This window comes from Phoca vitulina, unplaced genomic scaffold (assembly GCF_004348235.1).
Source record: "Phoca vitulina isolate PV1807 unplaced genomic scaffold, GSC_HSeal_1.0 scaffold19, whole genome shotgun sequence".
NCBI lineage: Eukaryota > Metazoa > Chordata > Mammalia > Carnivora > Phocidae > Phoca > Phoca vitulina.
The window spans coordinates 25,528,421-25,598,311 of NW_022589722.1; the positions used below are offsets into that span (position 1 = coordinate 25,528,421).

General features: G+C 55.6%; 1 protein-coding gene and 2 pseudogenes across 2 annotated transcripts; 2 read left to right on the plus strand and 1 right to left on the minus strand.

Annotated features, from left to right (window-relative positions):
• Positions 1 to 9,776: 9,776 nt before the first annotated feature.
• On the plus strand, positions 9,777 to 10,275 carry LOC116640113 (annotated as a pseudogene).
• Positions 10,276 to 18,999: 8,724 nt separating this feature from the next.
• LOC116640114 lies at positions 19,000 to 20,764 on the plus strand (annotated as a pseudogene).
• An 18,004-nt stretch (positions 20,765 to 38,768) lies between these two features.
• PDGFB (platelet derived growth factor subunit B) lies at positions 38,769 to 58,269 on the minus strand. 2 transcript variants are annotated; one of them, XM_032416554.1, is made up of 7 exons: positions 58,188 to 58,269; positions 50,027 to 50,123; positions 47,646 to 47,735; positions 46,214 to 46,416; positions 44,645 to 44,789; positions 40,693 to 40,843; positions 38,769 to 40,324 (listed from the first exon to the last, which is right to left on the minus strand). In XM_032416554.1, exons 1-6 carry the CDS (start codon positions 58,248 to 58,250, stop codon positions 40,719 to 40,721), a joined length of 723 nt encoding a protein of 240 aa, XP_032272445.1. In that variant the 5' UTR covers positions 58,251 to 58,269; the 3' UTR covers positions 38,769 to 40,324; positions 40,693 to 40,718. The 2 variants fall into 2 exon arrangements, with proteins under 2 accessions (XP_032272445.1, XP_032272444.1); XM_032416553.1 differs by having other exon boundaries at positions 40,693 to 40,846.
• Positions 58,270 to 69,891: the final 11,622 nt, after the last annotated feature.

The window sequence follows — 69,891 nt, forward strand, 5'->3', positions numbered from 1 at the left end:
CATCCACTCTCGTTCTACAGAGGGGCACACTGAAGCCTGGAGAGGGTAGGCGACTCACCAAGAACCCAGGTCATGCTCTCTATCCCAGGACCTAGGCTTCCCTTGGAGCTCCTGCTGTGTGCCGAGCCCCGCCCAGTCCAGGGAGGGAGACGACAAAGCAGGACCCAATGGCTGAGCCCCAGGACCAAGATCACGGCCAGGAGACAGAGGCCAATGGAGGCGGTCCCAACCTCTGGGGCTGTGAGTCCCATGCTTTCTCTCCCTCCTCCTCTGCCCATTTCCACCTCTGTCTTGAGGGCTGGGGTGGGCCCAGGGGCCAGAAGCGGAGCTGTCCCGGGGATCCCCAGTTAGAGGGCATCTTAGGATGGCTCTCTGGGCACTTACGACCTTGCCCGGCACCATTCTGCCCTTGTGGGTGTATGAACTTTCGGGGTCTTCCTGCACCCCAGAAAGTGGGTGCTCTTACAATCCTCTTCGTAGAAACAGGGAAACAGGCGCGCAGACCGAGCATCTTGCCCAAGGCACAGAGCCAGCGACTGCTGTGGCCAGAACACATCCCCACTGCGGAGCATACTACGGCCTGGGTTACGAAAGCTCCTCGCCGACGGGCCGGCTGAAGGGGCTGCAGAGGCGGACCTGAGCCCTGACGGTCCAGACTCAAGCACGAGGCCAGCTTGCTGCCTCTTCTGACAGAACCCTTCGTTCCGCGGACGAGGACACTGAGTCTCAGAGCAGGGAGAACTCAACAGAACCCCCCGCCCCGATGTAGAGCAGAACCAAAACAGGACTCTGGCCTGGTGGCTCCAAGGCCACTGCCCCTTCCTCAGCCACTTGTGATGCCCCTTTGTCCCTTCCTGTCCTAGAAGGCCAGCTCGGTTCCCGTCTGGCCTCCTGGGGCGCCTCCCAGCACAGCCCAGCCCCCGCTCCCTCACCTGCTCCAGGACACACCGCCCACGGGACTCTGTCCCTTTCCTGCATCCCATTTCAACAGCCCCCACGAGGATTTCCACCAGGGACTGCAAGAGATCCTGGCCCTGCCCCACCCCCGTGGCAGGTGGGTGAGGGGCCCCGGATGAGGAAGCAGGAAGACAGTGTGGGCAGGCATGGCCTTTCTGGGATGCACCTGAGGCCCTGAGGTGTAGCCAGAACCCCAACCATAGTGTTTGGAGCCCAGCTTCTGGCTTGAGAAGGTCCAGGGCCCAGGCAAGGGCCAGGGCCTGGGACCGATATTCATTTCCTCCTGGCCCCTGACCACACCTGCTCTTGCCCCTCGCCAAGCCCAGGTCTCTGCTCCTTTTCCTGAGGGACACGCCACGGTTATCCGATCTCTTCTCAGGTGCCCCTCCTTCCGTCCTCCGTCTCAGCCTTCCATTCCCCCAGCCGGCCGGGGACAGCCTCCCTGCTCTCCACGGTGCCTACCGGGCTCCCCAGCGCCGTAGCTCCTCACTGAGGCTGGTTGTGCTGGAGCTCAGAGGGACCTAGGGCCTCCTCCACCACCCCTCAGTCTATGGCTGGGGAAACCGAGGCCACTAATCCACGGGCTCCTCGGAGGCATGGCTGGAGGTTGACCATCTATGTGTCCCCAAGGCTTGGCATGGAGCCAGCACGGGACAAATAACTGCGGTGTGGCCTGCCTGAGGTGGCAGGTGGGATCAGCTGGGCTGGAATCCAGCTCCACCTTTACATGCTGTGCAGCCTAGGGCTAGTCCCTCAACCTCTCCTAGCCTCCCGTTACTCATTTGTAAAAACTGGGAAGAACGAGGCCTACTTCATAGGGTTGTAGTAAGAATGAGTAAGACAGTGTATGCAAACTAAATATCTCAGTATAAGGTGGTTATCACTCATTTATTCAATAAATACTGATTGAACACTTATGATGTGTCATTGATATTGAGTTCAAAAGGAAAAAAACCAAGTCAGCAGACCCCAGATCCTCCGATCTCCCATTCTGTGCTCTTGCCTGGTATGTCCCCACCCCACATTCCTACTCTGTCCAGAGGCGGCCCCCTAAATTACCCAGTTGCACCATCACTGCCCTGCTCAGACGCAACCAGCGGGCCCGGGGGCCTGGAGCATCAGGTGCTGGCTCCTGGGGGGGGGCACTCCAGACCCTCTGTGATCTGGCTCCAACATCTCTTTCCCACCAGGTCTCCTCTTATTTTGTGACACCGAGTTCCACTGCAGTCACGTGGGCCCAGTTCCCCTGCCTGGAACACGTCGGGCTTTCTCATCAGCATACCTGTGTGTGAGCTGTGTCCTGAGCAGAGCAGCCACCCACTTCATCACCGCCAGAGAAACTCCGATCAGCTTTTTCCTCTTCCTCCCTGTGGCCTCCCTGATGGCAGGGGCCAGCCCTGAGCCTCCATTGGTCTCCGCTAAGTGTCCAGCCCCTCCCGCCCCAGCTCAGGCCCTGCACTGCTTCTGCTGGGCCGACATCGCAGGATGGCCTGCACTCCGCCATGACACTGTCCTGCCCGTGTCATCCAGATCCATCATGTTCCCAAGGGCTCGAGGGTAGCCGCCTCTGCTCCAGAGCTTGCTGCACTTGGTCCGAGGTCCTGGTCCCCTTCCAGGTCATGGGGAGAGAGCTGGGGTCCCAGCACCCCCAGCTGCCCTCCTGAGCTGCAGGCTCTCCACCTCACAGCACCGGCCAGAGATACCTGATTAGATCGAACGATCCAGACAGAATCCCTGGGCCAGGCCCTGAGCTGGTGGGAGGGAGGGAGCTCTGAGGCTCTTCCCCTGGACCCTCCCCTACCCAGGGCGGGGGGCCCTCTACAGGACCCCAAGTCTTCCCAGCCTGTATTTGCCCACCTCTACCAACAGGCAGCTCTGTCCCTTAGGGCACCTTGTCCATCTCTGACTGTTCATAATGGGCGGAAAACCGCCTCCATGGAACTTCTGCCTGGCTCATTGGTCCTTTCACTTGTTCATCCAACAAGTGAAAGGTGTATCGAGCACCTACTGTGTGTGAGTCGATATACCAACTCACTTAAGCTTCACAACACCTCAGGGAGGCGGCGAGTAGGGTGATGATGGTGATGATGGTGAGCTAGCGAAGGGCAAGAGAGATCTCTCTGCACAGAATCCCACAGCAGTGGGGCCGGGCATGAGTTTCCATCTGAGGGTTGGAGGGCCTGTGCTCTGTCTTCCACTGAGCTGGACGCCTCCCCTTGCAGGACCTGGGGAGTAACAATGCCGTGGGGAGGCATGGGGATGACACTGGCCCATCGGGTCCCCCAAAGCCTTCAGTGGAGGTTACAGAGCTGGGCCTTTGTCAAGGCTATTGAGGGGACGCAGGATAACCTTGGGGGGACCTCAGAAGTTGGGGGACTCAGCAGAGGAGCCATTGGGAAGGATTCCTCTTCTTCCCCAGGAGCCTTCTTCTGAGAAGGAAGTATTATTTAACTGACATTGTGTTGGGAGGGGAAACACGGGGTCCTTGGAACTCAGCCAGCCTCCTGCCTTCAGGCTGTTTGGCTTTGTTTGTTTTTTGGGCCTTTTTTTTTTCCTTTTTCTTTGGGCTAATTGTTCTCATTAAATCTTTTTGTCCTGTTTTGTTTTTTACGAGGCTGACAATGCTGCGCAGTGCTCAGCGCTGCTTCCTGTGTTTCTGCCCCAGCACAGGCCTCCATGGGGCCTTGCTTCCTGTTGTGAGCTGTCGCCATGACGACTCAAGGCCCGGTGGGCTCCATGGGGTTGGGGGGGTTAGGTGGGGGGCTAACATGGTTGACATCACCGGGTGAGGAGGCAAGGGTCCCGTCCGGAGGGGGTTGAATGGGGGCCGGGCAGGCAGTGGCGGGAGCCTGGTGCATTGCTGAGGGGTGACTCACAGCCTGGGAAGGGGAAGAATGCCCTCACATTCTTTCGGGAGGTAAACAAGGTCAGGGAGTGCGGCTGGGATCCTGTTTACCTGACCCTGGCCCCCCGGGGGACCAGGAACCAGTGCAGGACAACACACTGGAACAGAACCAGCCAGACCTCAGGGGCTAAGGGACCAGGAGGGAAGGCCAGGAGAAGGTGAGGGCCAGTGGCTCTAGCCCAGACACCCTTCGAGAGGGCTGGTGGGTGCCAAGACAAGACTGGGATTCAAATTACAGCTCTGCTAAGTGACAGCTCTGTGACATTGAGCAGGTCACCTGGCCCCCCTGAGCCCCGGTTTCCCCTCTTTCTCATGGGCCAATCCCCCTATGTAGATGGCTATGTTCTCCAGTCCCGAGGGGGCTGGTTTGGGCTGGGGCTGGGCACAGCCTAATGTTCTGCAGGCCTCTCTGTCCCCCACCTGCCAACAGAGCTCCGTCCTGGGCTAGGCATTCCAGACTCTTGGGCCAGCGTGCAGCCCAGCTGAAGGGCCAGGGACAAGCTGGGCTCGGGAAGGAGGCGATGGGTGCACAGCTGTGGAGGAGAAGGTGCACGTAGAGTCACGGGGCTGGGGTCTGTGCAGCTCAGGCTCTCCCCCAACCACTGCAGCTCCCTCCAGTCTTCCCAGAGCTCCACTTCTTATCCCTGAACCCCCCGAGTGACAGCCTCCTCTGCCCATCACAACGGGTCCGGAGGAGCCCCCTCCTGAGCCAATGGGATGTCCCCGGGTCAGACTCTGGGATGCACCAGTGCTGGGATCCTGCGAGAACAGCCAGGGAGAGGCCTAGAGCTGGACCTTCCAGTCACCGTGTCTCAGAGACAAACCTCCACACTGACCCTCTGCCAACTGCAAAACAGACCAGCTGCCAAGAGGAAGGGGCTACCTTTCTGCAGGTGCTGGGTGGGCTGGGGGCACCAGGAGACGACCCCCAGCAGCCACAGGGTATGGAGGCCACCTAGCCTCATGGCTGAGAGCAAGGACATCAGCGTCAGGCTGGCCTGGGTCGAGTCTGGCTTTGCCACTTGCCAGCTGGGGCGTTCAGGAAAGTTCCTTAGCCCCTCTGAGCCTCAACTTCCTGATCTGGAAAACAGCCTCTCCCAGGGTTCTCTGAGATTCAGCGAGTTAATACACATGAAACACTTGGCACATAGTAGGGCCTCAGCACCATGGTGACCCCACACAGACCCACCGTGTCCTCCCTTGCAGTGCCAGGCCCTTAGGTCTCCCCGGACCGGGTGCCCATCCCAGGGCAGGAGCCGTGCACACCACATGCCCTGAGGTTTTCCCATAAGGGGGCTGGACTTGGGCTTCCCTGGACAGGGGATATCCTGTGCTAGGAGTGGGGGGAGGAGGAGGAGCGGGAAGGACGCAGCCGCTCCGCATTCCTGCCATTCTTGGCGGCAGCCCCATCCAGCTGCCTTGAGCGGCCGCTGCGGGGTGCTGGCCCAGTTCCAGGCTGTCTGGGCATGGCAGGACAGCATCCCACTTGGGGTGTCCCTTGGACTTGGGGTGTTAGGGGACCCCTCTGGTCCCAGTCCCACTCACCTCATGCTGTCCTAGAAGCAGACAAACCCCCCACCCTGAAAGGAGAGGTTTGGGAGGTCTGGGGACAGTCCGTCAACAGGGGAGGGCTTTCAGCTTTTGGTTCTACCTTCTGGGGTTCCCCAGCCTGCTCCCCTCCCCCCCGGGGAAGCTCTGGAGAGTGGCCAGAGGGCAGAGGTGGGTGGGTAGAGAGGGGAGAGGCAGAGGGCTCCTGGGTTCTAGCCTCTAGTGGCTGGAACAGTTGTTTTCCTTCTCTGAGACTCAGTTTCTCCATCTGCAAAAGGGGAGGGCTGTCTCCCTCCTTTAAGCAACCTCAGCCCCGTGACACTGTGGTATTGTGATCTAGTAACCCCTTCTTCGCAGAGCCTCTTCTCCTGACCAAGGGCAGAAACCCAGCCCGTCCCTGCCCTGAGCCTGGCCTAGCGCAGGTTAAGTAGTTTTCACTGCTGATCAGGGACCACCAGCACCTCCATCCGCAGCAATGGTCTGCGAGCTTCTGAGACGCAGAGAACTGGAAACAACACAGTCCCATGGAGGTCTCGCTCCAGACCCTCCTCCCTGGGTATGTCTTGGGGGTCCTGGGAGGGAAATAACTTGCCCAAGATCCCAGAGTTAGCCAGGCTGAGCTGACTCTGGACTTCCCGCATTTGCTGCCCCTCCTGAAAGCCACCCAGCGCTGAGTTCATTCGTTTCCACGTTTCCCTGCAAACAGCCTCTGGTTTCAGACCGTGAGAGCCAGAGCAGTCTGGGAAGGAGCCCGACAGGGCAGCTCCCCAGGGCTCCATGTCAGAGACCTCCTCTCCTCGGGAGACTAAGCCTGTGAGCAGGTGGCCCCAGACTCAGGCATCCCCTCTTCTCCCTGCACTTCTCTCTGCAGTTGGGGAGCTTGGCAGAGTCACACGGGGCCCAGCAGGGAAAGCAGAGTGGCTGCACAGGGGTGGGCACCTCGGGGTCCAGCCTGGGAGCCAGTCTCCCTCCCTTTCTCCTCTCCTGCGGCTCAAGGACCACCCCAAGCCCCTCAGCCCAGTCCTGGAGACCCTGCACTGTACTCAATGTCCATTGCAGAGTTCAAGAGCTCGCTCTGGCTCTGGGGACTGAGACGGGGGAACCTGGTCCAGGCCACACGGGGAGGCAGAAAAAGCTCTTTGCCCAAGTCAGGAGTCGCAAGAGGTCCCTAAGCTTGGACCTCAGCCCTTGCATGACCGTTGGAGAGCTGGACAAGGTGGCCCCTCCGGGCCAGCCCCACTCAGACCCGCTGTGGTCCTGGGATTCTGAGGTTCAGATTTCTGGTTCTGGGAACACCCACCTCCCTCTGCATACCCTTGACAGCCTTAAGCAGGGGAAGCCCCGTTCTGCCACCTGCCCTTGTCCAGGACTTGCCCCTCAATGCAGCCAGAGTCCTGCTCCCGACAACCCCACCTTCCCCATCACCCGATCCCCCTGACAGCCCAGACACCCCCAAAGCCATTGCCTCCACGTGGCCTGGGCCCCTGTCTGCTTCCTGCCTGCTCGCCCTGCCTGCTTATCCTGTGAGTGTCTGTCCTAACATCTGTCTGTCTGAGGGCCCACAAAAGGAAAAGCCTGGAACACACCCTGCTGGGTCCGCGTGACCAGCGCCCTCCTCACCCCCCGCTGGGAAATCACCTCCACTGTGGAGATTGGGAGCCATGGGGATGTGCGCCAGCGTGTCTGCGGGCGTGGTGTGTGTGTCTGTCTGTGTCTGTCTGTCTGTCTGTCTGTCTGTGTGTCTGTGTGTGTGTGTGTGTGTGTGTATGTGTGTGTGTGTGTGGAGGGTGGCACAGGGCATGTGTCAGGATTTTTTGTGTCTGGAATACTTGATGAAATGAACTACGATGAAATGAATTACGATAAACTGAATGGAGTGGGTGGAGTACTATGCAACCATTAAATATGATGTCTTTGAAGAATCGCGATGACATAAAAAATTGTCACAAGATAAGATTTAGTAAAAAAAATGTGCACCCAAAAAGAAAGTCGAAGCAATTACACAAAATGCTAATAATCGTTATCTCTCGATTGCTAGATTATGAGTAATCTTGTCTTTCCTTTATACTCTTGGCTATTTTCAACATTTTCTGCAATGTGCACTTGTTTTATAATCAGAGAAAGGAAAAAGAGGTAATAAAAAAAACAAATTAAAGACGAAGCAGCAAACAAACATGATTTAAGATAAAAAGAAATGACGGCCTAACGGAAAATGTTAAGCATAAAACTAAGTCAAATGTTCAACTCAAGATAGCGAACACTGAGTGAGCACTTACCGTGTTGTACTAAGGCTCTGCTGAGTGTTGAGTTACGGAAATGCTGAAGATGTAGCCCTCCCTGGCGAGGGCACTGTCCATCGGGAGGGTGGGACGGTCACCAGTCACTGATAACACAGACACAGATATACTGCGGTTTCCCCGAGAAGGCACCAGAGAAAGAGACAAAGTGACAGGTGAATCAGGAGGGCCTCAGGGAGGAGGTGACTCCTCATAGGAGGATTTTTTTTTTAAGATTTATTGATTTATTTCAGTGGGGGAGGGGTAGAGGGAGAGAGAATCCTCAAGCAGACTCCCCACTGAGCATGGAGCCAGACGTGGGGCTCAATCCCAGAACCCTGAGATCATGACCTGAGCAGAAATCAAGAGTCAGCCACTTAACTGACTGAGTCCCCCCGGGGCACCCCACAGGAGGGCTTCAGGGAGGGCGAGCAGTAATGGAGGGAAGCACGGTGGGTGGCCAGGGGACCACACTTTGTCTGGAGCAGGAGTGACCTACAGGCTGCAGTTCACCTCAAGTCTGCCGTGCTGGGTTGAGAGAGATTCTGAAGCTAAGTGGGCACTCACAGGGAAAGAATGCAAGGATTGATTAGCAACTCATTCATTCATTCATTCATTCAAGAACTATTTGAGGACCTATTATGTGCCTCACACCGTCTGGAGAATCCTGCAGTGCAGCTTCCATCCCAATGGAGGGAAACAGGCAATGGGACAATTAAGGAGTAAAACGTATGACATGCCAGATGGTAAAAGGCGCTATGAGGAAAGACGAGGCCGGAGCAGGTGGGGGTTCATTCTATGTGAGGTGGTCTGGGAAGGCTCTCCCACGGTGGCATTTGATCAGAGACAAAAGGAAGTGAGGTGTGGAGTCCAGAGAAAGAGGGCTTCAGGTGGGGGAGGGGGAGAGCACATGCAACGCCCCAGGGGGACACAGGGAACATGAGGTCAGCAGGGGACCCGTAGGTCCTTGTGGGGCCATGGTGGGGACCTGGGCTTTTCCTCTGAGGGACAGCAGGAGCCATGGGGGGGGTGGGGCGCTGACCAAAGAAGTGTATGAGCTGACTTGGGCTGTAGTAAGCTTGCCCTGTGGCAGCCTGGGGTGGGGGGCAGTGAGGGGCAGAGAGAGGTGGGGCGCCAGGCTGGGCTGGCAGTGTGGGGGTGGGGAGAAGGAGCGGGAATCTAAATGTATTCTGAAGTGGGAGCGGACGGTGCTTGCAGATTCCAAGACGTCGGTCCCAGCACTTGGGAAGGCGGGGCTTCGACAAGTGAGGGACAGGTTCCGGCTGGGTGGGAACAGGGGCAGCCGGCACTGAGGTTGGTCGGCAAAGGTTGAAAAGTCCAGGGATGAATCTGAGACACCCCCAGGGCACGGTGGAGTGGGCAGCCAGACATGGGAGTCTGAAGTCCAGGTCCCAGCTGGGGACACACATTTGGGTATCATTGGCTTGTGGAGGGCAATTAACCCATGAGATAGGAGGAGATCACCCTGGGAAGGGATGTAGACAAAGAGGAGGTCCAAGGATTGAGCCCCAGGCTCCCCCAACCATTTATTATTTGGGGAGATGAGAGGGGACCAGCAGAAGAGCCAGGGAGGGGGTGCGCAAGAGAGGAGTGGGACAAATACAGTTCCTGCAGAGAGGTGGGCGCAAGCCCGGTGGGAGAGGCTTACGCTGGCAACAGGAGAGAGAAACTCAAAAAGGCAAGTCAGAACAACTCTTCCCAGGAGCCTGGCTGTACGGGAGAGCCTCAGTGGTGCCCCGAAACCCAAACAAGAGGCTCAGAGGTCCCCACAAGTCATCCTCCCACGACCCACCCCAGTGGTGACCAAGGGGAAGCTGTTTACTGCAGGGTGGGAGACAGTGGACAGAGCTCAGTCTGGGCTGGGTGTCCACACACAGGTGCTCAGGGCCGGTCAAAGCGCGGGTGGAGCCAAGGGTGAGAAAAGAAAGGAGCCTGGGCCAGAGACCAGAGCCAGGGCCCCGTGCCAGGGCCACAGCCAAGGCTGGCTCCCCGCGTGCCGCCGTGTTCCAGGCATGGGAGAATTCGGAATGCAAACTCTTCATTAAGAAGATCGACTCCTCCTTCTCTGTCTTCTCTGCACTGGGAGCAGCTCTCCTGCCACAGTCCCTCAACCGCTGCGAATGGACGCCTGTGCAAAGCTGGTCTCCACCCCCTTCTTGGTCAGGAGGGCCTCTCAGCTGTTGAGCCCATCACTGTCTGCAGCGGTGTTAAAACCACCGGAGACACCGACAGATGAGAGCCTAGCAGCTTGGCAGCCCCACGTCCCCTGACCTCACATATTCCTAGCCGGAGCTTCCCAACCAGGGCCATTTCAAGGGACATGGACACAGCAGCCAAGTTCACTGGGGCTGGGGCTGCCACGGTAGGGACGGCAGGCTCTGGGGCTGGAACTGCCATTGTGTTTGGGAGTTCATCATTGGTGATGCCAGACACCCGTCTCTGAAGCTACAGCTCTTCTCCTGCGCCATTCTGGGCTTTGCCCTCCCGGAGGCCATGGCGCCCTCGTGCCTGATGGTGGAATTTCTCCTCCTCTTTGCCACGGGAAGGAGCCATGTCCACTTCCCATAGGTCTCGTCTGCCTTGTATGTTCTTTTTCCTATGCTTCCAGGCAGCCCGGGGAAAGTGGTTGGCTCAGGGTTTGACAGAGGGAAGACAAATAAATACTGTATAAATGAGAAAAAAGATCTACTTCTCAAGTAGAAAGAGCACATATTTGACTTCACACGTGTTTCACGTGGCTATGCCGCTTGGATATTTAGACTTCGAGTCGGCAGACTTCCATCTGGACGCTTGCCCCAGACCCTGCCAATGTTAGGGTTGACCTGGGAGCGGACAGCATGAGTGATAGGGTGAAGACAGGGTTGTTTTTTGGTTTGGTTCAGGTTTTGTTTGGTTTCTAAGATGGGAGAACTAGCATTCTCTCCCAAAGAGTGAACCCAGGGAGGGAAAATGGGTGGAGCAGGTTGAGTGTGGACTGCAGGAGGGACGGGGTCCAGCGCACGTGCACGTGTGAAGGGCCGCCCCACGGGAGACTCACAGGTACTCCACCCACAAGACCAGCAGGGAAGGCAGCATGAGCAGGTGCAGGGCCCAGCAGGAGAGTGGGTGGAGCATGTGGATATTCTCCCATGATTCCTTCTGTTATTTCAGTGCAAAAGGAGCACCACCACAGGCTACAAATAAGGGCAGAGGGCTCTGAAGGTTTGCAGAGGGAGGAGAAGGTGCGAAAGAGCCCTCGTATATGGAAGGGGAGCAAGGGGACCTGAGAAATGTAGCTGACTGCCCAACAGCATGCTGGCAGATGCATTTTCCCAAGATGGCCACAGCAACATCTCCCATCCCACAAGCCCTTCTAGAACCTTCCACTCCCCGACTAAAGAGTGGAATCTAATTCCCCTCCCCTTGAACCTGGGCGGGTTGGTGACTCACTCCCAGCGATGAATGCAGTGGAAGTGATGCCACCACGCTCCTGAAACGACACGGGAAACACCTCCATCCTGTAGAACACTCCCGCTGGAGCCCTGAGCCGCCATGCTGTGAAGAAGCCCAAACTAGCCCATGCAGAGAGACCACACGGAAAAGCTCTGAGGTCATGGAGAGGGAGAGATGTCCTGCCAGGGCCCAGATGCTTCAGCCCCAGCCACCAAGTGACTGCCACTCTCTGAAACCCTGAACAACCCAGCTGAGCCCCTCCTAACTCCATGACCCACAGAATCCATGAGAGATCGTAAAATGATAGTTGTCTAGGCCTTTACTTTATGGCCCAGAAATAGCTCATCGGAACAAACACCTAGGGCCAAGTTGAGACTTACGGTCGTGAAATTCAGGTGACACCCCCTTGGCCTGATGACACACAACGCATTTCTGCAGAGACAGAAGCCGGCACAGCTGCTCCAAGCTTCCCTCCCTGCCTCCAGGAAGGAGCAGAGGATGAAGAGGAAATGTCAAGGGCATTGTGTCCTGGATGTCAGGCTAAGACGTCTGGACTTGACCTGTAGGCTACTGAGAGTGCCCGCAATGAGAACTATTTACCTTCCGTGCACCTGCCGGGCCCTCTCTGGTTTTAGCAATACAGAACACAGCCTCCATCCTCAGATGAACTAGGGTGGGGGAAGACAGAAGCCTTCCCATTTGCCTGAGGCCTTAGGCACACGGCCAGTGGAGTAAGGAAGGGCTGGAGATTGGGGAGCCTCGGTGCTCCCATCTGAAAAATCCACAAATGTGGATTCTAGAAAATATAAACTGTGGGGCGCCTGGGTGGCTCAGTCGTTAAGCGTCTGCCTTCGGCTCAGGTCATGATCCCAGAGTCCTGGGATGGAGCCCCACATCGGGCTCCCTGCCAGGCGGGAAGCCTGCTTCTCCCTCTCCCACTCCCCGTGCTTCTGTTCCGTCTCTCGCTGTGTCTCTATGTCAAATAAACAAATAAAATCTTAAAAAAAAAAAAAAACAACAACAACACCTGAAATCTGTGGGCTGTGTAGTAAGTGAAAAGCACTACGGGTGTTTGAGGTTTCAAGCAAAGCTGGATCCAGCCCTGCGAACAGGGTGACAAGACCTGGTTTCTCCGCCTCCATCTCTTGGCTCCGTGTTCTGGCATTTGCGCCTGTCCCGGGCTGGCTCTCCCTTGGGGGGCTCTCAGTAAGGCCCCCGGTTGGGTCTGGGTCTAACCTTCTCTTCACATCCAGGGGACAGAGAGCCAGCCTATCTCTCGGAGAGCTCAAGTAGAGGTCTTTGCTCTGATTGGACGACTTGAGTCACGTGTCCATCCCTGAGCCAATCACAGTAGCCGTGCGATGGGCTATAGTAATTGGTTTAAACCAATCAGGGCCCACCTGGAGCAGACACCGAGTCTACCCCACCCGGCGGTGGGCTGGGAAACGTGGGGTCCTGTCAGGAGGGAGGGAAGGGAATGGATGCCAAGGAAGGAACCACTCAGTGTCTGCCATCGTAGGACACAGTCAAGAACAACAGACGAGGACCCAAGGCATGTCCCTCAGTCCGCCCAGCAGAACCTCCTGGAGAGGGCGCGCTCTATCAGAGAGGAAGTGGTTGAGCGCCGGAAAGGGGGGACTCTCCCATCAAGGCTATTTCCAGTACCATCTGGCCAGTCTGGAGCCCCGGGATGGGGGCAGCACCGTTGGCCAGAACCCAGGGACTGCCTGGGACACTTGGGCAGCTGGGGACTGAGTAAGCTGGGAAAAGTGCAGGCTGGAGAGGGCTGGGGCGGGGGAGCCATCTGACTCTTCCCGAACACCAAAAAAGGGAACAGGAAAGGTCAGCTTAGGCTCCAGGAGGGATCCAAACAAGTAGCGTGACAAAAGCAGACAGGCCGGTCTGGGCTCAGCTCGGCTGGGTCTTTCCATACCTTGTTCAGCCAAGAACCCAGGGAGCAAGGCTGGGGAGGGATTACCCCACTGCTCAGATGGGGAAGTCGAGGCTCTGAGAAATGTAACTCACCCAAGGTCACCCAGAGAGGTGGGGCAAAGCCAGAATATGAACCTGAGCTCTCTCAGGCCAGCCTCCTCCCTCCTCCCCCCCCCCTCCCCAACCCCTTCTGGTAGCTCAGCTCAAAGTCAGGCCCATCCCACACACAGTAATGTGAGGGTGAGGCCACTGGTTGGGGGGACATTCAATCCCCCCATGGCCCCTACTGTCCAGAAAATAGTGAAAGGGGGGCTGCAGGGTCCAGCTGGCCCAAGTTCAAATCCAGCCTCTGCCGCGCTGTCTGTATAAATGTGGGCAAGTCAGTATCCTCATTTACGAGATGAAGAAATGAACACTTCCCTTAGAAGGTGGTGGGGAGGAAGGATTGACATCACGTGTGTATGGCGGCTAGCATGTGCAGCCCATGGCCAGTGTTACACTCCTCCTCCCGTCATGGAAGGAGTTTGTAAGGTTTAATTCCAATATCATAGCAGAAATGCTGTGATCTGCCGAGCCCAGTGCTGCAAGATGGAGCCTGCGGGACTCTTCCAAGTAAACACCGAGAAACAGAATGGGGGTGGGACTTTGGTGAGAAATTAACCTGCGGTACAGACGCGGGGTTCCTCGCTTTCTGGGAGGGAGTCAGGCCCAATTCCAGCGTTGTCCCCCGCTGCTGGGCGGAAGTCCAGACACTGCAGAATCTGTTTCCACCCTTTCCCTGGGGACTGAGGACCGGAGCAGGACTTTCATCCCCTGAGCCTGGACTCAGTAGGAGCGAGGAGGCTGCAGACAGGGGGGCATTGTCCATCCTGGCCGGGCCAGATCCCGCCGCGGCCAACCCATCTGGGGCACAGGGTCTCCATGGACCAGCCCAGCCATGTGTGTGTATTGACAGGGGAGGTGTTTGTCACAGTTGCCACTGGAGACCCAGATTCTACCACTGGACACTCTGTCCAGTGTCCCGACGGTGACCCCAGAGCATCTCCGACCAGCAGGCTCGGGTGGGGCCTGGGAGGACAAAGCCGCCTTTCGCTGCTGCCAGCTGGGTGGGCAGAGTGCGTCAGCTCATCGGCCAGCCAGCGAGACCCGGAAGCCCGCCTTGTTGCCCCCTCCCCCACACTCCATCACCACTCACGTCTTGTTTTTGTCATGACATGATATGATAGAGGGTGCTTGTCAATTGTGCAGCTGAAGTCTCTCTAGACCCTGGCCCCTGCCGTCCAGCCGCACAGCCGCTGTCCTGGTCAGCACCTCCATGGCACCCCCTCCCTGCTGGGGTCTCACAGTCTGTCCTGCCCCCCGCAGCCAGGGGGAGCTTTCAGCAATGCAGTTCAACCACATCAGTCCCTGGTGTCAAGTCCAGTGAAGATCTGCAAAACATACACCTGACAAAGAACTCATTTCCAAAATATGTAAAGAACTCCTACAAATCAATAAGAAAAAGAGAGGCAGCAAGTAAAAAGGAGCAAGAGACTTTGAGTGGGCCCTTCACGACAGAGGTTCTGCAAGTGGCCTCTAAGTCCACGAAAACATTAGTCGTCAGGGCAATGCAAAAATAAAACCACAGCAAGGTATCACTACATACCCACCAAAACTGCTAAAAGGAAAGGTAATGAAAATATCAAGTGTTGGCAAGGATGCAAAACAACTGGGACTCCCAGAACACTGGTGCGAAAGGGAGCGTATCTGGTACAAGCACTTGGGAAAATGGTTTGGCATTGTCCCCCCTGGACCCAGCAATCCCACCCCTGGGTTTATGTCTAACAGAAATGCATGCATACGGCCATTGAAAGACATGGACAAGATCATTTGTTGCAGCTTTATTCACAGTGGCCAAAGCCCAGAAATAACCCAGATATCCATCAACAGTGGAATGGATGAAGGATGAGCGCACAGCCACCTGGACACATCCCACGCAGTGTTGAGAGGCAGAAGCTGGACACAAAGGAGTCCACACCGTGGGATTCCATTTATGTGAATTTCAGAAACAAAATTGCACAAGTCAGGATGGTGGTTATCTTCGTGGGGAAAGGAGGTAGAGTGCCTGGGGAGGGGGGCACAGGGAGGATTTCTTGGATGCTGATAATAACCTGTTTCTTGATCTAAGCCCTGGTTACACTGGTGTGTTTAGCTTGTGAAGATTCATCCAGCTGGACACTGAATGATACAGGCATTTTTCTTTACATATTTTACTCCTCAATGAGAAGTTAAAAAAAAAATCCTCCACCTACACTGCCCAAAGTCCTCCATGGCTCCCAGCAATTTTTTGTCCATCTCCTGGACATGCCATGCAGTTCTCTCTGCCTGGAACTCCCTTGTCCAGTTGGAAAACACTCTGTTCTGGGGTCACCACCACCACCACCAGGAAGCCCTCCCTCCTGGCCCCAGACAGAGGCAGTTTCTCTGTCCTCAAAGAGCCATAGGCACCTTCATTTCAGCCCTTATTCCTCTGACGGTCAGGCCACAGCATTTACTGAACACTTGTTATGTGCCAGGCACATACACTTGTGGGTAAACAGTCATAAGTAATAGGTTACACTTCAAAAAAATTAAATAATTGCAGAAATAGACACTGACAAATTGCAATGAATGCCCCGAAGGGAAGTCCAGGAAGTCAGTGAAGAATAATGCTGAGCGGGAGGGGGGGGGGGGGGGGCTGGTTTACGAGGGGCTGAGCACAGAGACCCAGAGAACAAATAGCCAGGCCAGGAGACTGCAGGGAGGGGGAGGGGTGGCGGGGGCGCATCTACATCAGTGATTTTTCATCTCAATCCCCAGGAGCAAAGCACAGGGCCGGGCCCATTAGATGTGTGGGAGATTTTAGGGATGAATGAGTGACTGACCGAACGTTAAGAGGCCGAAAGAGACAGGTGGGGAGATCAGAGGCAGAGATATAGGGGCGTCAAGGACACTGGGTACCCCTTCACAAATGTGCACCTCCAGCTGACTGGAAATGAGGTTTGGGGATCCTGGAAGCACAGACCCCATCACCTCCAGCAGCGAGTGTGCAGAGACCCGGGCCAATCATTCCTTCCTTGGTTCGTTTTCACAGTTGGTAAATATTAATTGAGTATGAACTGCGTGCCAGGTCCATAGTAGGGGCCCTTCCCTTCGTCCCTCATTCATTTCCAATTCCCAGTGACTATTTCAACTTCCGGGATCTCTGGGCATTTAAGTCTCTCCCTGCTTCTGGATGTTTCCCCATCCCCTACCCCCAGTCCCCGTCCACCGGACCAGGCAGGACTCTCCCGTGATCACGGGGGAGATCCCAGGGAAACCTGGGTTATACTGTCTGGCTGTTTGCAAGCCCGAACATGATTTAGAGGGCGGTTGTTCTCTTCGCCAAAATACTGTCTGCTTTATCAGAGAATTCCCAATGCTATTTTCGTCTTCCCAGCAGGATTTCCCAGACACCGCTGGTGGGGGCATGAGCAGGTATTGCTCTTGCAGGAGCAATAAGCCAGGCCTGGAGCAATTATGACAGTGGGTGCCCGAGAGCCAGCCACCCCTCGCCTCGGCGTAAACCTTGGAGCACGTTACACCCGGGTCTCCAGGGAGCATGGCCGAGAAGTTTCCGGCAACACTGCTAACAGCAGCTATGAAGTGGAGACAACCAGGCGTCCCTCACGAGGGAAATGCATAAGGAATGTGAGGGATGCATGTGGAAGGGAGAAGACATAGCCCATCTGTAAAACAACATGGGTCAAACCAAAAGACCTGGTCTTGAGTAAAAAAAGGAAAATAAAATGGGATGTCAGACGTGATCCCATTTGTGTAAACTTAAAAGGGATACACACACTCCCCAAAAGCTGCATGCTTGTTGAGGGTATATATTTAAGAGCATATCGTGAGTACATTCGAAGAGGAGTCTTTGGAGGGAGGGGATCAGGAATGAGGGGAGATGCACACACAGACTTTATATAAAATAAGAGAGGGCCTTGCATGGACAGTGAAAGCATATGAAGAACAAAAGATTTTAGTTAACGGAACAATCTCCACTTGAAATAAAAAGTAAGATTTAAATTTAAATTGGACTGCTTCTGAGAAGTAGTAGATGTACTTTTTATTATTCTTCCCACTAAGCGCAAATAAAACCTTAATCATAGTATATAAAACAAGCCCGAGGAGGCTCTGAAAGGAGGGGAGAAGGCAGATTAGCTAGGGATCGCAGGACCCAAGAAACAACACAGCAATGAGTTTCTTGGTTGTTGGAATTTTTTTTTTTTATTTGCCTCGTGTATCTCAGACTTGAAGCTGAAGAAGCCAGCAATCTGGAAATGCCAAGGAGTTTGGCTATCACCCCCCCCCAAAAAAACAACAAAAGCCTACTCTATCAGCCAAAGAACCAGAAAAGAGGCAGCTAGCAAGACAGAAAAATTTTAGACAATAATTGGTATACTCCAGCCAAACCCTTCAGAAAAATCTGTGGCCCCATCCGTGCCAGCAAGACCACGTGGGAAACCTAGACTTCCCCCTTCGGCAGTGTATAAGGTGCTCCAATCTCCCTGCCAGGGTGCTATCAGGGAAGGCCAAATAGGGGGCTGGGACTTGCCTCTCCACCTTCGCAGCAATAAGGAGCCTCACCAACTCTGGCATCAACAGAGGTCAAGTGGGAATTCGGACTTCTAACCCGATTTGGCAGTAATGAGGCACTTCACTCACTTCCCCACTTCAGAAGCATCCCAGGCGACTAGCTAAAGCAGAAGGCTGCATAAGATACAGAGTCTCATCCCATAATGCCCAAAATATCCAGGCCTCACTAGAAAATCACTCATCATGCCAAAAGCCAGGAAGATCTCAAGCCCAATGAGCAAAGATGCCCACACCAAGATAAGAGAAGTGTTACGAACACATCTGAAACAGATGAAAACAAAAGTCTCAGCCAAGAAACAAAAGATATAAACATTTAAAATACCATTTATAGGGCGCCTGGGTGGCTCAGATGGTTGGGCATCTGCCTTCGGCTCGGGTCGTGATCTCAGGGTCCTGGGATCGAGTCCCGCGTCGGGTTCCCTGCTCAGTGCAGAGCCTGCTTCTCCCTCTCCCTCTGCCACTCCCTCTGCTTGTGCTCTTCTGTCTATCTCTCTGTCAAATAAATAAATAAAATCTTAAAAAAAAAAAAAAAACATTTATAGGGCGCCTGGGTGGCTCAGTCGTTAAGCGTCTGCTTTCAGCTCAGGTCATGATCCCAGGATCCTGGGATCGAGCCCCGCATCGGGCTCCTTGCTTGGCGGGAAGCCTGCTTCTCCCTCTCCCACTCCCCCTGCTTGTGTTCCCTCTCTCGCTGTGTCTCTCTCTGTCAAATAAATAAAATCTTAAAAAATAAATAAATAAAATAAAATACCATTTATAATTGCTCAAAAAAAATAAAATAAAATGCTTAGGTGTAAATCTAACAAAACACGTACACAGGACTTGCGTGCTGAAAACTCACGGAAAACTGATGAAAGAAATCAACAAAGACAAAGAAATGGAAAGACATACTATGTTCGTGAAGATGACTCAAAATGGTGAAGATGTCAATTCTCCCCAAATTGGCATATGGACTTAATACAATTCCTGTGAAAAACTCCAGCAAAATGTTTTGTGGATATAGATAGACAACATTATTCTAAAACTGATATGGAAGAGAGGTACTTTCCATTCCAGTGGGGGTTGGGGGAGGGAAGGGAGGAAGGGGGGAAGGTGGCTGGGGAAGGGGGTGGGGAGGCATCTGGCAGAGTTGGGGTCCCCGGGCCCTGAGCTCAGTCCAGAGGAAGCGAGACTGCCCTCAACAGGGCAGTCGGCAGGGACAGACGGGACCATCTGCCTGACCGCAGGTGCCCCCGGATGAGGCCGCTCCACGCGCCCAAACCAACCTTATAATCAATGGATAAAGTGGGGAAGATGTGGGATCACTTCAAATACAGGTGTCAGAATCTCTTCGTTCATGAGGGAGGGAGCCGTAGTGAAGATGTGGACATGAACTCCAACAGATGTTTGTGAAAGAGAGAAACATCAGTATAGGAGACTCAGCTCCTCAGCGACAAAGCAGTCCCTTAAGAGAAAACATTGCCTTGCAACTGAGAATAAGCCCTTCCAAGAATTCTTCTAGGAGAAACCAAAACTGTGCCACTAAAAATCCTCTGGTTGTTGAAATAAGCAGTGACAAGGATAATGATTCTTGTGTCACCTTAGGAGTGAGATTTGCAAGAAGAGAGTCCTACTCTGGGCATGCTCCGTGGGGTGGGAAGAAAAAACATTCCTGTTCTACAAAGACACAGAGTGCATTGGATACTGATAAAAAGTTTGGTAGAACTTCAAAGGAGAGAGAGGGTGTGGCGTAAGCTCCGTCCTCGATATGGACTGGTGTCCGCAGAACTGTAGGAAGCCGCCCTCTGAGACAGAGGTTGCCGGACACTGTGGGCTTGTGTTTTCCCATGAGGGCTTACAGCAAGCAGTCAAAACCCCTCTTTTCTAATAAAAGAAAAATACACCTTTCTGAATTAAGGCTTGAGAAATGCCCATTTCCTTTGGGGCTGAGATTTAGCCCCAAAATGGCATTTGATTAAACAACATACAGCCCCTTGTGAGCCCACACTCAAACTTTTTTTGATACATTTGATCCACTGTTGGTTTCCACAGAAGATGAAGAAGATAGGCTTTGAGAGAGAAGGTGGCTTAGTATTGAAGAGGGGGTTGAAGGTCAAGGTCCTAGGGTCCTGGGATCGAGCCCCGCATCGGGCTCCCTGCTCAGCAGGAAGCCTGCTTCTCCCTCTCCCACTCCCCCTGCTTGTGTTCCCTCTCTCTCTGTGTCTCTCTCTGTCAAATAAATAAATAAAATATTAAAGAAAAAAAAAAGAGGGGGTTGACCCTCCTCCCGATGCACGAATATACACATTTGAGGCCACCTCACAGGTTAATCCATTATGTAAATTGGGACCAAAGTCAGCTCCTGGAATGACTGAAGTAAGTGGGAACAATCCTGCAATTCCACAAGCTAATTGTGACTCAGAAGAGGACAACCACCCTGTGTCTGTAGTCACGTAGGCAGAAGGGATGTCAGGTGTCTGGAGACAGCCATGTCCACATTCGCAGACAGGGAGCTTGGAAAGTCCCCATGCAAATTGATTACATGCACTGCCGCGTGCCGACTTGCTTCAGATCACAGGGAATCCCTGCTACTAGGGAGAGAGGGACCGTTACAAAGCAGAAGCCCTCCTCGAAGGGAAACCGAAAGGCTCATTCCTGCTCAGGGACTCTGCGCAAAAGGACAACCTCTTCTCGGTGAACTTCCGTGGCAGCACAGATCCCTGCATGCCCGAACTGAACAGTGGAATCACAAGTTTAGTTTTGACGCCCATGACCCGTGTGTATTTCACTCCTCCACTGTAACAGGACTTTTAGAACATTATAAAGATCCTAGTTCTTGCATGTTTTTTGAACCACTGCTTACTAGATCACTCAACAGGACTTTCCCTTTCAGCATCTGTAGATGACTACCTGTGATGGAATTGATGGGCTCCCTTTACCATCAATGTTGCAGGATTTTTTGAAAGAGTGTCATTATACGCAAAAAGCTAGAGTTCGCTGGTTAGAACGAGAACCAGTCAAGGCAAAGGAAACTCTCCTGTCCCCAAAGGGCTTTAACTAGATAGGCTTTTATGTGCATCAGATGGTACACCCAGATAGTAAGCACACATATCAGTGTTAGGTTTTTTTCAGCACAGTGTATAGGCTTAGTGTTAGTATCTGTCAGATGCGATCTGCTGTTACTTACTCAGATAAATGTGGTGCCTATTGAGACAACAGAAGACAGACCTACAGATGTTCAAGAAGGCTACAAAAACAATTTGTCAATTGAGCGAACTGTTCAGTTTTTAATGACTGTTGTGATTGAGTGAAACAACTCTGGGGCATTTGCTATGAAGAATTCTATTTCTTTCTCTTTTTTAAAGATTTTATTTATTTATTTAAGAGAGAGCATAAGCTGGGGGGAGGGGCAGAGGGAAAGGGAGAAGCAGACTCCCCGCTGAGGAGGGAGTCTGATGTGGGACTTGATCCTAGGACCCTGGGATCATGACCTGAGCTGAAGGCAGACGCTTAACTGACTGAGCCACCCAGGTGACCCCAAAGAATTCTACTTCTTACTAAAGAACAAATTATTAATATTGGATGAGTATTTTAACAGCGTGTTTAATGTTTGAAATTGTTATTTTTTCAAAGAATTTTTTATAACCTTCCAAAAGTGCGTTGTTTGTAGTTACTATAGATCAAGCTTTGGAAGTCCAAAAGATAAAGACTGCTTTCCTTTGATAAAAAAAGAAAAATGCAATTTCCTGGCCACAAGGGCATAGTGCAGTTCACTGAAGTGGTGATAGAGTTTAGAGTCAGTCTCCTGTCTCTTCTGCAAAAGGTACTGTTAAGTAAACCAGGTTTTCTGAATAGTTGCTCTTAAAACTTCAGGCTTATAAAGTTGGTAGCAGAATTTTATTCCAAGGCCTTAGGTATTAATTTTTTTTTTTTTTTTTGAATGAGTGCTTTAACTTAAAACACATTGGGAAAAGCTGCAATGTAGTCTGTGTGTGTGTGTGTGTGTGTGTGTGATTTTTTTAAGTTAGTATGTGCAGTCTACTCGTTGATTAAATTTGGATCTTTTCCTGTGCCCAGGATGCATTTGTGAACCATGAAGAAAGTGAGACTAGAAGATGCCCAAACAAGTCAGATGATAACAGCAGTGGTTGCCAATGTTGAGATTATTGTTAAACTGCAATGAACAGTTTGGATGGCAGTATTTAGCTCTTTGCTGTAAACTCTCATAACTGAATTGCTTAAGTACAGTTTCTAGAATTTCAGTGCAGTTAATTTCTAATGGAAAATCTGAAACCCTAATTGCAGACTTAAAAGATACTGTACAACAATTGTGTTTATAAATAACTTTACTTAGCACCTTTTGGTCACTTAGAATAGTATGCAATACTACTTGAGTGATCTATTTTGGAAGTAATGCCAAGTTCTAGTGTTTGCTTCTGAGTATTGAACTGAATTTACAGTTCTGTCCCAGACATTTTGCACTCGCCGAATCCATTCTTGTGCTTTTTTGTTAATGTGCTCTGGACCGCTGGTGAGTACTCCTTGGTTTCCTTACCTGCTGCTACAGAAAGTTCTTTTACATCGTGATGGCTACTGCCAAGGTTACAAAAAAGAAAAGCTATATTTGTATGCAACATTAACCCTTTGACTGCTAATGTACATTTCTGCTTGCTGTGTCTTGTCATGGCTGCTTTTTTGTGCTAATAAAGTATGTTTGGTATAAAAAATAAAATAAAATAAAGTAAAATAAAATAAAACTGATATGGAAAAGCAAAGGAACCAGAATCACTGAAACAGTTTTGAAAAAGAACAAGAGGAACCAGTCCACATTTCCTGATATATAAAGCAGGTAAGACTTCTTACATACCTACAGTAAGCAAGACTGTGTAATATTGGCAAAGCAAGTGACACAGAGATCAATGGAACGAATTAGAGCACCCGGAAACAGACCACACCAATATTTGCATTACAAAACAGACTTTTAAGCAAACGTGTGGGAGCAATTAAACATCCAGAGGTTAAAAAAAAAAAACAAAAAAAACAGAAACAAAGACACCTCGACCTAAGTCACACCTTACACAAAAATTAATTCAAAATGGACCAGAGGCTTAAATGTGAACTGTAAGACTAGAAAACTTTTAGAAAAAAACGCAGGAGACAAACTTGGGGATCTAGGGCTAAGCAACCAAGGCTCATACTGAGCACCAAAAGCATGAGCTATAAAAGGAAAGATTGATGAATTGGACTTCATCAAAATGTAAAACCCTTCCTTCGTGAAAGAGTCTCTTTTTTAAAAAAGATTTATTTATTTAATGGGGTGGGGCAGAGGGAGAGGGAGAGAGAATCTCAAGCGGACCCCCCCCCCCGAGCGCAGAGCCCAATCCTGGGTTCAATCTCACAGCTCTGAGAGCATAATCTGGAGTCGAAATCAAGAGTGGGATGCTTAACCCCCTGAGCTACCCAGGAGCTCCCATGGAAGAGTCTCTTAAAAAGCTGAAGAGCAGAAAGCTCTTGATTTTGGGTTGGGTCGTGATCTCGGGGTTGTGAGATTGAGTCCTGTGATGGCCCGCACTCAGAGGGCAGTCTGCTTGGGATTCTGTTCCTCTGCCCCTCCCCCTGCGCTTGCTCACACTATCTCCCTCTCAAATAAATAAATTAATTAAAAAAAAAAAAGCTGAAGAGAAACTACAGACTGGGAGGAAATATTTGCAAACCACTTCTCTGACCAAGGACCAGTGTCTAGAACCTGTGAAGAACGCTCAAAATTCAACGGCAAAAAGGAAAAAAAAAGAAAAAAGAAAAAATCCAGTTGGAAATTGGGCAAAACACATGAAGAGACATTTCACCAAAGAGGATATGCAGATGGCAGATAAGCGCATGCAAATATGTTCAACATCATTAACCAGGAGTGAAATGCAAATTAAACCCCAATGAGCTATCACTGTACACTGATCAGAATGGCTAAAATTAAAAAATGGTAACAAGACCAAATGTTGGTGAGGATGCAGAGAAACTGGGTCACTCACACACTGCTGGTGGGAACATGAAAAGGTACAGCCACTCTGGAAAACGTTTGGCAGTTTCTTTAAAAATTAAATATGCAGGGGTGCCTGGGTGGCTCAGTCGTTAAGCATCTGCCTTCAGCTCGGGTCATGATCCCAGGGTCCTGGGATCGAGCCCCGCATCGGGCTCCCTGCTCCACGGGAAGCCTGCTTCTCCCTCTCCCACTCCCCCTCCCTCTCTCGCTGTGTCTCTATCTGTCAAATAAATAAATAAAATCTTTAAAAAAAATTAAATATGCAACTGCTATTCAACCCAGCAATTGCACTCCTGGGCATTTGTCCCAGAGAAATGAGGACTTATGTTCACACCAAAACCCGTACAGGGATGCTTATAGCAACTTTATTCATAATAGCCAAAATCTGGAAACAACCCAGATGTCCTTCGACAAATGAATGGCTAAACAAACTTCGTATATCCATATCATGAGAAATGACTCAGTAACAAAAAGGAATGAACCAGTGATCCACACAACAACCTGGATGGCTCTCCAGAGGTTATGCGGAGTCAATCCCAAAAGGTTACATACTGTGTGATTCCATTTATATAACATTCTTGAAATGACAAAATTGCAAAAATGGGAAACGGATTAGTGCTGGCTCAGGGCTTGGGGGGCGGGGTTGAAGGGAAGTGGGCGTGGCCATTAAAAGGGCCACAGGAGGATCCTTGTGGCTGTGGAAGCATTTGGTACCTTGGCTGCGTCAGTGTGAACATCCTGGTTGTGATATTGTACTATATGGTCTTGCAAGATGTTCCCATGGGGGGAAAACAGGTAAAGGGTACGAGGGAACTCTCTGCATTATTTCTTTAAGTTGCATGTGAAATCTACAGTTATCTCAAAATAAAAAAGTTAAATTTTCAGGGGCGCCTCGGTGGCTCAGTGGGTTAAGCGTCTGCCTTCGGCTCTGGTCATGATCCCCGGGTCCTGGGATCGAGCCCCGCATCGGGCTCCCTGCTCAGTGGGAAGCCTGCCTCTCCCTCTCCCGCTCCCCCTGCTTGGGTTCCCTCTCTCGCTGTGTCTCTTTCTGTCAAATAAATAAATAAAATCTTAAAAAAAAAAAAGACATTATTAGCCAGCATCACCTCCCTCTTCCCCTCCCCGAGCCCCCACTGCCTGAGAGCTTGTGGCTGATGCCCAGTTTCCGGGGACCGAGCTGCCATCCAAGTGCAGCTGTGACTGGGGGCCCAGGACCCCAGCACCACAGCCGTCACCTCCGAGGGAACCTAGAGAGGGGAACCGGAGCCAGATGCTCACAAGCAGGCAACGGGAAATGTGGATACCAGAAAATATAAACTGCTCCGCTAGACATAAACCCTGGCAGACCTCCAGGGTGGACTAGGACGGAGATGGTGTGCGAGGACAAAGGAGGGATACCTAAATCACAGGAACCAGCGCGGGTTCTCGGAGGAAGAGTCGTGGTGGCTGGCCAAATGTTTGGGTTTGTACAGGCCAGCTGGCTGGGGACTCCGAGGAAAAGCCAGGGACCCTACATGTGCAAAGAGCACACAGTGAGTGCCCCTCTCAGACATCCTCGCGCTAAGACAGAGAAGTGGGGCCGGGCTGGGCGTGTGGCCCCTGGTGGAGTAAGCGAGCGGGTTTGTAGACGGTAGCGATGAGCAGCGGGTGCCGGTCCACACGGGACCACACGCATGCTTCTGTTATTGATGATCGCTGGAAAATGCCTGGGTCTACAAGATGCTTTGTTTTTGTTTTTTTAGCAGTCTGTCTCTGTCCCTTCTGTCTCTGTGCCCCTGCCTGCCCACTGCCCCCCGCTCCCAACTACTTCCAGAATTCTCCTTTCCCAAACCTTTCCTAGAGCTAGGAAGGACCTCAAAGGATTGTCTGGTGCTGCCTTGAGACCCCGAAAGTGAGATGGCATACCCCTGTTCTACAGTCCAGGGTGCTGTCCCTTAGAGATGGGACCCGCTCGCCCTATCACGCAGGAGGCCAGGATCAGAACTCAGGCATCCAGCTCTCTGCCCGGCTTCACTTGGTCAGGGTTGGGAAAAAGGAAAGCCCCCACTGCACCTAGAGAAATGATGGCCAGAGTCCCCTGCCCCAGCACCGCTCTCTGTCCCCTCAGCCATGCCATGGCTCAGTCACGTTCAGCCAGCAGTGCACGGCGAGAGCCCGCGGTCTGCCAGACACAGCCGCAGACTCTGAGAAGGCGGCAATGACCAGAACAGACACGGACGTCCTTGCCCCCTGGGGCTCACATTCACACCTGCGCCTCTGGTCCCACCACCCATCCTCCACCCTCCATCCGAGGCCATCTGAGACTCCTGGAGACACACAGGGGGCACTGTCACCTGTGGGCCTGTGGGCTTGGACCTCCTATTCGTGTAACACCTACACTGGCTTTTGAGGTTATTTCCAAATAAATCTACATGCAGTCACTGAATGGTATGTTGTGTTATGTTAATTTGATCGATGTAAGGTATTTAAAATAGCACAAATTTGCTAACCCCAGTTAGATATTTCTTCATGCTTTCAATATAACCAAAAGCCTCAACAAAATAAAAGTTTCCAGGCCTCTCTGGACCTGCATGAGGTTCAGGGACACCAGCCCCCTCCTGATCGGTCCCACAGCTTCCCCTGCCATAGACCCCTGTCCCTCCTGTGTTCTCCTTTCTGGAATGGGGAAGAAAAGAATCCTGCCCGGAGGAGAGCAAGAGGGCTACGGTTTGAGTCCTGACCCCACCAGTTACTTGTAAGACTTTGAGTCAGTTCCCTCTTCCTTTGTGGCTTCAGTTGCCCCATCTGTGAAATGGGAACAGGGTGATGACCTTCAGGGTCCCTTTCAACACCAACTGTATGATCTCCCTGACTGTACTTGAGCTCCCCAACGTCCGTGTCTCTCCCCAATTCATGGTCCTCATGTGCACACAGTAGGTCTTCAGGAAACAGGTGCAGGACGCAGTTTCCTGGTGCCTCTGGCCACCTTCATGGTTCCTGGGCCAGGACTCCTGACCCACAGGCATGAGCTGGGTGACCCCATCACACCGCTCTGGTCCAGGGCCTGCTCAGAAGATTCACAACCGGCTCAGGGCCAGGAACTTTACTGAGCTGACCCCGAGCTTTCCCTTCCACACGCTCTTCCTCTCAAAGTGTGGCTCCTGGACCCGCAGAGCTGACCTCGCCTGGGGCTTGTTAGAACACCGAGAACCCGTGTTGGCTCCTACAAGTTAGGTATTCCTCCTCAATCCTCACAAGCCGTCTGCTTCCTTGTCCACCCTGGAGGTCTGCCAGGGATTCTGTCCAGCTGTCCAGTTTATATTTTCTTTCTTTTTTTTTTAATATTTTATTTATTTATTTGACAGAGAGAGGGAACACGAGCAGGGGGAGTGGAAGAGGGAGAAGCAGGCTTCCCGCCGAGCAGGGAGCCCGACATGGGGCTCGATCCCAGGACCCTGGGACCATGACCTGAGCCGAAGGCAGACGCTTAACAACTGAGCCACCCAGGCGCCCCACAGTTTATATTTTCTAGGATCCACATTTCCCTTCTTGTCAACATGTGAAACATTTGCCTGCCGTTAGCCTCTGACTGCAGTTTCCTCGGAGGGGATGGCCGTGGTTCCGATGCCCTGGCCGAGTCAGAATCTGTGTTCTGACAAGATCCCTAGGGGATTCTTTTGCACATCAAGGTTCGAGAAGGGTCGTCTCTTAGCCAAGAAGCCCAAATCCCCCTACCCAGCCCAACATGCTTGTTTGGTCACTTAATCCATCAGTGATATGTTTGCTAAGTGAATTCCAGCACCTTTCACTGTGAGGGTCTCCTGTTGGGGAGGAATCTAGTACTTCCCAGGTGAGCATCCAAGGACCCACTGGGCTCCCATGTTCTGCAGCATCAGCCCCCAAGGGGTCAGCACAGACCCAGAACCCAGGCCCTACCCATCTGCTCCAGGGGACTGACCCAACCCGGCTGCGACTAGGTGGTCCCATCAGTTGGGGTCCTGCTGCAATGAGCTCAAACTTTTATTTTATTTTATTTTTAAAGATTTTATTTATTTATTTGAGAGAGAGAGCATGAGCAGGGGCAGAGGGAGAGGGAGAAGCAGGCACCCCGCTGAGCAGGGAGTTGGATGAGGGGCTCAATCCCAGGACCCTGAGATTATGACCTGAGCAGAAGGCAGATGCTCAACCGACTGAGCCACTCAGGTGTCCCGAGCATTGTCCTCATTTTATTTTATTTTTTTAAGATTTATTTATTTACTTGAGAGAAAGAGAACGAGAGCATAGAGGCAGAGGGAGAGGGAGAAGCAGGCTTCCCGCTGAGCAGGGAGCCCGATGCCGGGCTCGATCCCAGGACCCTGGGATCACGACCTGAGCAGAAGGCAGACACTTAACCGACTAAGCCACCCGGGTGCCCCAAGCTCTTTTAAAGGCCAGAAACTTCTAAAGGCCAGAAAGCCAAGGCATGTCTGCCCACCTCAGCTCAGCCTCCTCCCCCTAACACAGGAACACACACACTCACACACCAGGCCCTGGTTAAACCTCCTGTGAGTCATAGGGTGACTCACAGGCACACACACACCCCCCACCCCGCTCTTCAAGGGGGAGACTGGGAAAGTGGGAGGGGAAAAGAGGTGTGTCAGAGCTAAACCTGAGAAAAGCAACTTTGGACCCAGCTGGGCTGAGGAACTCCCCGGACCAGGGTTGGGGGTCTGGGCCTCCTGCCTGTGCTAGCCTGGGAAACAAGCAAGTCACCGAGTCAGCAAGTCCTTCCTGGCTCACGAGCCCCACAGGACAGTGTTGGGGAAGTCACTACAGTGCAAGGCGGTGGGGGGAGGTTGGGTGGAGGGGGGATGACATCGGGACAGGCACCAGCCCCAGCTTCGCAGGGAGTTCTTGGGGTGGGAGCCATTCTGACCGGCAACCAACCACCTCCAATAAACCCACGGACACCCCCACCCCAGCCCTGACCTCAGCGACAGCATTCTCACAGAAGGGCCTATATCCACCCAGGGGGCTGTTTGTAGACAGGGCCAGGAGTCACTGGATCTCCTAAGATGAGCAGATGCAGCCTAGGCCTGGCAGGGGCCCGACCACACCGGTTTGGGTGTCCTGTTATCTGCCGCTCCTCCCATCCCCACCCGTCCCAGGACATGGGCTTCCTATGGGACAAGAGCAGATGAGGGGTGGGCTGGGGGAATGTGCGGCCTGGGGGTGGGACCCCCTGGTGTTGGGACGGCCACACCACCCACCCCCTTGAGACCTGGGGCCCACCTCAGTTTTCCTATTTGGGTAATTTCCTGCCATCCCTGACTCTTCTAGTGGCCCAGGAAAGAAAAAGGGGGGTGTCCTGGGACTGCCCTTGGCAGGGCTGGTGGGAAACAGGGATCAGGAGGAGGAACCTTGGAAAACTGGACACTTCTTCTTCCTGACCCCAGCTGCTGGGAGAGAGGCCCGAAGTCCCACTCCCCGCACTCAAAACCCCCTCCACACCCAGGGTCATACTCTGGGCTGAACCCTGGACCCCGTTCTCCCACCTAGCCGGGCATGTTTGGGGAGCAGGTGAGCCGTGCCTGACCGGAGACTGCCGGGGAGGCAGAGGTGGGCAGTGGGGTCGCCTGGGTCTGGGAGCTTCTCCCTAGCATTGCCCAACGGCTTCCCAGGCCCCCGACAGGTGGCCGCGGAGCAGGGCTGGGGGAGGCCTCAGGCGGCCCCCACGCCCCTGCTTTCCGCTTTGATTAGCAGAAACATTCCTACATCTGTCTCGGGAAGACAGCCTGCTCCCATCGTCAATCACCCAGGAAACGCAAACACATTCCGGCTGCACCCTGACCTTCTTCCCACAAAGTCATGGGCACCCTCAGGGCTCTCCACCCCCACCCCAGAGCCAAGGGGACAGGTGTGAGGGAGAAGCTCCCCCCCCGCCGCCAACTCCCGCCCCACCAGACCTCAGCTTCTGCCACAGCAGAGGAAGGTCTGAATCACAGCCTTCACTACCTAGCCTCCCTCCTTACACACCACACACACACACACACACACACACACACGCTCAGGAAAACACAGAGCTGCCAGCAAAACACGGATCCACTCAGCCACGCCCACAGACAGCTGTGCACACACAGACCACTGAGCATGAACCACAGAGAAGCGGGCAGATGCACACACAGCTTTGGCCCCTCCTGGGCTGAGCGGCTAGAAGGCGGAGATCCCAGCTCTCCCGTATCTGGCACATAGTAGGTCTGCAGTGACTGGCACATGGTACTGATCACCTTTGGACCCTCCCTGGGTCATACCTATTTTTTTCCATTGTCCTCTCTGCCTCCTATGATATGAGCTCTGCATGGACAGATCTTTCTCCCGTTCACAGATGCACCCCAGTACCCAGCACGGGGCTTGGCATTTAGTAGGTACTCGGTGAACATTTGTGAATGACTGGGCAGCCCCACCCGGACACAGCGCCACCCACTGACCTGCAGTCACCACCCCATCCCCAGAGCCAGGCTCCCCAGGAGCTGCCTGCTTCCCAAGAGAACAGCTGTGACCTCACTACCTTCCTGGGACCCAGGGCACCCCAGGCCCTACTTCCTCCCCTGGCTCAGACCCTATGACCCTCTAGCCTCATCTCTCCTGCCAGCTCCTGACCCCTGTCCTAGGACATGATCCTGCCCACCCCACCTCTGGCCCCTGGCCGATCCACCTGCCACAGGCTAGCCTCCCTCAAGGTCAGGTTCACTCCTCCCTCCCTTCAAGGTGTCCTCCAGAATCATCCTGGGCCACGCCAGTCTCTCCCGACCTGTGCAGGGAACAGGACACCCTCAGTCCGTGTCTCAGGGGCCCAGGGTAAATGGGCAATGACAACACAGGGGGCAGATGAGTACCGTGATGGGGGGCATGCAGGCGGCTGGGGGGGATCCGAGGAGGTGATGCCCAGCAGAGACAGCTCCCTTCAGTTACCTTTGGCTCTTCCTGTGGACGGAGGCCCTGGCGTGCCTGTCAGTGGGCACCACCACGCATCCCACCTCTTCTCCTCCAGCCATGCAGAACTCCTGTTCCCCGAGCTCCTGAGCACGCCCTCCTCCAGTCCACGCTCAGACCCACAAGGGAGAAATACGCGCTCCTTGGTCTGTGCCGCTGAGTTTGGAGTTAGCACCATAGGGTTAGGGTGGCCATCGCGGACTGAACAGCCCTACCGTTTGCTAAGCTTGTATGTGCACTTGTTTATTTGATACCCTATTATCATTACCTCCCTTTTTCAAAAGAGGAAACTGAGGCACAGAGAGGCTACCACATGCCTGAGGGAGGGGCAGAGGCAGCTGGATTCCAGAGCTTGAGCACTTGAACGTCGTGCTGCTCCTCAGTAACCACACCTCCTTCCCCAGAATCAGGGGCTGAGGCTGGGGTTCTGCTCCCAGGTATGTCTTCTTGCTTTCTTCTCCCTGGCCGCAGTTAACTCGTTCCTCACCCGGGGAGCCCTGGTCTCCAGGAGAGAGGCCCACAACAACCCTCCTTCCCAGCCAAAGCCCTCATGGTCCACAGAGCAATTTCACAGGCTGCGTCTCATTTAATCCTCCCAAGAGCCTGGGGAGACAGCTGTCTCTCCCTCCATCTTATACATGAAGGGACATTCAGAGAGTCGCACGTCTTGCCCGTGGGTGGAAAAGAATATGAGGTCAGATAAAAGTGAATATTTATTGGGCTATGAGACAGTGTATTCTATAGGAATGCATTCAGTTGCAAGAACAAGAAACAAAACTCCAACTGATAGTTGGTTGAGGGAAGAAAGATAGGGGTTTTGTTTTCTTCCATCCCAAGAAATTAGGATGGTAACCCTGGCATTGTCAGGGGGGCTTGACAATGTCAGTGCTGGGGTTTCTTTAGCATCCTTATCACCTCATTACTGCAAAATGGCAGCTGATCCTCCAAACATCGTGTCTGCATTCAAAGCAAGAAGAAGGGAGAATAGGGAAGGGGCTGTGTCCCCGTAAGTATCTATCTTTTTACTGAGGAGGCGCCTCACTGTCACCCTCCTTCCATACCTGACAGATCTCCTCTTGCACCCCATTAGTCAGAGTAGGGTCACATGGCCACACTTAGCCCAACCACGGGTCCAAGGGACTCCGATGTTCATGAATGGGTTAGGCCACCCACAGTCCATCCTCTGATGCTGAGATCACAGCATTTCTGCTGGCCCCATAAGCAGATCAGGGTTCTGTTTATCAGGAAAAGGGAGGATGGGCACCGGTCAGGTGAGGCAATAGGCAAGGTGTGCTCCTGCTGATACCATGCTAAGCTGTTTATATACATCATCTCACTTGGGCCTCATGCAACCTTACAAAACTAGGACTGCTTTATGCCAATTTTGCAAATGAAGAGAAAAAGCTAGTGAGTGCAGAGCTGGTCTGTGTTCTTAACCATTCTACCAGACTGCCGGGTCATGAAGGACTCAGACCCCCGAAAGCAGGAAATTGTCCAAAGGGACCCTGTCAGGCCCCGCTCACCACCCACCTCACCACGCACCTGCTCTCCCCTGGCTATGAGTGTGCAGGGTCGGGGTGCCTGAGTGCGCACGTCCAGACAGCCGACTGCGTCACTGTCTGGGAGAGCGGGCATGTGCTCCCACGGTGCTCAGTGCCGCCGTAGGTGAGGGCTGTGCCCCTACTTCTTTTTCCTTCATCCATCCAATGTCTGCCAGTGCCAGGCACCCAGTCAGGCCTCAGTGGGGGGGATGTGGGGTACAGATTGGTGGCTCAGGCACAGATCCTGCCCTCAAAGACAGATCTTGCCACCCGGTGTCTCTTAATTCAGGGAAATCTGGGGTGGAATGTTTGAAGGGGTTCAGTGGAGAGAGAGCTCATTTCTGGCCAGGGGAGCTCCAAGCGCAGATGGAAATCTTGCGAAACTGAAACTCTGCCCATTAAACACAAACTCCCCATTTTCCCCCCCCCCCCGCCTCCCGGGGACCCCCATTCTGCTCTCTGTCTCTATGAATGTGACTGTTCCAGGGACCTCATGTAAATGGCATCAGACGGTATGTGTCGTTTTGTGTCTGGCTTATTTCACTGAGCATCGTATTCCCAAGGTTCAGCCATGTTGGAGCCGGTGTCGAGTTGCCTTCCTTTTTAAGGCTGAATAATAGTCCCTTGTAAGAATATACTACATTTCGCTTATTCATTCATCTATCAATGGGCCCTTGGATTGCTTCCACCTTTCAGCTACTGTGAATAATGCTGCTGCGAACATGGGTGTACCAATAAATCTTGGAGACGATGATTTCAGTTATTTTGTGTATATGCCCAGAAGTGGAAGGGCTGGGTCATATGGTAACACTGCTTAATTTTCTGAGGAGCTGCTGACTTTTTAAGAGGGGCAGAGACTTGGGCAGGTCGACACACCCCGTGCTAGCCTAGAAGAGATGCAAGAAGCGTGCTACAGAACGAGACAGGCATTTGGCTTTTGTTTTGGTTCATCGTTTTGCCCGCCCACTCTCTGAACCCCAGTCTTGGACCCATGGATCACCCTCCTGTCTAGAAACTAGAAGTATCAGCCACCCGTGTTCTCCGACTCCATTGCAGATGGGGCCTTCAGAGCTCACCAACCCAAGAACTGAAAACAAAACTCATGCTGGGAGGAAGCAGAGCACCTCTCCGCTGAGCACCTAGGACAGCGGTGCCCAGTGCTGGGCGTTGGGTGTGGGCTGTGCTGCTCACAAGGGGGCTGTTCAGAGTGTTGACCTCACGGGCTGAGAGGATTGGTCCTGTTTGCAGACCACAAGCCCAGGTCTTCAGCTCACTTATGATTTATGAGTCACCCAACATGCTTTGAATATCTTTTTGAATATCTGTTCTTTGAACATCCTTTTCTGCTTAAGTTAACCAGAGTTGGTTTCTGTTGCCCACAACAAAGAATGGTACCTTATATAGAAATTGGTGCCCAGAGTGGTTGCAGGCGATGGATGTTGAAGGAAATTCAGAGAAGTTGGCATTGGGTATCTGGACTGCTTGGGACTGAAGACACTAAAAATTCAGCACAGAAGAAGGGATCAGCTCTAGAATCCTCCGGCATGCATAGGGAAAGCAGGAATTCAGAGTCACCACCAAGAATCACCTGGAATGAAGAGCCTGCCAAAAGCAAGACTCAGACTGAGGCTCCATCACCTTGGAAGAGGTGAGGGTGAGACTGGGGGTAGAGGCTGCTGGTTCTCACGGGGCTGGACTGTTGAAGAAACGGAAGACAAGCTCCCAAATCCTAGACTCTTGGCTCAAGACCCGGATCATAAACTGAGGACTTCCGTGCTAAGAGTACCCCTGAATTCTTGCAGCCATCAGGCTGAGATAACAAAAAACGAAACCTAATGTTTGAGCCTGCAGAACGGTGAGCTACCTCAGGGGCTACGGCCACAGCCTCACCAGTTCTGCTCCGTGGAAGTCAGACCCTTGACTGGGAAAGCGTGAACTTGGTGCTTGCATGGAGCCGTGTGGGAGGGTTTGGAGTGATGAACCCCTGGAACCCCTGATTCCCGCCGAGCCCCCTTGCAGGCTGAAGCAGCCTGTCCTCACTGTCTGATAATGCTGATCCTGCCTTAACGGGGCCCCTTTAATGACCCTCCTCCACGACCCCCATCCCCCCCCCCATGTTTTCAGACCACAGTCGGGTCCCCAGACTGGGCAGGACTGAATATCAACCCCAAACCAAAATCTGGGCAAAACTTTGCTGTTTCATAGGATTAAAAATCTGGGGACAGTGTGTGAATGGATCCACTGAGCTGAATTTATACCCACGGGCCATTCTGGATTCAGGGTGTCGTCTCAGCTGGGAGTGGCTCTAATTGTTTCCAGGGCTGGTTTGGGGTTGGCAGGTACGCTGCTGAAGCCTGACTCAGCGGGGGCCCGTGCTCGCTGAGATGGAGGGGACAGAAATGCCCAGGTATAATGGAGAGACAGAGTTGTGAATTAACCATGGGTGACCCAAGGCACCTAGCCACAGCCCCTTCACCAAGACGGCGCGAACCGCCTTGTGGAGGCAGCCCAACAGCTTTTAGAAGGCCTCAGTGTCCCGACTCCTGATTTCTAGGGTGGAAACCAAGACCCTGGGAGGCACAGGCTCCGTGGCAGCAATGACTGCCAGGGGCAGGGTGGGCTTGTCACTCTAATAGTAGCAGGACCAAGCAGCCATCCCGATGGTCTGACCACTGGGGACTCAGGGGGCTAATGGATCACGAGGTCCCCAGGGCAAGAATGGATCAGCGACCTCCAAGGACATGTGGCTTTTATAACCAGACAGACCTGGATCTGGTCAATGGAAGCCTGACTTGAGCCCTTTCCTCCAACACCCCTCCCACCTCGGGTGGTCAGAGACAAGCCCTCCTCCACCCCCAGACTGAGTCTGTCCACTAATCTCCCTCACACTGCCCCACGGGGACTATGGCCATTTATAGGAGAATCCGGCTCTGGGGAGCAGGGGGAGGGGGTTTGAGCCTCAGTGAGTCCTTGTTTCCTCATCTGTAACACGAGGACAATAACATCTGCCTGAAAGGATTGTCGGGTTAATTGATTGGAATAACGGGACAGTGGCTGGAACATAAACTCGCATTGCCTGCAGCTGAATTTTAATCCCTCTGTGATTTTGTGTTCATTCTTTCATTTGTTCCCATCTTCACTCCACTGCACTATCATCGGCCCTGTGCTGGGCACTGAGGGTTCAAAACTAACAACCCCTACCAGTGACTGAGGGTAAAGTACGTGCCTGGAGCAGTGCTCGGCCTCCATGTCTCTAACCTGGGCAAAGCTCTGCAAGGTCACATGGCGGGAGGTAGCAATGCTGGGACGGGGACCTAGTTGAGTTCTATTGTTGTGTTTTCTCCACTGTGGCACCAAGCTCCTCCGAAGTTAATAAAATGAGGCGGCAAATACAGAGCTTGGGACATGGTGAAAGTGATAGAGAAAGGAGGGTTATGGCTCAAAGAGTGGGGGAATGGATGGACAGATGGATAGATGGATGCATGGATGGATGGACAGGTGGGTGAGTGGATGGTTGGGTAGATGAATGAATGAATGGATGGGTGGATGGACGGATATATGGATGGGTGAGTGAGTGGATGGGTGGGGAATGCATGGATGGTGGCTAAGTAGATGAATGGATGGGTGAGTGAGTGGATGGGTGGGGAATGCATGGATGGTGGGTAAGTAGATGAATGGATGGGTGGGTGAGTGGATGGATAGAGAAATAGAGACACAGAGAGAGATAATGACTAGATAGACTTAGAAGATGGATTTGACATGACCTCTAACCCTGGAGGATCTTCCAATCAAGGAAGATGCAGTGCTAAGCATGGACCTAGCTGGGAAACTGAAATATCTGTAGTTAGTAACACTGTCAGAGCCTGCCATTTTCCAGCCACAAACATAGTGTGTGAAGATCAGCCAGGCAAGCTGTGACTTGGGGCAGACACACTTGATCGCCTGAATAACAGACCTTTTTGTTCATTTGTTCAACAGGCGTTCTAGCACCTAGTACTGGGCAGAGTCCTAGGCTCCGGGCATAGAGTAGTGCACAAAATACCTCCACGTGGAGATTCCAGTATGGGGTGGGGGAGGGTGCGGACAAGGATGATCTACGTGTAGAATGAGCCAGATGAGAGTGAGCACCATGAAGATAAACAAAGCAGGGCAAGAAAGGAGGGCTCTGGAGGCCCAAAAGAAGGGAGTGAGGCTCAGATCTGGAAGGAGCAGCAACTTTCCCAGGATCACAGTAACTTACGCAGCTGGATCAGACTAGAACGCAGGTGATGCCAGGTGTTGGGGTTCTGGGGTTCTGGGGTTCCTGATCTGATGCTACAGGATGGTGGAAACACACCAGATATGGTGTCAGCAGAGTAGGGTGCTGCTGGGATCCAGGCAGTCAGGAGCTGTGTGATCTCAATCCCCTAAACCCCTTTGCCATCATGTCACTGTTCATTTTTCCCTCCACTCCTTAAAACAACCCTGTATTTTCACAGATATTTTACTTTATACGCAGTCAATGTTCACTCTTTTGTTTTCTGGAGGCAGTAGATGCTAAGCCTCTAAAGAAGGCCCCGGTTTTGCTCTAGCTGAGGAGGACAGCTGCTGGCTGGGACACAGAAGGCCCCTCAGGAGAAAGGAGATCTGAGCAGGCCTCAAATAGAGGAGAAGCATTCATAATGTGATGCCAAATGCCCAGACCAGCCTGGTGGCCACATCCTCTCTTTCCTAGAAAGAAGGGGGCTATTTAGCAGGATTAGGTTCAATTACAAAGGACAGAAAACCCAAGATATGAGTAGCTCAAACAGAAAGAAATTTCTTCCTTTCTTATGTAAAAACTCCCGGGGTGCCTGGCTAGCTCAGTTGGTAGAGCATGGGACTCTTGACTTCAAGGTCATGAGTTCAAGGCCCATGTCAGGCACAGAGCTTACTTGGGAAAAAAAAAAAAAGAATAAAAACTCCTAAGCTAGGTAGTCAGGTGGCAGGGACCCGGCCCCTTCCGTCTTGCTCCACCAGTCTCAGTATTTGGCTTTAACCTCATGGCTCAAGATGGCTGCTTGAATACCAGACATCATGTCTGTATCACAGCAACAGGACAGAGGAAGGGATAAAGAAGGGAATGCCTTCTTCCCAGCAGAGGGGTTTCTAGAAGAATGCTATTTTAGGTTAGCAGTTCTAAGACCCAGAGAGGGCCCACCAGGCCCCTGGAAAGCCCACAGGCTTGGCATCTGAGATGGCATCTGGGGAGGTGAGAGATGCAGGCAGCTCTGCCTATCTACCCCGGGAAGTTCCTGCAGCCATCCATGGAACAGTATAGAAGCGGCTGGCTGCTTCCAAGATGCCACATGCGCTGGGCCCTCCATTCGCCCCCTAACTTCCACCTCGTACGGGAGTTGTCCCCCATCCTCTCAGCCAGAGTTTTCTCTGGTGCCCTGGGAACCCAGAACTTTGGGTGGGAAGGGAGGGTCCTACAGAGTTGGGCAGGCAGTCTAAGTTTCCAGCTAAAGCCCTCTGACCTGGGCCTCCCACCACCACAGATGGATTCCAATTCCTCAAGTGTAAGACTTGGAGTCCCAGAAGAATTTAAACCAGATTGCTATAAAAGCCCCTGCTAGAGACTGACACAAGGTAGGGGCTCAAGAAGGTGAGTGAATGAGTGAATGAATGAATGAATGAATGAGTCAATAAATTAGTCAATCACTCAATCATGGTGTTATTCAGTCTTAGCTCAGCCGTCACCCAGCTTCCACTTACATACTTCCAGTGATGGGGAGATCACTACTTCCAGAGGCAAAACGGTTTTAAGTTTTTAGACTGTCCTTACGATGAGTCAGATTCCCCACCTCCTAGGTTTCCCCATCAGCCCCAGTCTGCCTACAGGTGGGACCCAAAACACATTTAGAATCTTTTTTATGGGATGGGACCCAAGCCTCTGCAGGCAAGGGAAAGCACAGAATCCCACAGCTGGACCTTAGAGGCCACAAGTCTCTTGGTCATCTTCTTGTGTTTCAGAGGAAGCTCTGACCAGAGAGGGGCTAGGACTCACCCAAGGCCACACAGCTGGGGAAGGGCTGAGCCAAGATCAGACCCCAGATCCACCTTTCAGCTATGTTCCTTCTAAATTCCACAGCCCCTCCAGGCTTCCCCACATGGGGCACCCCTCCCCACGGCCAGCCCCACCCTACGATGCCAAGGATCTGGTGTCCTTATGGAGATCCTCATGCTGGAGAAAACCATCTCTTGTCACTGCCAGTGACAGGCACAGGGCTGAGTCGGGGGGTCAGGAGCTTCTGCAGGACCAAGACCTATAGGACAGGCTGTATGGCTCTTACCCACCCCCCAGGCAGGGGCCTCCCTCAGAACAGCAGGCCCACATGTGTACACACCCATGTGTGAGCGTGTGCACGAGCGTGTGCTTGCACTTTCCAGAGCCAAAGGAACACGTAACAAGCTGTCAGTAAATCCTGCCAATTCGAGAAGGGTAATTGTCACGCACGATGCCAACAGACAGAACTCCAGTGGATTCACTTGGTTTTGTTTTGTGGTTATTTTTTTTTTACAACTTTAAATACGGAATATAAATAAATTTACATTTAAAAAATAAAAGGAAAGCCCCCAAAAATATAATCACCAACTTTACAAACTGAAGGAAGCAGATTTTGGAGGGGGAGCGGGGTAGGGAGGAAAGTGCAGTCGAAGGTGGGGAGGGAGGTGGGAGCTCAGACCCCACCCCAGGGAGCCCTGGGCATCTTTTCCCTTTTCTCCCCCACTCCCAGCCCATGAGATGGTTTCCTGGGAGGAGCCACCAGAAGTGGAACTCAAAAGAATCTAATACGGGGGGGAGGCGTGCAGGGGGAGAGCAAGGACTGCCCCCTCCCTTGGAGACTTTCTCTTGGGTTTTTCACACCCGCCTGGAAAGGGGAACTGCCTGAGCTGAGGACTCAGGAAAACGGAGGCCAGATGGACAACAGTGTTGCCTCCCCACCCAACACGGGCTCGCTCCTGTCCAAGCCCTCCAAGCCATTGGCCAGGTCGGGGCACAGCCAGTCCACGTGGAGCCTTTGTGTCAGTTAGGAAAAGGATCCCTTTCTCCATACATTTTTATCTCCATCTGCCAGAAAACTGTCCTGATAAATATACAAATTGGCCACGTTCTACAGTGTGAACAATGATGCCTGCAGGCAGTGCCCTTGTGCAGTGCACACCCTGCACAAACCTACTTGGCAGTCTTGGCTGGGCTGGGACATGACGGGCAGGCCCCCTGCTGCCCTGACCCCTGGTCTTCTGCCTAATGGAGCAGAAGTATGGGGTCCAAGAGTCCCTTGGTGGAGCAGACTGAGGGCCAGGATGAGAGGAAGATACAGGGTGGAGGTAGAGAGATAAAACAGAGGAAATGAAGGTGGGGGAAGTGGAAGGAGGCAGTGAATGCCCAGATCATCAGCCACGTCGGCTCCAGAGCAAACTTCATCTCTAACCCATCTGAGGGGGCACTTGGCTGCCTGGTGCTTGGGCCACGCCCACCCAGAGGAGTCCATACCGTCAGAGATCTCATATGTATAAAACAAAAGGAAGCCGCTGTAAGCAGAGGTGACCAGGGAGAAGTGACTGGGCCTGGGCGCCGTGGGAGGGCTTTTCTCGAGTCTGTGCTCCCCTGCGTGGTCTCAGCCACAGGAGTACGAGGTACCCTGGCCTGCCTGGGGGGTTCCCTTCAGAGCTGGCCAGGGGTCCTGGGACCAGGCAGGCCACCCATGCCTAGAGGGCCTCAGAGCCTTGTGCAGGGCTTTGGGCCGGTCCACAGCGCTGAGGTGTGACCCTGGCCGGGAGCCGGGGAACAGCGGGCCCACTGGTCTCTCTTGCGCTTCTATTCCAGATTCTCGGGGTCGGCAGAGGAAGACAGCAATGGAGTTCAGGTCCTCCGTTTCCTTCTCGAGCTTCCGGGCAAGGTGCTGGAGGCCAATGAGGGGACCCGCTGGTGGGTGGACGGACGCGTGGAAGGGGTAAGCACCATTGGCCGTCCGAATCAGGCATCGAGACAGACGGACGAGGGGAACAATATTATCACTCCAAGGACCCCATGGGGGCGATACAGCAAATACCATATTAAATAACCCTGTGGGCCAAGCAGAGGGACACAGAAGGGTCAGAGACAGCCTAGGGGCTCCAGCCCACGCTCACACGCCTCCCTTGCCAGGGACGGGGAGCTGATTTCCAGCATCGCTCAGGGCTGGGGCAGTTGAGGGTCAGACCTCCCATTCTCCTAGGGCATGCTGGGACACAGCTGGGCTGGGGTCCCCAAAGCCCCCTCACCCACCTACCCTATGGGAAAATTCAGTTGAAACTGGGTGGAGGGGATCCAGGCTGAGAGCCGGGATTTTGTTTGGGGAAATATCTCTCCTCATCCCCTTCCACAGCCCAAGCCGCAGGCCAGGGAGAAGAAAGACCAGGGGTCTGGGCCTCAGGTTCCCCACCAGGCCTCACCTGCCCACACTCTCCTGCAGATGCCCCTAGGCTCCGAGGGTCTCCTTCAGTGCCTTCTTGTCATGCGTGTGCTTGAACTTCCGGTGCTTCCCCTTGGGGGGCCGGCGGACTCGCACTGTCCGAATGGCCACCCGAGTTTGGGGTGTCCTGGCTGCTTGAGAAAAAGAAAGGTCTTGTCAGCAGGTGGACAGCCTCTGGAGAGGGTCTATTGCTCTCAACCAACACCTGCCGCAGACCTCTCCAGATCTCCTGGGCTGAAAGAAGGGGTAGGAGTCTGAGGCCAGCCCTCCTTGGGTTCAAATCCCAACTCCACTGCTTACCAATTATTGAACCACTCCGTACCTCAGTTTCCCCACCTGTGATATGGGGGTAATAAGACCGCCCCCCTCACAGGACTGGTAAAACGAATAAATGGCAGTTTACTGGCAAACACAGAGGGGAGTAGATTAGCTATGGCTTCAAGTTCTTTGTCCTTACCCCACTGACCCTCCTAATTTCCATGCCCCTTGAGCCTGGCGTGGACTCAGATCTGTTAACCAGTAGAAGGAGGCAGAGTGGTGCTGTGCTGGTTCCAGGCAAAACCCTTAAGAAGGCTTGGCAGCTCCCAGAGCGCCTGGGTGGCTCAGTCGGTTGAGGCTCAGATTTCGGCTCAGGTCATGATCTTGGGGTCGTGGGACCGAGCCCCGCGTCAGGCTCTGTGCTCAGCGGGGAGTCTGCTGGAGATTCTCTCTCCCTCTCTCTCTGCCCCTCCCCACTGCTGACATGCTCCCTCTCTCTCTCTAAAGTAAATAAATAAATATTAAAAAAAGAAGAAGAAGAAGGCTTGGCAGCTCCCCCCATTTTGCCTTGGGGAGCCCTGTGCCACTGCGTAAGAAGTCTGGCTACTCTGCTGGGGAAGGCACCTGGGGAGGAGACGCCCTGGACTACAGCGAGAGGGACATGGGCCCAGCTGCCCCACGCAGCCTCCAGACAACACACTACAACCACTGGAGACATGAGTAGAACCGCCAGGCGGAGCCCAGTCAACCCATCAATCGGGGAGAGATGATAAAATGGCTATTGTCTTAAGCCACTAAGATCAGACTAAGAAGTGATCGGCAAATGGGAGCTGCTCTTACTCACTTTTTTCTTATTCCCTCGCTTGACCTCCTGTTGAGGTTTCCTCCCACCAGCCTCTCAGCCCCTTCCAGTTCTGGGATGCGGGAGCTGCTGGGCATCGGGCCAGAACCACACACTCCCACTGTGGAGCTGGGCCTCCCCATCCCCGTGCCTGTCGTCACCCGGCCCTCGCCACTCCAAGAAGCGGCTCAGTGGGGCAGGCCAGAGCTCGGGCTGTGGGCCAGACCACCTGGGTGCGAATCTGGGCTCTCCCAGGTATTAGTGGCGTACGTTGGGGCAAGTCACATAAACTCTCTGTGCCTCGATTTCTGTATCTTTAAAAGTGAGCTGGCAGCAGCCTCGGCCCTCGGGTTAGGTGATAATACATGGAAATAGCCAGAAACCCTTGGCTAGCACTTCCTGTGCACCTGGCAATGTTCTAAGCTCATTTCTCCTCACAGCAGGTACAAGTCTCTACATTTAACAGACAGGGAAACCAAGGCAGAGACACTGGGATTTGAACCTAGGAGTCGGCCTCTGGAGTCCGTACTTTCAACCACTGGCCTGTAAATCACAGCACTCGTGAGCCTCGGGCAAGGTTAGCACTGATGTCTCTTCCTCCTGAGCCCCCAGGTCAACACCCTGGCAGTGAAAGCTTTCTCCGCCAAGCTCAAGGCCCATCTCTTCCTGGGAGCCTTCCCCAGCACCCCCAGCTCTCCAGGGCCAACGCCGACTTCCCACCTCACAGACATAAGCTCCCACGAGGCAGTTAGCCCATCTCTGCCATCGGGCAGTGTAAGGATGCGGGCGGGTCTCAGATTCCCCTTGGAGGAGGACACCTAGAAGGGCCATTAAAGGGCCCAGAGTTTGGGCTCCAGAGATGGGGTCATCAGCAGGATCCTGGGCTGGGCAAAGCTTGAGCAGGCTCAAGGTCGTCATGCAGCTCATGAGTGACAGAGCCGAGTCTCGAGCCCAGGAAGTCTGACACCAGTATCACACGGGCCACAGCAGCCTTCGCCAGGCCAGGGCCAAACTGCTGAAACTGACATGGCAAGACTTTATGTAATCTACATATTAATCAGTTGAACACGCCTTCCAAGATCTGGCTTGGAAAACCACATGAAGCACAGGCACATGAAAGAACCCCATCCTAAACATAAAGGAGAATATGATTTTTCCTGACTAGAAATCCTTCTATGTTAATTCTTATTATTATCCCACGTTATTCGATATCCCATGTTGTTCCGTGTTAACTGTATTAATAATTTACAACAGGTCAGTTTGAAGCTGTCAAATTATCAACCTTTCCAGGGCATCCGTGCCTCAGCTCGGCTCTCGGAACAGGACAAAGGGGCTAAGAGGCCTGCCTTTGGGAGGCTTCTAAGATGTTCTGTCCTCTACCAATAGAAAGTTACTGAAAATCAATGTGATTTTTTTTATGCTCATCTAAACATATTAACTTAATAAATCTTGATCTTTGGGGTGCCTGGCTGGCTCAGTTGGTAGAACATGAGACTCTTGATCCAGAGTTGTGAGTTCAAACCCCATGTTGGGTGTAGAGATTACTTAAAAATAAAATCTTAAAATAATAATAATAATAAAAATTATAATTATATATAATCATATTATATATATGTACGTATATGTGTGTGTGTGTATATACACATATATATAATGGCTGTGCTCCAGCAGCCCCATCAAGAACACTGAACAACTGACTTATAAGGTCATCTCTCTGGACCGTTCTAGCTCTAACAATGTTAAATTCTTAAAAAAAAAAAGAAAGAAAATGACAAGGCAGGTAAGAGCCAGTGACTGCTGTCACGGTGAGAGAAGGGCCAAGAATAGAACTTCAGGATACCTAGACTCCAGCCGTACCCCTGCCTGGGACTGGCTGTGTGACCTTGGGCAAGACCCCAGCCTCTCTGAGCCTCAGGCACCTCCTCTGTAAAATGTGGACCAGGCAATTGGATCAGATCATTTTTGGGGTCCCTTTCAACTCAAACTATGCCCCTGAAATTGTGAATTCATGAACTCTAAAGAGTGGACCAGAAGTCCAGTTCCAATTAACCATCTGATGCTTGAACTCTGTCACATCACTGCTACATGGTTGCCCATTCTCTACCTACACATTTTCAATGACAGGAAACTCACTACCGCACAAGGCATACAATTCCATCTTGGCCCCCTGACTGATTGACAGCTTTTGGTATATGGAGTTAAAATCTCTCTCCAGCGGCTTTTCCCCACTGGTCCTAATCCCCCCTGAAGGCCACAGGGAATGAGTTTGATTTCTCATCCCTAGGACAGGTTGTCAAATATCTGAAGATGATGTCCATGGAGTCTTCTCTTGTCCCACTATTTCATGTACTCATTCAACAAAGGAGGGGGCTGCGGTAGCAAGACGGGGATGGGAGCTGCTCTGGACAGGGTAGTCAGGGCAGGCCTCTAGGAGAAGGTGACTCCTGGGTTGAGACCCAAATGAAGACAAGTAGCCTTGTGAAGAGTTGAGAGAAGTGAATTTCAGATGGAAAGTGGCATGTGCAAAGGCCCTGTGGCAGAAAGGTACCCGGCCACTCGAGGAGGTCAGGCTGGTTGGGGTGGCATAAGTGAGGAGGAATGGTGGGGCAGCAAGGCTGGAAGGCCAGTCAGGGGCTAACATCCTCATGTAAAGCCTCGCAGGCAGGGGAGGAATCTGGATTGTTCTCAGTGAGATGGTAACCTTCAGATGAATTTTAACCAGGGGCGTGCCTGATCTAGTTTCCGCCCCCCCCCCCCCCCAGTGACAGGTGCCCCAAGAGAAGGGAGCTGCCCAGCTGAGCAATTCAGAGGCAGACCCTGGACCAGCGGTTACCTCGCTGCTCTTGGCTACTCCCCGGGCTTCGGGTCACGGATCGAGTAGCCACCACCGTCTCACACTTGCACGCCAGGTGGTCCTCCAGGGTCACCGTGGCCTTCTTAAAGGTTGGCTTCTTCCGTACAATCTCGATTTTTCTCACCTGGAGGACAGAACCATCCAAGTGCCTCTGTAAGACCACACAGGCAGGGGCTGAGGGAGCCTGCCTGCCTGCTCTTCCCACCCCAGTGTCCCCGGCAGGGATCTTTCCTCGAAAGCCGGGAGTGGAGAGGCACCGGCCCAAACAATAGCAGGACCTTGCCCTCTGCCCTTCTCGTAGCTTTTCCATCAAAACAAGCCCTCCCGACCTGGCCTCCAGCTTGGCCCCAGCCCCCTTGGAGCTCCCAGAAAGGGAGAAAGGCATTTCCGGGTTGAGTGTAGGGCCCGTGGTGTCCTCATTCCCGGAGCGCCAGCCAAGGTCAGGGACTGTGGCAGAGGCGGGAGATGGTTGTCTGGAAGGAAGTGGGGGGAGGCTTTATCCAGGAGGGAGGCGGGAAGGGGGAGGTCAGCTGTCAGGTGTCCATCCACAGAGCTGGAAGCACTGGGGACAAGAGATACCATGACAGTGGGTGGTGTGGTAGAGAGTGACACTTGCGATCTCGGGCACGGGGCCCAGGCCTGGGATCGATGGTGGGCACGGGGAAAGGCCACAGCTGACCTCGGAGGGGAGTGTGGCGAAGCAGGTGGACCATTTGGCAAGAGCGGGGCTCACCAGCCGGTGCTGAGCCCTAGGTGTGCCCCCTGCCCAGCAGCTCCGCCCCGCCAGAGTTGATGTGTAGGCGAGGCTGACCCAAGGGGCACAAAAACCTTTCCACATGAATCAGAAGACAGCTGAGGCTTCTCTGGCCCTGCCCTGCCCAGCATGAGACCCGGAGCTCCCCAGAGCAGCCTCTATTCTAGAATTTGCCTTGAGTCAGACTGCATACCCGATCTCTCCTGAAAGGAGGCAGGATTCAGCACTCTGACCCTTTGCTAGGGGCTGCCCCAGCATTTGCTGTGTCTGTTGCCTGGAGGGACTCTGTGCCCTCTTTGTTAAAGACACAACAAGGAACCTGAACAGGTTTGGAGGAAAACTGAGCAGCCCAGAACATTCTGAGTGTCCAATAAATGCTTGTAGACAGGTCTCTTCAAGGGACATTTGGGGATTTGATCCCTGTAAAAGAGGAGGCAGCACCCTTCCCTTAACGTCCCACACGCAGCCCTGCCTGGGGGTCTGCCTTTGGCTTTTGGGTACGGCGGCCTGGGTGGCCTTGACGACTCACAGGTGGCCTCAGTGCACCTGCGCAGAGAGCCCTAACTGGACAGAGCCCAGGAGCCTGCCAGGAATGCCTCTCCACCTCTACGGAAGCTGGGCCGGTGGGTCTGCCCCCCAACCATCCCCCCCCCGCCCCGCGGCCAGGGCCAGGGCCCGGGCCCTCAGCAACCCCCCCCCCCCCCCCCCGCCGGGGGGGGGGGGGGGGGGCCCGGGCCCCCCGCCCCCCCCCCCCCCGCCCCCAGCCGGGCGGGCGGGGTGGCGCGCCTGCGCACCTGGACGGGCCGCAGCTGCACCTGGGTGGGGCGGCACTGCACGTTGCGGTTGTTACAGCAGCCCGAGCAGCGCTGCACCTCCACGCACGGCGGCCACACCAGGAAGTTGGCGTTGGTGTGGTCGATGAGGCGCCGCGAGATCTCGAACACCTCAGTGCGCGTCTTGCACTCGGCGATCATGGCCGGCTCGGCGACCGTCGAACCTGAAGGGACAGAGGGGAGAGCGCCGTCAGGAGGGTGGGCCTGCCCAGAGACCCCCTCCCGCCCCCCCCCCAGCGGCCCAGCCCAGCGGGAGGGCTCTGACCCTGCTCTCCCTCACAGACGGCCCCGGCTGAGTCCCACTCGCTTCCACCCCGGGCGGCCGTGTGCGCCTCCTGGCTGTTACCAGCTGTGGGACTTGGACAGGTTGCTGATGTGCCCGCAGCCTCAGTTTCCCCATGAGATCTACACCCACGAACCGCTGTAAGGATCAAGTGAGATCATGGAGCGTGCTGGCCTGTCAGATGTCAGTTTCCTTCCACGGGGCCTCAGGTTCGTTCTGTGATTTCACACATTTCTGGGCTCGCCTGACCCCTGGCTCCTACTCGCTTATTTATTTTGTAACCACTCTTTTATGTTGCCCTTGTACACTATAATCTATTCTTACACCCTTGCTCCTTTCAAAGCCGGCTTCCTCATCTCTGGCAGGGGGATAACAGCGCCTATACACTGCACTTGCAGATCTGAGTCCTGCAAGCGGCCCACAGCAAGCCTGCGGTCCACGCTGGGGCTCTGCCGTTGTTCCCATAGAGAGACACTGAGGCTCGACTAGCTGCCCGAGTTCACTGAGGAGTGGAACTCAGGCCACCAACTCCTATCTGAAGGGCCCCCTAGCCACTGTCTACAGTGTTTTGGGGACTACAGGTGGGCAGAGATGAGGAGGGGCTTAGAGCAGGCACGGGCCTCCCCCGGGGAAGGCTTCCATGGGACCGAGGCAGGTGCCAAGCTTTGCCTGCTGTCCCAGCCGCAGCCCTAAGCCACAGAAGAGACACACAGCCCACCAGGACGGCACTGGGTTCAAGTGAGAAGAGCTGCTGGGACCCCAGCCCTATCCCTTGCTAGCTGTGTGACTTTTGGCCACGGCTTTACCCTCTCTGGGCCTCAGTTTCCAACTGTATAAAATGGGGTCAGTAATATCTATCTCTGGGGTTGGAGTATGAACAAATGAGTTTAAAAGCACTATATTTAGGAAACTATGTATTGGGGGATGGGGCGTGATGACTCAACTCCTCAATATAGTATATTGAAGGACAGTTTTACTCTCTTATAGTTCAATTCAGTCCTCAGTGTGGGACGAATGGGGCGGCCCAGAGCCGTGGGCTGGCTGCACGCCCCAGTACTCCTTGTCTGGCTCCCACCATGGAGGGGTCACCATTCTCATCTGCAGCCTCACCTAGGCTCCTTCTCCCTCGGGATAAGCTCTCCAGCTCGCCTCCAGAATGGGATCGGGTCAAATTCAGGTCCAACTCGGCCCCGTCTTCATCTGCAAGAGAAGGTACAGTCAGATGCACTCTCATAGCCCCTAGCTGGTCCGATCGTGGGGTGGGGGCGCCAATGGGGGATGTGGGGCAGGCAGGAAGGTGGCCTCTCACCCCTCACTGGCACCCCACTCCAAAGAACAGACTCCCTTTCCAGGTCCCTGTAAACCTGAGGGTCCTCGCTCTGACAAGGAGCCCTCCAGGCAACCCCAGGGTGGTCATGGGGTTGGGGTGGTGGGGACCGGACAGCATCCCTGGGGGGCGCAGGCCTTCAGCCCCACTCTGGGCTCTTCAGCCACATTTTTGGACAGAACCCATGTCAAAGGAGTTAAAAATAACCCTTCCCTTTTGCTACTGTAAGTGAACCCTCGTCAGCCTCCAGGGCAGGGCAAGGACCCAGAGCTCAGAAGGCCAGTTTCCAGTGCCCCTCCACCCAACGTTCCCATAGGAAGCGCTGAATGGAGAAATTCCCAGAATCCCCGGGGGGACCAGCATGCCCTGGACACAGCCCCTCTGGAGCCCCGGACAATGGCCCAGCTGAGCCAGAGAGAGGGAGGAGGGACAGGAGTGGGGGTGGGGGCTGAAGGCAGAGAGAGGTGGGGAGCCAGCCTGCTGGGATGGGGGCGGCCATACCCTGAGCCCTTTCAGGCCTGGGTCTTGTTCCAGCTCCCAGTATCTCACTGTGTTTACCTCTCCCCTCTAACCTTTGACCTGGTGTCTGCACTAAACCGTCCATTTCTCCCTCAGGTCATAAACCACAGCTCCCTTCTCCAGCCTGGGAGGCCCTCATCGTGATATCATCCTTGGTGCTCCTTGGAGCGATCCCTCTCTCTAGAGGCAGCCGACAGCACTGTGGGAGGTGAGGGCCGGACAGGAGGACTTTGAGCTTGACACTGAATCCCGGGCAGACCCTTCCAGCTCTCTGATGGCTGAAGAGTGAGCAAATAGACCGCGGGGTGTCGGGGACAAGCTCCCGTCCCCTCCCACGGAGCCCCCTCGCTGCTCTTGCTGTCTCCCCTTCCCACTGGCCCTGCCAACGACAAAGCTCCTGCTCTTCTCTGTGGGCTCCCCAGGGGTCCTGTTTGGAGGAGCCGGTCCTACAACGGCTGTGTTTCCGTCCAGCCTACTGCTCCCACGTCAGCGTGTCTGTCTGTCCCTCTCGCCCCCTTCCTTTCTCCCTGCCATCTCTGGAATGTCCCTGGTGGAGAAGAGATGGGGGAAAAGATGTGCTTTGTGGAAAGGTTAAGTTGATTAGGAAAAAATAGCCACATGGTTGCCTCGAAACAGGCCCGCTATTGAAAACCTCTGTCTCCAATCCCGACCCCCGGCCGGGGTGTGTAGGGGCTGTCCGAGGGTGGGGGCCAAGGGCCTTGGAAAGAAATTGCAGAAAGGCTAAATTTGGAAGTTGCCCCATTGTGTTGGCCAGGGCTGGCCAGTCGGGCATGGGGTGGGGGGTGTGGGAGACGTCGGGCGGGGGGCCTAGTGAACAATAGGTGGGCCCAGCTGGGGCCCCCTCCCGCCTGCCTCGCCAGCCCCCGGCACAGGCGGGTTTGAAAGGGCCCGGGAATGCTTTTGAGAGGGAGCCAGGGGCCCAACGGGGAGAGGAAACAAAGACAGGAAATGCTGTCCCCCGTAGATAGGAGTCTGGGCAAGGATTACAAAGTGACAAAGAGACAAAACCCTAGAGGGAAGGGGAGCTGGGGGTGCAGGGGGGCTGCTGACCAGGGCTCCAGGGAACAGGCCAGAGGTTAGAATAGAATGGAATTTGCTCTGAAGACAGCATTTATAAATACATTCCCGACCCAGCCCAGCAGCCCTGCCACGTGTATGCCACCAAGCACGTGCCCATTCGCTGAGTGCACTCTCGGGCTAGGGCAGGGCTGCCCGCTGGCCTGGGCCAGGTGTCCCCGGGAGACCTCACAGACCGGGCCCTCAGCCAGAGGGGCAGGGAGATGGCTCCTTTGGCACCACCCTCCCTGGTTGGGCCCACACCTGGATACGCATTCGGCATATGCCCTGGGCACCTTCTTTCTCCCTGCACCCCTCCTGCCGGCACCCCACCCCGTGCACCAAGCCAGAGCCACAGGTGGTGCGTCTGCCACACCCCACGTCCCAGGTACCAACCCGTCCACCTACTCAGCCCTGCCCCGGGACAGGTGTGGCCGAGCCCTCCTGGGGCTGCCACAGGCCTCTAGTTCTCCGGAAGTCAAGGAAGGGAGGCTGCCCCTTGCCCTGCCCCTCCCGGCCCCCGAGGACTCAGTGGGGGCCCAGAGCCCTGAATGAGGGTTCAATTTACCTACGGAGGCTCCGTGCAGCAGGCGCTGGAGATCATCAAAGGAGCGGATCGAGTGGTCACTCAGCATCTCGTAGAGCTCCTCGGGAATGGGGTCCCCCTGCCAGGCAGACACCGTGGGGTCAAGTGAGCCGGAGTCGAGGGCTTTCTAGCCATGGCCCTCTTCCCTGCCACACACATGCCACCGTCCTATGGAAAAGCCCCACAGGGCCTCTCGGCCATGGGCAAGTGGACAGCCGGGCCGGGGCGTGTGTGTGGGGGGAGGGGAGCAGTTCCAGGCCTGGCAACCAGAAGCACAAAGTTCTGGGGGCCAGAACCTGCTGAAGCCTCTAAGACCCAGATCAGATGCCCATCCCCCACCCCCAAACGGGAGCCCCAGCTTGCTCTGAGTTAGATCCGATGGTGTACATCTGTCGCCCACATCGCATCACAGGTTCCTGGAGACTCCAGCCATCTTTCTGCTTTTCCTCCCCACCTGACAGCCAACGACAGCCAGCATTTGTCACAGGAGATCTAATTGTCCCCATTTTACAGATGAGAAAACAGAATCTTCCAGCCAATTATCAGCAGAACCTGCATTCAAAGCCAAGGCTTCCTGGTGGCAGAGGCTGTGCCCCCAGCCTCCTGGGTACATGAGGTGGTTCCTAAATGCTTGCGGAGGTGGCCAGGCTCCGGGGCCCCCAGGTACTAACAGATCTATTTAGTCTCTTGCTCAAAAGAGGAGAGAAGGGAATCCTCAGATACAGACACGAAACCTGAAAGCTTACCCATGCCCCATGCCCAACCAAACCCTATTTTTAGAGCCCCTCTGGCCTGTTACCAAAAACACTTGAAACTTAATAAGTGCTTTAACAGGCCCCACTCGGAGCCGGGCTTCCTCCAGGGAAACCGCAGGCCTCACAATGACATGACAGCAGCCTGATAGGAAGGTCACAGCCACATCCCTCGTGGTCCAGGGAAACCTGAGGGGCTGATACCAGAGGTCTTGAGGAGGAGGGCCCAATCTGGACACCCAATGCCTCGGGGCAAAGAGGCGGGAGACCCTGCTGCATGTCCGAACTCACAGCCGTACAAACACACACACACGTGCACACGCACATGCAGGATGGCGCGGTCCTGCGGAAGAAGCCCTGGAGGGGGCGCCGGCAGACCTGACTTACTTAAACAACTCTGTGCCTCAGTTTCTCTGGATGAGGAAGCAGGAGCTCCTGCTCTAGTCAGTTCATGGAACACTCCAAGGACCCGAGTTCTTTTTTTTTTCTTTTTAAAGATTTTATTTATTTGACAGAGAGAGACACAGCGAGAGAGGGAACACAAGCAGGGGGAGTGGGAGGGGGAGAAGCAGGCTCCCCTCTGAGCAGGGAGCCCGATGCAGGGCTCGATCCCAGGACCCTGGGATCATGACCTGAGCCAAAGGCAGACGCTTAACGACTGAGCCACCCAGGCACCCCTCCAAGGACCCGAGTTCTGATTGGCTTTGCACAGGCTGAGCCCCTGCCTGACAGGGGGAGGAGGTCCTCTGCCCCGTGGCCGGCCCCAGGGGGCTCTCCCCAAAGCTCTGTTAGGAGCTTGGGGATGGATCAGTTTCTGGCTCCCCCAAAGCTCCGTTTCCTCAAAGGTTATCATGGCGTCTGGGAACACCTCCTCCAGGGGTTCTACCCCATCCATCCAGCCCTGGCCACCCAGGTCGACCTTAGAGTGAGGGTAGAGTGTGGGTTACGTTCACTTTTAAAACGAATTCCTTGAAACCCCTGAGCTCAGTTTTTTCATTTGAACTCAGAGCTTATAATCCTGCCTGGTGTCTAGGGCTGCCGGGAGGTTCAAGACAGGAAGGCTTGGGGCCCGAGCAGTAAGCTTGGCTGGCAGCTGGGGTCTTTCCTTCAGGGTCCATGGCTACGAAGCCGGGGAGCCAGGGGCTGGATGAGTGAGATGGGGGAGGGGCATCAGCTCAGCTGCGCCTTGCTTTCCTCCCCTACCTCCGCCACGCTCCACCTCTTCCTACTCCAAGACAGAGACCATGCCTTTGGTGTCTCCAAATGTGGACACAGGGCACTACCCACAGGCCGGAAGGCAGGCGGCGGGTCCCCAGTTAAGACCAAGGCAGCCTACTTCCCCTGAGGGTTTTGCCAAGCCCAGAACTGGTAGTCCAGGGAGCTAAATTCTACCCTTGTTATTCCCCTAACCACCCCATGACCTGGGGCAGGTCACTGCCCCTCTCTGGTCCTGGCCCCCATCTGTGAATCAGGGGGTCGAAGACATTTGATTCCATCCTAATTCTGCCTGTGCTGGTAGAGGTAACAGAGGAAAGCCGAGGGTGAGGTGCCCGACCAGGGCTTCCAGGCTGTCTGGGCAGTAATGATTCAATTAACCCCCCAGGAGAGGGCCCCAAGGCCCAGGACCAAATGGCATACAGCACTCATGCCAAGACCTCCTTGCCCATTGGAGAGCTGGCTGCAGTTGCCAGCCGGGGCAGAGTAGGCAGACCCCAAACAGGACTAGCGGGTGCCCCAGACCCAGCCTGCGATGCAAGAGACAATGTTTTATGGAAACGGACCCAGACCCTCCCAGGCTGAGTAGTGAAGAGCCCAGGACAGACGGGGGAGGTGGGAGAAGTACACAGTAGGTGCTCAAGAAGTACTCGTAAAATGCATGAAGGACTCTCCCCTTCTCCCTGGGGTTCTCTCCTGTGTGATCCTCCTACCTCCTCCACCAGGAGGACCCCCTGGGTTAAAACCCCCCCTCCACCCCCTAAGCAAACTGCCTCCTAAAGAATCCACTTCACTCTAAGCAGAGAGGCCATTCCTGCACATGTTTCTAGTAACTTGGCCACTGGATGCCCAGAACTCACTGGATTTGATAATAATACCACAGCTAACTTTTATTAAGTGCTGACTATAAGCCAGGCACTGAGCTAAATGCTGTACTAACTACCAATCCTAAGCAGCTGGCTCTATATTTTTATCCCCATCTTCCAGATGGGGAAGCTAAAGGCTTAGAGAAGTAAGTAAAGGGCTACAAGTCTACACCACAAGAGCAGAGCTGCGCCGCTCCCTCTTCCAGCCCACCATGGAGCTTTCTGGCATCAGGTGTCCCAGAGCAGGGGCTAGAGGGTCCTCAGGGGACACTGGCCATGGCTGAGGTGGTCACAACTAGAACAGTGCTCCTGGCATCTAGTAGGTGGTGGCCAGTGATCCTGCTAAACATCCCACTATGCACGGGACAGCCTTCCACAATAAAGAATTATCTGGCCCAAGATGTCAATAGGGCAGAGGTTGAGAAACTTGAGTACACAGAAAAGCAGGGGCTTCAGCAGCCAAGGAAACCTGGCCTCTTGGATGAAGCCTTTGAACAACCTTAGCTTCTTTATCTTTCAAATGGGGCGAAGAACACCTGACTGGTGTTATTGGGAGGCGTAACTGCACCTAGCAGAGCGCCCGCAAATAACAGGTACTTAATGAGCTGTCAGGGGCCCATTCAGTCCTTCAGGTGGCTCCTTCGAGAGCAGCAGCGAGCAGCACACACGCCCAGGGCCAGCCAGGCAGGGCATTTTTGAGGAAGACAATTGGTGGGTGGAGAGCTGCCTAGCCTGCCCCTGGAGGAGAGCGTGTGGCTTTGCATTATCCCCCGTGCTGGGCCCCAGGAAATGGCACCCTAGTCCCCACTGGCACTGCCCGGGGCCGCGTGGGCTGGCGGGTCCCTTCCGGGGCTGGGGGGGGGGGTGAGGGATGGGGAAATTCAGCCTGTGGTCAGCTCCAGGATGCAGTGCCCTGGGGGAGACTCGCAGGGGCACCTGCTGGGGGTCAGAGGCTCCTCTTGGCATGGGAGGGTGAGCAGCCTGGAGCCCGGGTTTCCTGGGCACAGGTTCTTGAACCCTCCTTAGGTGGGCAGGGACAAGAGGCATGGCATCCAGATGAAGCTGCCCCAGATCTCAGGCCTGGGGTTCCTGACAGGGCGAGGGCGTGGTGAGAAGACAGCTGGGGCACAGCCAGCCGGGGGAGCCAAGGCAAACAGTCTCCTCCCCTCCCTCCCCACCCCCAACACCAGCTGCAGAAGGTAGGAAGGGCACGAGCTAGCGTGAGGCCAGGCGAATTACCTGCTCCCAACCCGGCTGGCAGATCAAAGGGGCTTGGACCCCACCCTCCCCCAGGGCCCCAGCTGCACACACAGATACGCACTCCCCAGCCCTCCGCTCCTCGGAGGGAGATGACAGGCTCAGCCCGAGCAACCAGGGGCGTTGGCTGGGGCTGGCGGAGAGAGAAGCCGGCGAGGCCTCCAAGCGCCCGCCTGCCTGACAAGTCTCAGGCCTGATTTAGATTCGATGCCAAAGCCAAGCCCTTTGAAGAAGCCTTCTCCGGGCAGACCACAGAAGCCATTTAGAACCAGACTTTCCCACCTCGCATTTCCCTTCCCTATTGCTCCTGGGACCCTCCCGCCCCTCCTGAATGTTAGCCCAGCCCCACACTGGGTTGTCTGCCTCTCCCTGGAGCAGAAAATCTGTTAGGGCTGGAAGAGGGGCCGGTGCTGCAGTTACAACCCGGCGCGGCCCATCACGGTCACTGCCCCCCCCTCCGGACCCGCTGCCCCGGGGGTCCTCCCCTCCACCCCAGGCCGGCCCAACTCCCGGCACTGGCGCGGGGTGAGCAGGAATCTGCATTTGCGAGAGGCTAGGGAATTCTGCTGCTCTTAGGGAACTCTGAGCTGATCCAACCTTCACATTTTGGGGAGGGGTGGGAGAAACTGAGGCCCAGCTCAAGATACACAGAATCGCTGCAGTCTGATTTTCCTTCTGTTTCCTCCTCTGTCCTGTCCAATCTTGGCAGTCCAAGTCCCAAGACGCAGAACAGAAAGACAAGCTTGTCTCTCAAGATAGGGGGAAGGGCCCAAATGAGAATGTCTGCCTGGAGAGCAGAGTAGCCGGCCCGCATTGCCCTGGGGGTGAGGACTACGTGAGGTCATGTTTATAAAGCACTTAGCAAGTGCTAGACAGATGTCTGGTCCTTCCTCACCGCCGCCCCCCATGCCCCCCCCCCCACATCCACTGTCCTTTCCCCAAATATTTATAGATTATCCACCTTGGACCAGGAACCGTTCCAAGAATGGGAGACAGTGGTGACCAAGACAAACTCTCTAGAGGAGTTTAGACTAGTGAGGGAAAACGGACAATAAATAAACCAGAAAATGGAATAGCTATCCTAGAAGAGGCATATGGGGAGGGGGAGACTGAGAGGGACCCAGGAAGCCGATAGCAAACCCCTCTTTACCACTCTCGCTGAATCAACCCCCCCCCCCACACACACATATATAAACACATTGTTCTAGGTCTTGCCCCAGAGCCTCAAAATTCTGTTCGGTCCTAAACTTGCAGACACTTCTAGGGCTGGGAGAGAGAACCCAGCAAGTCGGTCCCCCACCACCTAAGACCATTAGCAAACCAGAAAGAAGCTGGGTGGTAAAGGACTGCCAGGCCCCTTCCCTCCTTCCCAGCAGAAGGGTGCTCAGGCGGGAGGCATCACATGACAGTGGGAGTTACCCTCCCCGGAAGCCAGCTCAGCCATGGAGATAGGACCTCCTAGGCCTCAGCGGACCCTCTGGCAGGCCCAGCCTTCCCAGCTGCTGGGGCCTCTACCTGAGGCTTTGGCCAGGGACCAGGCCAGCCCCAAGGCCACCTCCAGCAGCGAGCTCTCCTGGAGTCTCCCTTCCCCCCACTAGCCCCCATGTTGATGGGTTTCCCTTTATGTCTCCTCCTCCAAAGCCGCCTGAGGCTGACACGGGCTTAGCGAGACAGCGCTTCTTTCGGAAACTGCAAAGCACCACACAATTGTGGCTTCCCGAGAGCCTTGTGTTCCAGGACGCTGTGATTACAGTAGGGAGAGAGGCAACAGCTTCTGTGCCATAGCGTCCCCCCTCCAAGCACACATATCCATGGAGTTGTGGGGAAGGAGGAGATGCTGGAGGAAGCTGGGAATGAGGAGGGCAGGCCTGGGAAAAAGCCTCTTCCAGCTGTCACCCAGCCTCTCCAGAGCGCGCTGGGATCAGCAAAGCAGACAGAACAGCCAGGTGGGAGGCCCCTCAGCAGCGAGGGTCCTCTTCGTCTTGGAGGCTCAAAGAAGGGCTTATTGGAAGGGAGAATTCTCTGGACATCACAGCGCCCCCCAGACGCATCAACACTATTCTCCGCCTCCTGGGGTAGTTGTAAAAAAGCAATCACGGAGGGGTAAAGCTGGAGGGGCGGCAAGCCGACCTGCGCCGGCAAAGAGCAGTGGGTGCTGTGGAGCCAGGACCTGATGGGAGGGTCCCTGTCTCCCCTCCCTCCTAGGGGCCCAGCAAGGAAATGCGGTCACTAGAAAGACGACGAGGTTCCAGGGCCCACGGTGGGCCCACCTGTTGCGCGGGGGTGGGCACCTGATGCCGGGTGTATAGGGGCCGTGCGTGCCTGTGTGCGTGCGTGGGTGTGCGCGCACGTGTGTTCAGGCCGCGTGTTCGGGGGCCAGGCGTACGTGTGTGTGCGGTGCGCGCGCGTGTGCCCCGCGTGTGCACGGGCGTGGCGGCGGCGGGCGCGCGACCCGGCCGCGGTAGTGCGTGCCCGTCGCTCTGCGCGCCCGCCCGCCAGCCGGAGCGCAGCATCGCCTCCGGCCAAGAGTGTGCATGCGTGGGGTGAGTGAGCGAGTCCGGGGGCCGGGCGGGGTGGGCTGCGGAGAGCAGCGGCGGGGGCGCCGCCGTTCCCAGGACGCCCTGGCACCGGCCCCAGCCCCCAGGCCCCGCGGCAAGGCGAGGCGGCAGCTGGGGCCGGCCGGCGCCCCCCTCCCCAACAGCTGGCCGCGGCCCGGGGGGCTGCAGAGAGGAGAGGAGGGGGCGTCGGGAGGGGCCTGCAGGCTTCCAGGCCGAGCCCTGCGGCCTCCCTCCCGGGTGCGGACCGCGGGGGGTTGGCCGCGGAAGGGCGGGGCCCCAGGGCGGGCGGCCGGCGGCCCTCGAGGAGCCCCGAGAACAAAAGGAGACGGCGACGGCTCGCTCCTCTGTGGTCAAAACAACCTGCGCTGGCGGCGGCCCAAGGTCTGGCCGCGGCCTCGGAGCCCTTCACCTTAACCCCTTCGCCGCCGCCGCCGCCTCCTTCCTGCGCCTCGTTGGACGCCAGGAGGGGCCGGCCCTCCTCGGGAGCCGGCGAGGTGCGGGCTCCCGGCCGCCGCGGAGCGGAGGCGGGACGGGACCCAGGCTCGCCGCGCTCCCCGCTGCTCTCTCCTCCCCTCCACCTCGCGCTTCCTCCCTGCCCCGCCCCCTTTCCCACCTGGATTCCGGGTGGACTTGCCAACTCACTGCTACGTGAGGCTGGGAGGGGTGTGTGGGGGGGGGACTGATCCGACCTGATAGCTCCCCCAGACGTTTTTACACCCCACCTGCCTCGCAGCTATGCTTTTACTGGCGCGCTCCGCACCCTGCAAGCGGGGGAGAGAGGCGCTTCCTCTCGCAGGGCGCGGGCGCAGGTATGGCGGGGCCTGGGGCACACACCGCCCCGAGGGCTGGATTCCTTAAAAGCCTCTCCTCCTCCCCAATTCCCGAATGCCCAAAACCTCTCTCTCTCTCTCTCTCTCTCTCTCTCTCTCTCTCTCTCTCTCTCGGCAACCCCCGCGCCCAAGACACAAGCTGCGGCTGGACTGCGCTCTAGGGCCGGGCATGCCCTGCGCTGGCCCGAGGGCGCCCGTCCCGACCGGGAGCGGGAGCCCGGGAGGGGAGGCAGATCCCCGCGGAAGGCTGGCGCGGCTGCCACCGGTGCGCGAGCTCGCGGGTCCTGCACAGAACCTAAGCTGGAACCAAAGTGGGCTTGGGAGGACGCGCTGCCTTCTGCACCCTGGGCACCACCACCCCCCTCTCTCCCTTCGGGTTCCTGAGGGGTGGGGGCCGGGGCCACACACACACCCTCCCCCGACGCTGAAAGGGCCAGAGATCTGGGATCGCCCCCTGGGAAAGAAAGCTGCCCCTGCCCCCTCCCCTTAGAGCCTGGCACCTCCGGACCTCACGTCCCAACCCTCGGAGGTCACCTAGCGCCCTGCGCTAGGCCCCTGGGCTCCAAGGGTCCAAAGTTCACTGCAGGGAGGGGAGGGGGCGACTAAGGGGTGCGGGTGGGGGTAATGAATGAAGCGAACCAGCCCTGGCAGCCGTCGCAACTCACCTCGGCGCTGACCAGACGCAGGTAGCAGCAGAGAGACAGGAAGAGCGCCCAGCAGCGATTCATGCCGACTCCGGGCCCGGCCCCGCGGGGCCCCGGACGCGTGGACCGAGCGCGCCGCCCCCGCGGCCAGGGTGGGGGGCGGGGGCTGGGGAGGGAGGTGGGCTCGACTCGGGTCTGCGGCGATCAGGCGCTCAGGCCGCTGCAGCCGCCGCCGCGGCTCACCCGCATGGCCCCCGGGCGCCGCCGCCCCCGGCCCCGGCTCCGTCGTTGAGGGGCTGGGGAGGGCCTGGGCGCAGGACGAGGGTCCGAGGCCGCTACCTGGGCGGATCCCGAGCCCGAGTGAGCATCCACGGCCAGGGGTCTGCGTCGCGAACCAGCCGAGGCGTCTAGCCGTGTGGGGGCGCCCAGGGGACTCCAACCTCCAAGAGGAAAAAGAACACGGCAGTCGATGGCTCGTCTTCACTCGCCGACTATAGGCGTTTTCCTCTGCCCGCCGGCTTAGCTTTTTTGCAACATTTTCTGGAAAGGCCCCTGAAGTCGGAAAGTGCAGAGCTGGGCACCTCAAGGCCAAAGTCTCCCCCAAAAAACTTTTTCCAAAGTTGGCTTTGCAGCGGCGGCCCGAGTACCCGGGCAGGGAGAGGTGCAAACTCCCGCCCGGGCCGGGTGGGGGGGGCCGGAGCGTGTGCGCCTTGGCGCGGGGCCCAGGCGGCGGGCACGGCTGCTCCGCGCTCGAGGCGTGCCCGCTGCGCGCAGTGCCGGGCGCGGCAGACAGGTGGACGCGGCGCGAGTCCGTCGGTCCGTCTGTCGTCGCGCTCGCCGCTCTGGGCGTCCTCTGCGGGCTGTGAGCTGCGGCTGCTCCGGCTTCTCTTTGCAACGAGGCTGGAGGGTGGGCCTTTTTTTTTTTCCCCCTTTTTGCGCGTGTGTGTATGTGTGTGTGCGCAAAATATCTCAGTCTCGGGAATGAAAGATGGGCGCTGGCGGCCAGAGGGGAGCCCTCAGGGAAGCAGCGGGGGAGGCTGCGGGCGCGCGGGGAGGCAGGCGGGCTGCTCCCGGCGGCAGGAGGAGAAGTTGCCACCCTTTCAGCTGTTCCGGCCTTTATAAAGGAGAAGGGAGAGCGCTAGAGGTGGGTGGAGACTGCCTTTCCTCTTCTGGCCGAGAGTCAGCACCGGGAAGGGGGGGGGGGGGGGACCCCGGGGGGGCCGGGGGGGGGGGGGGGGCGCTCAGGGGTCTCTAAGAGCTCGGCAGCCCCTCTGCCCAGGATCTGGCCCTTGGGAAGGGAGAACTAGGGGCGACTCAGCGCCCCGCCCCTTAGCACAGTGACCATGGCCTGATTTCTAGCCCACGTGGCCGGGGAGTTGTCCCCAGGGCCACCGCCAGGAGTCCAAACGCGCAGCCCCAGGGCGGCACTTGCCCTCTGACCCAGGCATAGCGGTGAAGGACTCAGGCTCCGCAGCTTGGTCACATCCTGCCCTGGCGCTGAGTAGCTGGGTCACCTTGGGCAAGTCACTTCCTTTCTGTGCTCTTCCACCTAGCCTCCGAGTGGGATGGGGTTCTTGGGAGGACCTAGGGCCAGAAAGGGCAAACAGCACGGAGCCCGGCGCCAGCCACAAGGTGATCCCACAGAGCCCGCAGCCAGTACCATTCGGCAGAAAGCTGGGTCTGTGTCTCCACCTCGTCGCTGGTTGCCTGGCGCAGCACAGGCACTGCTAATGTGTTGAACTGCAAAGTCACACAAACCCGCACAGCCCTGCAGCATCCTTGCCGGGCCGCCATCACAGTCCCAGGCACCCTGATGTTTACTACCTCCCTCGGCCCCCCGGGCTTTTGAGCCCACCCCCGCCAGCATTCACGCAGTTAACGCCTTCCACCCCCAGCACCGAGAGCTGCGGTGGCCCTGCCTTCAGCAGCCACACGGTCAGTCACAGAGTCACACGCACCCCCGACGCGCCCAGCACCCACCACGGGACCCGCAGGCTCACTGCATCGCCTGGCTCCTGGCTGTAGGACACCTTTATCTGGTCCCCTTGCACGGTCTCCGTCGGCTGCCCTTGGCACCCAGACATCCCTTTGGGGTGCCAGCCCGCTCCTCACGCCTCCGTCGCAGAGACAGGCACACCCGCTGTCTCTTCATGAGCCATCTTCTTGGACCTGAGCGGGGCCGGGGGGGGGGAGTGGTTGGGGGGGCTGCGGGGGCGCGGAGGAGGGAGGGAGGACTTTGCCAGGCGGGCCTCTTTACAAACAGCCACAAGTACCCACCCTCTACCCAGGACCGCCTAGGCAGCATGGCACCGTGGCCGGGAGGCAGGCCGGGGGCAGGTCCCCTTGGTTCAAATCCTGGTGTGGCCACTGGAGCTGGTCAGGTGTCTCTGGGAAGCTTAACCCCTCCGTACCTCGGTTTCCTCCCCTATAAACTAGAAATAAATCTAGAATTGGAGGAAGAGAAGGATTTCAAGGAGGCCTGAGAAAATTTTAGGGGTGATGGGGACGTTTGTCAGCCTTGCTGGGAATGATGCACGGGTCATACACCGCTATCAAAACGGATCTATGCATTTTATTGTACCTCAGTGCAGTTGTAGAATTCTTCACTACCTCCTAAAGTGGTCTGGAGGCTCAGATGAGATAGTCCATCTGGAAGGGCTGAGCATGATGCCTGGCACACGGAGTGCATCATCCCTTCAACACAGAATTTGAGTGTTCCCCGGTGGCCAGGCACTATTCCAGGTGCTGGGGAGACAGCACAAGGCTGGTACACGCTCCTGCCCTGGAGGAGCCCCTATCCAGAAGGACAGACAGATGCATAAACAGATAAATTAGGAGACAGGGTGACGAGGGAGATTGGGGGTGGGGGGATGGGAAGATAATCCCAAAACACAAGATTTGAAGTCTAAAGGCTTAGAGAGAAAACCACAGGACGCTAGGTGATGTTGACCTTGACCTTCTGGATCTTATCCATAAAAGAGATGAGAACAGCTACCATTATTATCGAGGGGACCGTGTAATAGGTCATGTTCTTACTCGACATGTAGCCTCTCCATGCTCCTGTGAGGTATGCTGCTCCTATCTTACAAATGGGGACATTGAAGCACAGAGAGGTTAAGCAACTTGTTCAAGGTCACACAGCCAGTAAGTGGTAGAGACTAGACTCCAACCCAAGCATTCCAGCTGTGGAGCCCACACGCTTAAACCACCATGCTATGCTGTCTCTTGGCAGGGGATGACTGATGATGATAATTAGGACACATTTTACACTTTTGTGAGCATCAAACACATGAATATATGTACAAGTGCTTTGCCAACTGAAAGTGCTATACAGACATGAGTTCTGACTTACCAAGTACTGTAGGAGCACAAAGGAGGGAGCACACGGCTCAGCCTCAGGGGAGGGATACAAAGAGAGGAGGCTATTGGGAGCAGCATCATTGAGCACCCACTTGTCTGCAGGCCCTATGAAGAAATGTAATACAGGAGACCCAGAGCCGGGATTCTGGGACCTACCAGGCTCTTGAGTGAGATAGACACAGATCAATACAGTCCAGATGTCTTTGTGCACTGGTTCGAAGGGGCAGGACAGGGACGGCAGAGGCAGCCGGAACCACAGGGCACCCGGCCTGAATGCCATGCTGAGGAGAACCCCTTTCCTGTACCCTCTCCTTGCAGACACATGCCAATGTGGGGGTCTTTCCACAGGAGCAATTCTCTAAAGAACACCTCCTCCTCTTCCTCCTGTGACTTGACTTAGCACCTCCTCCAGCTAAGCCCCCTGGGCTTGGTACTTGCTCTGGGTTCCCACAGCATGTGCCCCATGGTATTGTCATTGCCCATTTATCAGTGTAGCTCTAGAATGAGATCCGGGTGAGCAAGGGCCTCATTCCAGCTCCCACGATACAGCAGTTGCTCCATAAAAGTCTGCTAAAGGAATTAATAAATGAGTAAATATCTGGCCTATTTCTTCCTTTGAGTCCTGGCCCTTTTGGGGCAAAGCTGCCATGCCCTGCTTGAGGGGTGGAAGGGGTCAGGGAGGGGGCTTGTAACGTGAGCCTCTAAATCCGAATGCCCAGGGGCACCTCACAGACCTGGAAAGACCCCGGCCCATCTTTGGCATTGGGGCCCTGAGGAATCAGGCTTTCCAATAGGTCTGGGAGCTGGTTATGTGGGCTGGGGGCCACACCCCATAACTCTTACCCCCCCACCCCCACCCCCTTGATAGCTGTGAGCCCAGCAGAAAACCAAGTGGCCACGGCCCTCAGCTAATTGCTGAGGGGCCCGCCCAAGGCCAGGGCTTTTTAGACTGTGTGTCTAGAGCAGTCTAAGCTCTCCTCCATCAAAAACATCTCATACCCTGAGAGTGGGGGCTCAGGGCCAAGAAAGGAGCTGGCTTCCATCCCCGGGGCAGACTTGGACCCTCAAGTCCAGAGTGGGTATTCCCGCTCTCCTGAGAGCCCTAGCAGTGCCAGGCAAGTGTGCTTTTCCCAGCTTGATGGCCAGGGGATGTCCGGCTCCAAACTGGGGACAGTCCAAGGCCAAGCCACAAATGGCCTGAGGCCCCAGCCCCAGGCTGTATGATGGCAAAGGACGCACATACCCCCTCACCATGTAGCTGCAGTCAGCGCGTGCAGAGCCCCTCGCTGCCCTGCACCCGCCTCCCGGGCTGCAAGGCCTGGGCCTGCTTCACCCTCACCCAGGAAGGGAGCGATTGCAGCGTTGCTGCTCCCTTCGTCGGTGAGGAACCGGAGGCTTGCAGGCTACCGGGGACGAGGCTTTCCAGCAAAGACTGCCCGGGTTCAAAGCCTGCTCTGCCATTGACTAGCCCGTGACCCTGAACTTCACCTTTCTGAGCCTCAGTTTTCTCATCTATAAAATGTGGATAACAATAGTGATCACCTCACGAGGTTAACACATCCTCAGTGTTGAAAGCGTGGCCGGAGCGCTCCACACGCGTTGGTTGCTGGGCTGATCGTTGTTACCGCTCCAGCCGTAGGCATATGCGCATGCGCACAGCCCCACCTGTGGTCTAGGGGAGGAGCCCAAGGCTGGGCAGGCTATGGGCACATCACCTGGAAGGGGGGCGGTCCTCACGTAGAGCCCCCCCCCCCACTTCTGTTGGAGACGCCCACACGCGGTGAGGCTCTGGCCACTGTGGCTGTGAGGACCGGGGAGGCAGGAGAGACCCCAGGAAGGCAGACAGACAGGCAGACAGACCCCCCCAGGCTGAGGGCAGCCTGGGGGAGCCCACCGCGCTGCCTCTGCAGCTTTGGGCCTCGTGTCCTGTAGACAAAGGCAGGGGAAGCTCAGTGTTTGTTTTCCTGGGGCTGAGCAATGCATTTTTAGCTCCTCTAGTCTCCAGACAAGGAAGAGGATGTTTGGACGGGACAGCTCAGATCTACCTGTCCTGGAAGCTGGCTGGAAATGGGAGCAGAGCCGCCCCCCCCCAAACAGGCTGGGAGATGACCCCACCCCAAAGCTGGTGCTGGTCGGCTTTCCCCAGAGAAGGTTCATCCTTACGGCACCCCTGGCTGCTCACGGGCTGGGCCTCTGGTACCCGTGACCCCTCCCTTACAGAGCATGCGCCCTGGGCCAAGCGCTCTGCATGAGGAAAGCATAGCAATTGTCACCATTCTACCAGCAAAGGAACGAGGCCACTTTCTGGAGGGCTGGTGCCCTTTCTTGTTCAGACCTGAGGGAGGGGGCACTGAGGCTCAGAGACGGATACTCGCTTGCCCGGCATCACCCAGCAAGGAAGCGGCAGTGCCAAGATTTGAATCCGGAGCCGTGATGCCAAAGCCCACACTTTTGCCGTCTCCCCGTTACATGGTGCCCCCCTGTGTGGCCTGGATCGGAGCCGCCCAGCGTTTCATGTCACTTTCCATGCAGAAAACTAAACAAATTAAGTGAGCTACGTGGAGGAGGCTGGGCAGGGCTGGAGGCCGTGGGCCCCCAGGACCTCCCACCACCCCAGGGCGGGGAGTCATTTGTGGCCCCACAGACGGGAGGTTGTGTACTAGATCTGGGTTAGCCGGCCCTTCCCAAATCAGGATGTCCTTGCCGCCCTGTGCTCTGAAGATTCGACTGGGATCAGGCAGGAGGGAGAGGGGGGCGGGCAGGTAGCAGGCAGCCCCTCTTGGTGGGGGTACAGCAGCACACAGATCCTCCCCAGCTCTCCGGAGGAAGATATTTGTCACTGCAGGAAACATGATGGGCCTGTCAAAAGGATGAGAAGCTAATCACAGTGATAAAGTCACAGATTCATCCTCAATATTCCTGAGAGCAAATGAGCCCAGGCCTTCCGGTATAGTCAGCCAGTTAAGCCTCACAACCTGCCCATGAGAGAGGAGCTATAGCATCCCCATTTTACAGACGGGGAAACCGAGATCGGGAGCAGCTTTGGCACGGTCAAGGATGAGCAAGGGCAGAGCTGGAACTTGAACCTGGGCGGCCTGGTGCTAGCCTCACCCTCTGGATGTCTGCATCTGCCTGCCAGGCTGGGCAAAGAGGAAACACAGCTGCCCAGTCACCTGGGCCCTGCCCTCCCGCACCCACTGGTTTTGGCTTCACTCCACCTCTATCTGGGTAGGGCCCTCTGGTGGGCACTAGGCTGGACCCCCGGCTGAAGGAGCCTCCTCTCTCTGCCATGAGCGATGCCCCACCATGGTGGGCTGGCACTGGACAGGGGAGGCTGCTAGAAAGGAGACACAGATGGCAGGTAATGGATGGTCCTTGCCTCCCTCACTTCCTTTCCGCAGCTTGCCACCAGAGTCCCCATCTCCTCCCACCGCCACTAGGAAGCCGTCCTTTGGGAGAAAGTCTGACACAGCATTGATGTTCAAGCCTCTGTCCCTGCTGTACAAGCCAAGGCTGTTCGGATGGGATACTTGAGGTTCAGAGACATCATGTGACTTGCCCAAGATCACACAGTATGTCAGAGACAGGAATGAGCAACAGTTCTGCCAATGGCAGGGACCCCCAGCCCTCTCCTGCTCGGTGGGGGCGGGGGGGGGGCACAAGGACCCCAGGGCGGTGACTCTAGAAGTGTGGTCAGTGGGAGAGGGAGGGAAGCAGGTGGGTACGAGAGAAGGTTCCGGGAAAAGCTGGAGTTCACAAGGAAGAGTGGATGGCTGATTTTTACCCCAGACCACACTTTTACTTGCGAAGATCCCTCTCCCAGTGCAGCCTTCTCTCTCCTCTCCAACCAAATCTCGCTCACTTCCTCACCCGTCCTGCCTACCCGCTGGGGAGGTTTCCCTGGAGTGACTTCCCAGAAGTGGCAAGTTGTCCCTTCTCAGCAACTGCATTTGAGGATGCTCCCATGTCCTGGATGTATCTTAGTTTCACAACCCCTCACCCCTGAGGCCAGCGAGCTTCTCGAGGGCAGGGACCCTGAGCCTGTGCAGGGGTTTGGATCCATGGGCAAGGACCCTGGTGGGTAAGCCCCACAGGCCTGGCTTTGAGACCCTGCTGTAACCTGTTACTGGCTGTGTGTCCTTGGGCAGGACATTGACCTCTCTGAACCTCAGTTTCTTCAGCTGCGAACCAGGATCACTACATTTGCCTTGCGTGGTTGCTGTGAGGACCAGACGTGAGAGTGGTTGCCGAGGTGCCCACCGGTTCCTGGCGCGGCGCGGTTGCTCAGCACACAGCTCGGCCGCTACCTTTTCACTGTTGTCGAGCTCCACACCATTGCTCCGGAGAGTGCGGTCCGCCGACCAGCTGCTCCTGCACCTGGGGGCTTGTCAGGAGTGCACAGTGCCAGGCCCGCCCCAGACCTGCCAGGTCAGCATCCGCATTTGAAGAAGACTCCCAGTGGCCCGTGGGCACAGCAGTTTGAGAAGCACTGATCTAAAGGGTAGGTCAAAAATGGTCAAGCAGCGTGATTTCACACGGACCGAACTCATACATCAGCCCCTTTGAGCCCCCCAACAATCCAGGGAGAACAAAGTGTATTATCCCCATTTTGCAGACAAGAAAACTGAGTCCTGGGGCGATCACACGACCCTGATTCACATGAGCAGGAGGTCTCCAAGCCAGATTTGAGCCAGTGCCACGGGCTTCAGAGCTGCAACTCCAGGAGTGGCCGTCCTGGGCCTGCCCAGTGTGGAGCTGGGAGGAGCAAAATCCAGGACCCCAGGGTTCTCATCTATAGAATGGGGTCCCAACACAATCTGACTGTGGGGAGTATGTGCAGACATGCCCTGCCCGGTACCCCAGACTTGTCCTCACAAAGAATTGGGTGTTACATTGCCAGCTCACCTCTCCGGAGCCCCCTACCCTTGAGGGGCATACAGGCCGAGGCAGGCAGGTGGCAGACAGACAGAAAGACGGAGAATTGTACAAACACCTTCAGGCGGTGCTTACATAAGTCAATAAGCAAACAGGGCAGCCCAGTGGGAGTGACTAATCGTCTTAATGGGAACCACCACCACAGTGGGCATAATGCTCGTTGGGCACAGATGCGCCCCCTGGCCACCAGGGCACATCCCTGCTGACTGACGATGCAGCGTTGTCACCCGTGGTCCCAGGTGAGAGCACGAGAGGCCAAAGAAGCGAGATCTCCCTCTTCCACCTCCTGCTCCTCCCCTCCTCCTCCTCCCCCTCCTCCTCCTTGGTACTCTGACGGCACCTCCTTCATCCTTCCCCAGAGGAGCCCAGAGTTCAAAACCAACCTCCACCACACCCCAGCTGTGTAACCCTGGGTGAGACCCTGCCCTCTGGGCCGTAGATGAGGATAATTCTGGAACTAGCACATTGGGTGAGGGGACTAATCTAGCGACTGATTGTAGATGCTTAGCACATAGAGAACTCTCAGGAAATGGGAACTCTGGTTCCGATTCCCCTGGCTTGGACGAGGCTGTTCCCACCGTTGGCCCCCAAGGGAAGCAGCATGGGAATGGCCGGACCCTTATTACAGATGAGAAACTGAGGCTCCAGAGAGGAAACGTGACTTGCCTGAGGTCATCCTGCTGGTCACTGTTGGAGCAAAGTCAGAGATGAACTTAAGTTTTAGGACTCCCAGAACAGTGCTCAAGGGGAGGGAAAAACAGATAAGTCAGGAAGGCAGACCTCCCAAGTCCTGCCCACCCAGAGTGAGATCTTTTCTCTTGTGGGATCTGGTAGGGGCACGTGGGGGTGAGCGAGTATGTCTGTGTGATGTGTGTATAAGAGGGACGGGGTGGGGAGGAGGAGGGACATGGGTCTGTGTGCACGTGGGCATCTGTGTGTGTCCATGAACGTACACAGGCCTGGGAGCGAGGGGATTCCTGGGCAGCCAGGGATGCCCACAGCGGGGACACCCAGGGCCAGCCGTGGGCCAGTGGGCCCTGTGTGCAGGCGCCCCAGGCCTCCCCTCCCTGAAGACCACCATAGGGTGGAGGATGCATCTCAGCCTCCACCCGTCATCTCCCCATCCACCACCCCCCCACCTCCCCCAGCTCCTTCCTGTTTTGATGGAAGGAAAAAATTTCAGCTTTTTCCTTCTTTATTTTTCCAGACGGGTGACTCGCTCGGGAAAGGAATTCCCCCCCTCCCCAAACCATCATAATACCTATATATCGATGCCATAGATCCAGGCCCATCCTGTTGTGCTGGGATAGTCACAGTTATTTTTGAGTGCTTTACGGGGGTGGTACCCCAGGGGAGGTGATATGGGGGGTGCTCAGCTGCCTTCTCCCAGTCCACATCCCCCCCTCCCAGATTCCTCCCCACCCCCTCCCAGTCCTCCCTGCCTGAGTTCTGGGAGGAGGGAAGGAAGCCTGCTAAGCCAGGGTATAAATAACTCAGGTGGTTACTCAGCTCCTGAGAACATGATAACATGAGTCATGATGTGAAATCAAGAGGAGCAGCGAACAGCCTTGGGCCACCGCCCGGGGCAGGGCGGTGGGGCTCCAGGCAGAGGGGGTCTGGAGCCCGGGCACTGGCAGTAGGCAGGGCCCAGGAGGACAGGCGAAGCTGCTGCCCCATGTATGGTGAGAGACAAGCCTCATCTGGGCTCAGACGCTCAGGTTACTCACCTGCAACTATGGGCGGGGGGAGGGGGCCTGGGCTTCATTCCCAAGGCCCTCCCTGAGCTGGGAAGAGGAAAGAGGGCAGGGCCCACAGTGAGCATCCTTGGTCCTCTCCCTGTGCCCGTCACAGGTCAGTGGGAAGATCGGGTCCATTGGAACTTCTAGTCCCCTCCCCCCATTTCCAAGGGCAGGTGGCCCAAGGAGTTCCCTGGGCCTCAGTAGGACTTGCAGGAAGGACTCGCAGCCTGCAAGGTGGGGGAAAAGGCTCCTTCTCCATCCAGGGAGAAGGCCTCGAATGGAGGACAATCCCCACCCTCTTTTGGCTGCCTGGCCGCAGTGTGGGCATGAGGTGTGGGTGCAGAAACAGGACACCATCAAGGAGCAGTGGCCTAGCACTGGCCGTGTGAGGAGCCCAGGCAGCTAGGCAGGGCCACTGGCCCAGTCTTGGGCTCTGGCAGGCGAGGGTCAGAAGCCAGCTCCAGCCCCTGCCCACTCACCCAGGGAAATCCTCGGCTTCAGGATCGCCTCCAGAGCAGGGCAGGCTTGGACCCTGGGTTGCCATGGCAACGAGTTCTGGAGCCTGCGCAGGCGGAGCCACCCTCCTCTCATGTCCCCCCTGCAGCTGCCTGGCCTTGCAGGGAGAGGGCTTTGCCCGGGTGAGGGCCCGTAGCACCTGTCCTGGTTGGGAGGGCAGCGGGCTCGGGCACAGCTGAGTGCTGCCGACCCAGGCTGGGAATCAGGACACGGCATCTGGGCGGCCTGGGCAGCTCGTTTGCTGGGTCTGAGCCTCAGGCTCCTGGCCTGGAAGATGGTAGACTAGGGAGGGGGACTAATGGCTGTCCTGACCCTTGTGAGGGTCACACAGCTGAGCAGTTATCACCCAGAGCCCCATTCCTCATCTCTAAGCCTGCACCCACCCCGCTGGCTCTGCCCCTAGGACCCTTGGCGTGCCTTCTCCCCCAGCAAGGAGCGGGCCACCCCGCCCACCCCCCACCACCCCCCACTCTGCTTGCCCAGACAGCTTGGCATGGCTCAGACCCAGCCATTCAATGGACAGCCTGCCCTCTGGCCCCTCACGAACAATGGGGACTCCAGGAATATTGTCCTGCCTGGGCTGAATCAAACGCTCTAAATTTAGCCCATCTCATGCGTCCTCTGCTTCCTGCCCCTGCTGCCCTCCTTTCAAGACGATGAGGTCACCCCGGAACTGCCTGCCCCAGCAGCCAGATCCAGGGGGTTTCCAGGTCCAGGGCCGCTCTCCTGCTCGTGGGGAGTGGGCGGTCAGGGGATTCGGGGGCCAGGGGTCTTCCCGCCCTGCCTGCCTTGCCCCTCAGGCTGCCCGGCCCTGAGCTGAGTCCCCGAGAACTTCAGCACCGGCCTGGGCGGGGAGAAGCTGCAGAGGCAGAGGGGCGGGCGAGCTTCCAGGGAAGAGGCACATGGTGAGGAACCAGGGGCCTGGGGCGTGTGGGAAGACACACGAGGTCTCCAGCCCTTCGCTGAGAAAAGACTGGCTGAGTGCGGGCTGCATGCCCGGCCCAGCGCTGGGGAAAGAGCGGACCTGCCCTCCCGGAGCGTGGACAGTACGGAGGAAGAAGGACAATCAGCAAGTGAACAGCCAATGACCAAGATCGCTTTCGTTTTGACACGTTATGAAGGAAATAAATCAGAGAGATATGATCGCGAAACCGGGGTGGGGTGGCTGGCCCAGA

Bases quoted from the DNA above. Each gene is read 5' to 3' on its own strand.
- PDGFB (XM_032416553.1), bottom strand. From the start codon at position 58,250: ATGAATCGCTGCTGGGCGCTCTTCCTGTCTCTCTGCTGCTACCTGCGT. The intron at 44,790-46,213 runs GTGCGCAGGCGC...TCTGTCCTCCAG, and splicing joins TGCAGCTGCGGCCCGTCCAG to GTGAGAAAAATCGAGATTGT. The intron at 40,847-44,644 runs GTAACCGCTGGT...CTTTTTCTCAAG, and splicing joins GAGTAGCCAAGAGCAGCGAG to CAGCCAGGACACCCCAAACT.